The sequence below is a fragment of the Pinus tabuliformis genome, chromosome 8 (genome assembly GCF_031772625.1).
Source record: "Pinus tabuliformis cultivar Carrire ecotype Pingquan chromosome 8, CPIR1, whole genome shotgun sequence".
NCBI classification, from domain to species: domain Eukaryota; kingdom Viridiplantae; phylum Streptophyta; class Pinopsida; order Pinales; family Pinaceae; genus Pinus; species Pinus tabuliformis.
This window is the reverse complement of record NC_142294.1, coordinates 339,009,158-339,081,246: the sequence shown is the minus strand read 5'-3', so window position 1 is coordinate 339,081,246 and position 72,089 is coordinate 339,009,158. Positions and strand designations below refer to the sequence as shown.

At 33.3% G+C, this 72,089-nt stretch overlaps 1 protein-coding gene across 1 annotated transcript; it reads right to left on the bottom strand.

The window, feature by feature from the left end:
- Positions 1-39,374: 39,374 nt before the first annotated feature.
- LOC149235512 (putative pectinesterase 11) lies at positions 39,375-41,651 on the bottom strand. Its single transcript, XM_089368571.1, has 5 exons — positions 41,374-41,651; positions 40,878-41,049; positions 40,405-40,626; positions 40,079-40,314; positions 39,375-39,585 (listed from the first exon to the last, which is right to left on the bottom strand). The coding sequence occupies exons 1-5, from the start codon at positions 41,649-41,651 to the stop codon at positions 39,375-39,377; spliced, it is 1,119 nt and encodes a 372-aa protein (XP_089224697.1).
- Between the last annotated feature and the right edge of the window lie 30,438 nt (positions 41,652-72,089).

Sequence of the window (72,089 nt, the reverse complement as noted above, 5' to 3'; positions counted from 1 at the left end):
TTATTATTGTTGTTTTATATGTAGATGATTTGATTTTTACAAGCAATGATGCTTCTCTCATTGCTGATTTTAAAGCAGTCATGAAAAGTGAATTTGAAATGACTGACTTGGGCTTCTTAAGATATTTTCTTGGAATTGAAGTAGACCAAAGTGAAAATGGCGTTTTCATTTCTCAAGATAAATATGTAGAAGCAGTGTTGAAGAGATTTAACATGCAGAACAGCAAAGCAATTGTGACTCCAACTGTAGTGGGGTTGAAATTAACCAAAGAAGACAGCAGCAAGGATTTCGATCCAAAATTATACAAGAGCATAGTTGGCAGCCTTATGTACTTGACTGCAACTAGGCCGGACATTATGCATTCTGTGAGTTTAATTTCCAGATTTATGGAAAGACCGAAAGAGACTCATTGGCAGGCAGCCAAGAGGATTCTAAGGTATGTGAATGGAATGAAGGGGTATGGTATTTTATACTCCTCTTCTGAAAGTTTCATGTTGACAGGTTACACTAACAATGATTGGGCTGGAAGTGTTGATGATAGGAAAAGCACATCGGGATATGTGTTTCATATGGGATCGGGAGCCATCTCATGGGCTTCCAAGAAGCAACCAGTTGTGGCTTTGTCAACACCAGAGGCAAAATATGTGGCAGCAACAGTAGCAGCATGCCAAGCAGTATGGCTGAGAAAAGTTCTTAGAGATTTGTGCCATAAACAGGAAAATGACACAACCATTTACTGCGACAATAGCTCAACAATCGCATTGTCTAAAAATTCTATTTTTCATAAAAGAACAAAGCATATAGACACCAAATTTCACTTCATACGTGAATTGGTTAACAATGGTGAGATTGTTTTGCAGCACTGCAGAACAGAGGAACAGTTAGCTGACATCCTGACAAAACCATTAGCAAAGAAAAGCTTTGATCATTTCAGGAAATGCCTGGGTATGCAAAAAAAACCCAGCAGTTAAAATTAAAGGGGAGTGTTGGAATGGTAATTTCAACTTGCAGATTTTTCCTCTACGATGCGATCGCAGATCGCACACCTTCTTGTCAATCTTCACCGTGTCCTTTGATTATCTGCGATGCGATATTTGCGATGCGATCGCATATCACAGATCACATGATTTAAAGGTAATAGAGGCGGTGGCACATCCTCTCTCTTCTTGCGATGCGATGGTGTGATAAGCCATGCATTAAATTCAAATAGGATATTTTGAGCCGTGTAATAAATGATATTTACTAGGGTTGGTAAATGTAGGTAAAATCTTAAATTTTACTATTTTTTTATTTACACGGAAGTAAGGGAAAATCAACACGTATTGTAAAAGATATTTTTGTGTTGTTAAATATAAAAGGAATGCAAGAGAAAGAGACGTGTGGAGAGTATTAGAAAGAAGAGCTCTTTCTTCTCTGGAACGCACAGCAATGCTGAAGATTTAATTTTCTGAGATAGTGGAATCAGTTTCTGGAACTGAAGTTCCTGTTGTAAATCCCTCTGAGTAGAGGAAGACAAATTCTGTAACAGTTTTTATTATTGTTTTATAATAAAAATCCTGTAGAAAACCAGAATGTTGTTCTCTGTGTTATTTTTTTTTCTGTTATGTTTGAAATCAACAGAAATTTCCATCACTCATTCCGTTCTAATTTTCTTGTTTTTATTGTTACTCTAGTCTATAGTCGAGATTCCGTTTCTCCTAAGCCACAATGCCAAAGGCTATGCACCGACCTTAAGATTTTCTTGTTTTTATTGTTGCTCCCGTCTATAGTCGAGATTATTCTTTTGATTGAACTGTTCAAATGCATTTAATTATTAGTATTTAACAACCTTCACTTTCCAATATATCCTCTGAAATTGACCCTTCCCTTCTAATAATGTGCCTCAGGGCTAGGCCTACATTCTCACCCATCCCGGTGCTCCCACCATTACATGTATTTGTATCACACCATCTTCCTTAATTATTCTCTTCTCTGCCTTTTTATGAACAGTCGCTTATTATTATAATGTTCATTTAGTATAGTATTTCTTCCATTCATAAGAAGCAGCTTGTTCTAATTGTCTTGTGTAGTTTTACAATCATTTCGTGGACACAAATATGAAGAAGAAAATTGAAAACCTCATCGCACTACACAAGAGAAACAACCTAAATGCCAACAGCAGTTGCTGAATTATAACTGCGGAGGTTGACCAATACATGGCAGCCATTGATGACAACATTCGTGGTGAAGCTTGGTTCCAGGTCTGATTTGGGAAATAATGCGCCTTCCACGGACTTCAGGGTTGCCGCTTTAGGAAACAGTTACATCTTGTGAGAAAAGAGAAAATGAAGCCGCACCACCATCCCTCCACACTTAGGGATATGTTTATATTTATTGAATGCATGTAGCATGTTTTACCACATTCTTAATAACATTTTTCTTTCTGAGTGCTCAATTTTCTTTCTAATTTTCTGCAATTTCTCCGTTTTTATGTTCACACTCATGGTTTACCTATTCAAATAAAAAATCTGTTTATGTTCCTGCTCATGGTTTACGCATTCAAATTAAAATTTTATTTATCTTCATACTCATGGTTTACATATTGAAATGAAATATTAATGATCTCCATGTTCTATTTTGAGAATTATCAACAGGGCTCACATGCATCCTTCGATGGTTTAGATATGTTATTATCATTTCGCTAGTCTTTTGTTTAGTAATTTAACAGCACTTTTATACTTCACTCTAGACCAATATAAACTGGTTTTTATTTTATTTTGATCAATATAAAACATTAAATGCTTATTGAATCAAAATGTTAAATACATCTCTAACATATTAAGCTTGAAAGTGCTTCTCAACACAATCAGTTTATCAACATTACTTATAAATAAAAATAATGTTTTTTTGAACATTAATATTCATATCATATAAATAAAAGAGAAAAGCAACAGATTTTCTAAAAATATTTCATATGGATGTAAAGTTTGAAGTTGCACTATTTTGGAAGTACAAATAAAGATCGAACACAATTATAATTGTTTTATTATAGTTTATAACGTAAAAAATAAACTAATTATATTTTATTATTCGTTAAATTATTAGAAAATATAAAAGATTCATGACATTAAATATACCATTATATATAATTATGTCCCCTACATATGTATATTTTGGAATAAAGCTTTTATAATTATTTTTTAATATTCTTAGTAGTAATCAAAAATAAAAAGTTAAGATTTATCAACAAAAATGTTATGCTCTTTTTCCTATTTTAATTAATAAATTAATTAAATAAAATATCACAAGGAAAATATCATATGAAATGAGTTATATTTTTTTAATGTGCGATAAGCCATTATATTGATTCATGTTATTGTAATAAAGTCTACTTGTAGATCAAGAATTTTCATGGTGAAATGAGTTCAACCTTCATATTTATAAATCTTCCTACCAATTTTTTCAAAAGTATTATTAATAATATTGATTCTTAATGTAACCCGTCATAAAAACTTTGATTATGAATTTACTTTTATTAAAAAATGGTTTGAAGAGATATTGCAAAGAACTTTATTATTGATTCTTAATGTAACTTTCCATAAACACTTTGATTATGAATTTACTTGGATAGAAATATACTCTGAAGAGATAATGCAAAGAACTTGTAAAGAACTCTATATGAACTTGTAAAGAACTCTATATATAGGGGAAGAATTGTTCCAAATTTTTAACATTTTCTTGAAGAATGTATATAACAAAGGCCAATATTTTTGTTGGAAAATATTTTGTGATGGAGATATAATGCTGCCTGTAATCATTAATGAAATCCTATATATATATATATATATATATATATATATATATTGTAAATTTGGGAGGACTATATCTTTATCATGTTCAATATAGGACCTCGATAGAAGCAGGGAATCAAATTCAAGACTTCACATCAAGAAGTGCATTAACATAACATCTAATCACCATCTATCCAAAACCTCATAGACGAATAAAAATATAATATTATTTTAATTTCTCAATCAAATTTTTCATAAACTTTTATAATTAAATTCCTTCTCGCTAAAATATATCATTGCTTCTTTTAACATATATAATATGATAATAGCCCAAACATATTTCGATTGCTTCTTTTAACATATATAATATGATAATAGCCCAAACATATTTCGATGTTGGATTAAGTTATATGATATCATAATTACTCATATCCAAAACCTTCTGGAAAAATAGAAATATACTATTATTTTAACTCCTCAATCAAAATTTCCATGGTTCTCAATAATTGAATTCCTTTTCACTAAAATATATCGTTGTTTCTTTTAACATATATAATATGATAATAACCCAAACAGATTTTGATGTTGGGTTAAGTTATATGATTCATACTTATGAATAAGCATAAAGTTGGGGAACAACGAACAATTATTACAAGGAAAATATGTGAAAGGTATGTTCTTTTCATGGTCATGAATATGGTCAAATTTCAATTTCTTATTATACCTGCTCATAGGTGTTCGATAGCCATTGAGTTGCTATTAGTTGATAGTTGACTATCTCTTTTTTAAAAGGTTAACCAAAGTTATAATAAAAAATTATTTAATTTAAATTTTAAATATGATTTATCTGAATGGGTATTGGCCAAAAACCTTTCAGCTTTTATTGCAAATTTTTTCTTGGAATGTAAAGGATCTACGTCTTTAACCAAAGTTTTATCTTCCCTTTTAAATTATGTACACTTTTAACCAAAGTCTCCTCCTCCGTTTTAAATTATATCACTTTAACCGAAAATTCAACTGAACTCTTATTGTTTTTAGTATTAATTCATATTAAAGCAAAGAAACTTTAAGCCTGAGTTTCATCTTAATGTTGAATAGTGTCCCACAGCTACTCTTGCATGTGTGCCATTTACCTTCGTGTATTTTTGCCATCTTCCATCGTTTTCACCATGGTTTTATGCTTGCCATGGTTCTTTGACACACCATTTTTCATGGACACTGTCCTTCCATTCTATGACATCACATCTCTGTTTTCTATTTGTTGTGAATGATTTTTGTTTTTTCTGAATGATGGCGCACAAAAATTTTAAGCCATACACAAATGGGGAAGCCTCTTTTTTTTGCTATTTTTGCTTCCCGTATTTCTTTCTTGTTATTTTTGCTAAGTGTGTTGTGTTTCTTTCTCCGTTGTCATCCAAGACTTACTTATTCGTAGGTCCTTTTTGGTTATGAGACACAAGCTCTGAGATTTAGTAACCATGGCACCCACAAAGCTCAATGACAGATAAAAGCTTCACATCAAGCATTTATCCGAATGAAGAAAGTAGCAGTAGCAGCAGGAAAAAAAATTACTTTCCCTTCTCATTAATGGAAAAGCCAGGTAGTATGAATAACAAATACTTGATGTCTTTCCATGGCCGTGAATGTCTTTCTTCTCACTAGTTTTCTCTATGAGAAAACCTATCATCCCATTGCGATACTTTTTCCATCCCTTTACATTACTGAGCAACTTGTGAGGGAAAGGAAAATTATTGGTTGATAATGTGTATGCCTCCAGAGTCCACAAGAAGAGGAAGCAAACACAGTATGTGCATTGGATGATCCAAGGCATAGTATTGTAGTTTCTTCTACGTGCGGCCAGGCAACATGCTCTGGCCAGTGTTCCTCCTTTTCAACCAACTTTAAGTGACAGTTTCTCTAAATGCCATGCCTGCTTCACAGGCTTCAAAGGAGGGGCTTAGGACCAGATTACGACTACTACATCTGTTGGCCTTTGCAGCAATGTATGGGAGTTCGATATTGTCAGGCCAGGTTAGCTCAGAAATTAATGAGCGCAAAACAACTGAGTGTTATTATTCATTCAACTATTATTATTTATACATATACAAAAACGGATCAGTTCATCTTCTAGATGACTGTCCGGCTTCACCTCATCCGTTTCAGATTAGGTGTCAACATTCCCCCCCTTAATCTGAAGGGATGTTGGTGAGTCCAAGCATCGTTCTGAATCTTTCAAGCTTTTCTCTTCCAAGCGCTTTGGTGAAGATGTCTGCAATTTGCTCGTTTGTGGAACAATGACGGAGATGGATTGTTTTGGCCTCAACATGATGTCGGATCAGATGATATTTAGTATTGATGTGCTTAGTACGATCATGGAACTTTGGATTCTTGGCCAACTTTATTGCAGATGTGTTATCAATCATGAGTGGAGTAGATTGTATTTGTTTTACTTGGAAATCTTCAAGAATTTTCCTGAGCCAAAAAATTTCTTTCGTTGCTTCAGCTGCTGCCACATATTCTGCTTCTGTTGTGGAATCTGCTGGTACTGATTGTTTGCGTGATCTCCAGGAGACAGCTCTTGATCCAAGACTCATAGCATATCCTGAAGTAGATACCCCAGTTTCTTTGTCTCCATCGAATTTTGAATCAGAGTATCCAATCAAGTTGAAGTCGTCCACCTGTGTATACTTGATTCCAAGGTCTTGAGTTCCCTTCAAGTATCTTAGAACTCTTTTTGCAGCAGACCAATGTCCCTCACAAGGCTTTTGCATAAACCTGGAGAGGATTCCAACATCAAATGAAATGTTTGGTCTGGTAGTAGTGAGGTAGATGAGACTTCCTACAAGCTGTCTATACTTTGTTGCATCCTCAAATTCTTTTCCTTCAGTAGATGTGAGCTTCAAGTTTTGTTCCATTAGAGTAGAAAGGGGATTGCACTCTTTCATGCCAAATCTGTATAACAAATCTCCAATGTATTTCTTTTGGGAAAGAAATATGGACTTTGGATGTTGGGTTACTTCAATGCCAAGATAGTAATGAACATAGCCCAAATCAGTCATTTCAAAAAAATTTCCTAATTCTTTCTTTATGGATGCAATATAGCTTTCATTGTTCCCTGTCATTAAAAGATCATCTACATATACCACAAGATATACAACTGTTTTGCCAACTTTCTTGACAAATAAAGTTGCATCATCAAGATCAAAATGTTTGAAGTTGAGTTTCAGAAGATGCTCAGTTAGTTTTTCATACCAGGCTCGTGGTGCTTTTTTGAGGCCATACAAGGACTTCACAAGTTTGCATACTTTGTGTTCATGTCCTTTCACAGCAAATCCTTTAGGCTGGGACATAAAAACATTTTCTTTTAGATCTCCGTTCAAGAATGCAGTTTTTACATCCATTTGATGGACTTTCCAACCGTTCTGAGCAGCTAGTGCAAAGAGTGTCCGGATGGTGGCCCATTTTGCTGTGGGAACAAAAGTTTCCTCATAATCGACCCCTTCCTTCTGTGCAAAACTTTTTGCCACAAGCCTAGCTTTTTCCTTGTCAAGTGAGCCATCAGCTTTGTACTTGTTCTTCTAGACCCACTTGCAGCCAATTGGTTTCGTTCCAAATGGAGGATCAACCAGCTTCCAAGTTCCATTCTTTATGAGGGCATCATACTCCTTCTGCATCACTTCTTTCCATTCATCATGAGAAGCAGCTTCTTTGAAGGAATTTGGTTCAAAATCTGTAGACAAGTTCAATTCACAATCATAAGTAACATCCATATCAACAGGTGAATTAGAGTTATCTACATCACCTCCGTCTTGTCGGTTTGAATTTCGGGTTCTTGTTTTTCCAATTTCATCAGGATGAACACTTTCAAGTGTCTTTGTCAGCCACTTTGGGGGACCTTTCTGAGATGGTCCAGGCTGTTCTGTTGATTGAGTTGGGTCTGAATCAAGATTGAGTCTCCCAATTCTATCAATTACATCACTTAAAGCATCATCCGTTGTTGAAGTGTCATGCAGGGGAGATTGTTCTTCAGAAGAAGATTCCACATGTTGATCTAGTATAGGAATCCCCCCTTCAAGATTTTCAATCTGATTATCAAACTCTTGAAATGATTTCGGTTTTGTGAATCTATCCAAGCGATCAAGTTGCCGCTCAACAACACGGTCAGATTTGGATGATTCAAGAAAAATGACATCTCTAGATAAAACAAACTTTTTATTTACTTCATCATAAAGGCGGTATGCTTTAGATGTGTTTGAATACCCCAGGAAGATACACTTACGACTTCTAGCACCAAGTTTGTTTCTATGTACCTTTGGTATTAAAGCATAATAGGTGGAACCAAATATCCTGAGATGTTTTACCGAAGGAACATGTCCATACCACAATTCATAAGGAGTCTTGTTTCTTATAGCACTAGATGGACATCTATTCTCTATATATGCAGCACATAGAACAGCATCAGCCCAAAACATTGTCTTTACATTTTTGAAGAAAAGCATGGATCGTACCATATTCAAAATTGTTCTGTTCATTCTTTCAGCTACACCATTCTGTTGAGGATTATAAGGCACAGTTGTTTGATGTTTAATCCCATGTTGGCGAAGATAGTGTTCAAATTCGTTTGATGTATATTCTTTTCCATTATCAGTGCGAATAGACCCAATATGAGATTGTGCATCATTTTCAATCCATTTATGAAAATTCTTGAATGTTTGAAAAGCATCAGATTTGTTCTTCAATAAGTAAACCCAACACATTCTGGTGTAATCATCAATAAATGTCATGATATATTTATTTCCATTTGCAGAAGAAACAGGCATTGGACCACATAAATCTGAATGAATAAGTTCAAGCTTCCTATGTGCTCTTGAATGTGAATCATGAAAAGACTGTTTGCTGTGCTTTCCTAGAATGCAAGCATCACATTGTTTATGTTTTCTAGGAATTGTAGGCAAACCAGCAACACCATTTTTCTTCAACAAGCGGAGACTATCATAGTTTAAATGTCCAAATCTAGCATGCCATAATAAACTTGATGGAAGTGCACCTTCTTCATGATGAGAAATATATGAGAAATGTTGTGCATGAGCAGAGGTTCCTTGCAGTTTAAGGAGTCTTTCTTCTTCTATACCCCTCATGACAAGTGAGTGGTCAGATGCCTTTCTTACCTCAAGCTTGCCATCAAACATGTGAATGGAGTGACCTTGCTGGCGGATGTGGACCAGGGACAGCAAGTTTCTCTTCAGCTGTGGGAGATATAGAACATGATCCAGAAGAAAGTCTGGAAGACCAGGCAGTTTAAGCCTGATTGTGCCAAGCCCTGATGGCTTGATTTTTGACTGATCTGCAAAGTATACTGCTCCATCAACATTTTTAGTGAAATCTTCAAAGAAATCTCTCCTATGAGTCATATGACAGGTTGCTCCTGAATCAAGCAACCAGTCATTTTTTGAAGAAGCAAGTGAAGCATTAAACAAATCTTCATTTACTCCAATATTACATTGTGCCTCAATATAGTGCATAGATTCAGGTGCTTTACCTTTGTCTGAGTCATCAGTTTTACCTTTCTGCTGATTTCTTCTCTGCTCAACTTTGTCCCATGGTAGCTTGCATGTAGAAGCATCATGTGATCCATTTCGTTTGCAGCGAATGCAATGCAGATCTGCCTTTTCTGCTTGAGAATGTCTGCCCCTCTGCCTCTGAAGTATCTTCCTCTTCCTCTTCGTCCACCTCTTCCTCTTGCAGAATCTTGAGCAGGATGCTTTTCTTTGTGAGCAAGGCAAACAGTCTCTTCAGAAGATTCAGGGACTGTTTTCTTTCCAAAGGCTTTCTCTCTTTCAACAAACTTTTTCACAAGAGAGTCAAAGGTTATATCTTTAAGGTTTCCATTTGCTTGTAAAGACTCAAGATAATTGGAGTAGGTAGGATAGAGTGCTTTGAGAAATGCAATAAGAGAGATATCCAGCTCAACCTTAGTGGATTTTATATCGTGCATTATAGACTTTATTTCAGATGCAAGAGCAAGAGGATCATTATTTTTCAGTTCAAGAGTGAAGAGTTTAATCATGAGCTGAACAACTTCAAGTGCAGAATGTGTATCATAGAGTTCTTTCAGCTTTTGTAAAGCTTCAAAGGCAGTGGAATAGTAGGAAATATGACAACTTACTTCCTCATTGACAGATGTTGCGATCAATGCAAAGGCTTTGTTGTTCTTGTTTTCCCAAATGGCGAGTTCTTTGTCTGATGTGGGCTGCATAGGGTCTCTGTCTTCTTCTCCAACACACACACCTTTCCACAACTCATTGTAGATAAGGGTGTGTTTTACCATCCGGGACCATTCAGAATAGTTCTCTTTGCCAATGAGAACTATTCCTACCATAGAAATGATTGAATGCATTATGGAAAAAAAATATCTCTGCCAAAAAACACTTCTGTTGAGAGAGAAAAAAAATCCTTATATGATAGCCTTATGCATTCTCCATATATATATATATCACTGCTCATATATATATTATTGTTCAACAAAACTAGGGTGCTCACTGCTTACATATATCAATATCTTCAACAAAAAATAGCGCTCACATATATATGACTGCTTACATATATCACTGCTGAACAAAAAAGGGCGCTCACTGCTTACATATATCAAACAAAAAGGCGCTCATATGAAAATATATGTATATCACTGTTTAAAAAAAGGAGGGCGCATATATATATCACAGTTTTGACAAAAAAGCAGTCACCAATATATACTCCACACAGTGAACATATACCACCAATACCACCAATTTATGGGGTTGTAATGGAAGTGTATTACTGTTGTTGTTGCGACCCGTGATAGGATTTGTTGATGGCGTGTTATTGCAGCAAAGGTATCTGCGAAAACCTTAAGACCGTGCTCAAAAAGAGACGCAGTCTCAGCTTGCATACCACAGTCTCAGCGTTTAATACCGCAGTCTTAGCTCTCCACGGCCATGGCCAACATTCACCATGGACGAGTCACGCTGCCATTAGACCATCCTCGCCCAGACGACCATCTCATCAGTGCTATCTGAATGGGAAATACAGTATTGTAAGACAGGCAAGTATTGTTACATCGGGTTGAACACCAGGGGCTGCATCAAATAAGAAGCTTTTCGATACCACAGTCTTAATACCACGGTCTTAGTACCAGCTTTTAATACCACAGCACTTTAAAAAAGGCGCAGTCACCAGTGAGAAATCACTGTGATTCCGGGAGACGCAAGCACAAAGGTCTACACCGAACAACTTCAAGTGCAGTATATCACAGTTCAACAAACAGAAAAACGCAGGTCTTCAATACATTAAACGCAGGTCTTCAATTCATTAGACGCAGTCTTCAATATACCATAACAAGAAATACATTAAACACGGGTCTTTAATTCATTAAACGCATTCTTCAATATACCATAACAAGAAATACATTAAACGCAGGTCTTTAATTCATTAAACGCGGTCTTCAATATACCATACGCAGGTCTTCAATACATTAAGAGCAGTCATCTTACCGTTGTCAGGCCACAATACGTTGCAAAAAACGCAGGCTTCTTCAAAACGCAGTCACAGTGCCTTCAAAACCATAAACGCAGGTCTTCTCTTCCTTGAACGGACCTCAACGCAGCGTATGCAGCGATGTCAGAGGGATGTCAGAAGAGCAGAGAGCGTATGCAGGGTTGGTGCACCAGGGAGCAGAGGTTTCATGAGGCAGCAGAGGAGTTACGCTATTTCTGGAACCTGGGACCTGTGCTCTGATACCATGTCAGGACAGGTTAGCTCAGAAATTAATGAGCGCAAAACAATTGAGTGTTATTATTCATTCAACTATTATTATTTATACATATACAAAAACGGATCAGTTCATCTTCTAGATGACTATCCGGCTTCACCTCATCCGTTTCGGATTAGGTGTCAACAGATATGGGTGAATTTTATTGGGGTTCATGTGCTGGCAAGAGCCATTCCCAAGCAACAATTTGGGTTTATACAAAGCAAATTGTATCATGTTTGTTTCAACACTCTGGCATGTGGGTTGGTGATTTACTTGTTGGCATATTCGGCTCTGCATCCATGGTGGTCTCGTTCCAAGGTGGAGATATGGGAATATTATAACTTCTTCTTCTCACCCTTCTTAACATACTCTACTTCGAACCCTGGGCAACCAAGGTATTTATATATAGATTATAATATTTTTAAGAATAAAATTTATAAGAATATTTTTATCGAGATATTGCATATATTATAATGCTTCAGTCAAAATATAAACAAAATATATTTAGAATATAATATTAAATCTAATATTAATAGATTATAAATATCTGTATTTAATTTAATAAAATAATATTATTTTTAGTGGAGTCGAATATGATATTTTTCACACTATGGAACCATATGAAAATTTGCAAAAATCACTTTGACATCCTTCTATCCTTCGAAAGATGTTTCAACCTAGAATATGCATATACATATTTTGTTTATACTCTATTGTTTTGTTTATACTCTGTTGTTTAAATGGTATTATTTCTCTAATACAATCATCACATGAGATTCAACAATCACATGTTATTTGTGTTTTTTGGATATTCAACCAGCAACAAGAACTTATTATTTGTTTTGTTTTATTTATTTGTTTTGTTTTATTTTCCGAGGAGATTCAACCAGCATCTATTATATGCATGGGAGATTCAACTAGCATCTATTATTTGTTTGTTTTATTTGCATGGGAGATTTAAACAGGCACCTGCTATTTGATTTATTTGTTTTGTTTTTATGTGCCCAAGAGATTCAACTAGCATCCATTATTTTTTTCTTTTATTTGCGTGGGAGATTCAACCAACATCTATTATTTGTTTGTTTTATTTGAATGGGAGGTTCAACAGGCACCTGGTATTTGCTTTATTTGTTTTTTTTTTATTTTCCCAGGAGATTCAACCAGCATCCATTATTTGTTTGTTTTATTTGCGTCAGAGATTCAATAGGCACCTGTTATTTGTTTTATTTTATTTTCCCGGGAGATTCAACAAACACCTATTATTTTTTTATTGGGAGATTATACAAGATATGTAACTTGAGTCTTACTCAGATCTTGAACTTGTCATTTGTATTTAACAAGTTATTTCAGCTACTGAAATTTGAACATTATTTTTTATAAAACAAGTTGTGTCCCCTACTTAAATTTTCAATTTATCATCATTTTTCTTATTCATATATCAACATTAGATAAGATGGGGTAAATGTAAGCTACTCAAAACTTTTATGTAAAGTAGCACTCAAATCTTTTTTAGTGCATCAATTTTTTAAATTTACTTTCCCAATATTTTAATGTATCCTTGTTTTTTATTTATATATTCACATAAAATTAATGCATAACAATCACAAGAGTTTCATCCTTAATCTCCTTATTCTTGCCCTCTATGTCTAGCTAGATTAACATGTTCTTCTAGTTTGTAGGTTTTTAAGGAAAAGTAATGCATAACAATCACAAGAGTTTCATCCTTAATCTCCTTATTCTCGCCCTCTATGTCTGGCTAGACTAACATGTTCTTGTAGTTTGTAGGTTTTTAATCTCCTTATTCTCGCCCTCTATGTCGGGCTAAACTAACATGTTCTAGTTTGTAGGTTTTGAAAATATTGTGGTGGCGAACTATATATTCATATTTTTCTCTTGTAGTTACCATTCTTAGACTAACATGTTCTTCTAGTTTGTAGGTTTTTAATCTCCTTATTCTCGCCCTCTATGTCGGGCTAAACTAACATGTCCTTCTAGTTTGTAGGTTTTGAAAACTTTGTGGTGGCGAACTATATATTCATATTTTTCTCTTCTAGTTACCATTCTTACGTATAAGATTTCTTTTTCTGTGTAAGGAATGGTAAGATTTTCTTTTTTTCTTTTTTTCTTTTTTTTGTTGCAACTATTGGCAATAGGAAAGCATAAAAAGCAAAGATTCTAATCTAACATTTACATATGGATTGTCAAAGGGATATGTTTTTCTGTGTAAGGAATGGTAAGATTTTATTTTCATGTTGCGACTATTGGCAGTAGGAAAGCATAAAAAGAAAGGATTCTTATCTAACATTTACATATGGATTGTCAAAGGGATATTCATTAAAAGTAAATTTTAAGGAATGGTAAGATTTTATTTTATTTTTTATTTTTTCTGTTGGGAAGATTGGCACTAGGATTCTTATCTAACATTTACATATGGATTGTCAAACGAATACTAATTAAAAGAAAATTTTAAAGAATGGTAAGATTTTTTATTTTTTATTTTTTATTTTTATTTTTATTTATTTATTTATTTATGTATTTATTTATTTATTTATTTATTTTTCTGTTGGAAAGATTGCCAATAGGATTGTCATCTAACATTTACATATCCATTGTCAAAGGGATATTCATTAAAAGTCTCTATTTATTTTATAAGTAAGCACCGCTTTACTCTTTCTACAAGTTAACTTCTAATTGCAGAAACTACAAAAATATGTGCAATTATAAGGAGTGAAGGTTCCTAGAACAAAAACATGCTTTGATGAGCTCAAAACTTGTAAAATTTGTAAATATAACCCATTAATTTGTATGTTGTCTTATAGTCATACAAATTTGTAAAATTTGTAAATATAACCTATTAATTTGTATGTTGTCTTGTAGTCAAATAGTTTGTATGTTGTCCTATATCTACAATGCTTAGAACAATGTTCGAGACCAATATGTCATTGTATCTATTTAATTGAAATGGAAATAGCTATGTGGGATGAGAGCCCATACATTCATACAAATTTGTATGTTGTCTTGTAGTCAAATAGTTTGTATGTTGTCCTCTATCTACAATGATGTTTGAGACCAATATGTCATTGTATCGATTTAATTGAAATGGCAATAGCTATGTGGGATTAGAGCCCATACATTCATACAAAGAACAATGTTAGAGACCAATATGTCATTGTGCTGATTTAATTGAAATGACAGTAGCCATGTGGGATTAGAGCCAATACATCCATACAAACATCGTGTACCCATATACCTAAACCTAATTATGTAATTGTTGAAACGTCTAATGCATTTTCCATTTGTATTTACGTTAGCACATTGGCCAGTACACAACTAAGTCAACAATATATTGCAATCTAGGAAATATAAAAAAAACCACTATTTCTAAAAACATTGATCACTATACGTAAAACACAACTAAGTCAGCAATATATTGCAATCTAGGAAATAAAAAAGAAACCACTATTTCTGAAAACTTTGACCATTTTAAGTAGAATACAAATAAGTCAGCAATATATTGGAATATAGGAAATACAAAAGAAACCACTATTTCTGAAAACTTGTACTTGCATGATACTTTTAAGTCTGGGTCACCATCCATGCACGTGGAGTCATTGCAGCAGATCGCAAATGTTAATATTTGTTGGGCAGGTATACCGTCAGCAACGCAGCGACTTGTTTACATTAGAGGATTCCAAAGCTATCAGGGGAATCCAAAACTATCAAGATGAGGGATAATGAATTTTTATAAATAGCATCGCTAAGCAATCCATCTAGATGTTTTGCATTATACATGTATTATTTTATATGTACACTCTTTACATAGTACACTATTGAGTCTGTACTAATATATTCTTGTTAGTTACTTATTTGAGATTTACTTTCCAGGGGAATATTTCTATATGACGTCATGACTAGAAATGTATTCGTACACAATCATCTCATCCTTGGCAATCCAGGCAACCCTTTATTTTAGAAAAAAGAGTTCTATTCACTTAACCCAACCCGTCCTTTCTTTGAAGAGGAGAATACCTTCCTGTGTGAATTTCTTCCGATGGAAACAAATATTGTTGTAATTGCTTTACAAACTCTCAGTTGGTTGTAATTTATTTGTAGTTTTTCTCTATGTAATTGATCCCAATAGGCTATTTTATTTTTTTTTAGGTTGAAATCTATGTAGCATATTTCCATAAGTTATTTTTATTTATGTCAAATTAATTAATAATTTTATGTGTTTTTCCATTATTTATGTTTAATATATATATAAATTATTATGATTATATTAATAAAATGGTTAACATATTTGGATAGACATAAGTTTTTATTTAATGTTGATTTCTATGATGTTGGTTAATTTGCATGCTAATTGCATCACTGTATTAGGTATAGTGAAAATGTAAACATGAATTTAGATATGTAAAATAGTTAATATTTGAAATTCCATTAACATCTTTAATTTATTACTATAAAATAAATATTTTAATTAAAATAAAATTAATTATCCAAAATTTAATAATAAAAGAGATTTATCTATTTAAAATGGAAAAGATATTCCCTCTATGAAGAACTCTCCCAACTGTCATTCTGCACTAGTCTACAGCGTCAGATCCAATGTTATATGATTGAAATTTCTTCCACCATTAGATCCCACTACTGTCAACTGAATCTTTATCAAAATATTTTGTATCAAGTTGAAATTATTATTTTATGATGCATGTTCACTCAAGAGGAGTTTCAAAGACTCTGTTTGCACAAATCATTCCCCATGAGAATGCACTGGGAGAAACCTTTTGCTCGTTGAACCTTGCTAGTAGAGTTTGAGGATTAGAGCTTTGTCCTAATCAAAGACAACAATATGTTGGTGAGGTTTTCAAGAATAAGTTTTATTTTTTGTTTACTTTAATTTGCAAAACCTTATCATTCCACCACAACACCATTGGATATAATAATCACCAAATGAATTATGATTGAAAAATCAAAATGTTGTGCATGTTGCAAAATGATCTATCTAACCACATTAATTATTAATAACCTAGCTTAAAGATCTTTCAAAAGTAGTGGTGCCTATAATGAGATGAATATTACAACAAACAATTTAAAAAATTGTGTTGCCCACAAAAGTTGACAATTATCAATAATGGATTTCTTCATATTCATTTGGAAATGAGCTGGCCTCTTAGGAATATATTCCATTTCCTTCATTTGCACTGAAATTGTTAGTGTCAACTTCTGCAATCAAACTAGGAACAACTTACCTAATTTCTAGAATCAAGCATGCAAGGCCATTGGCCCAACCTAGACCCGACTTAGTAAGCATTGCAAAAATTTACAATCCTTTTTGTGTATGTAAATGATTTTGACAAACTTGTTTCCAATGTACTAGTGTGTTAGAAATTCCAAAATTGTATTGTTCCCCTTCCCCTGTCCCCGTAGGTCATTCAAATTTAGAAATAATTATAGCTTAATCAAATTAGAAATAACTGTTAAATTGAATCCTCTACACTGTTAGATTCAATGTTAGATGATTGAAAGCTCTTCCACTATTAGATTCCCCTGCTTTAACTATCAATTGAATCTTAATTAAAATATTTGGTATTGAGTGGAAATTTTATTTTAGTTGTAGCAAATTTCAATTTGTCTCTCACAACAATATAATGCATGTTAACTCAGGAGGAGTTTCAAAGACTCTATTTGTACGAACTATTCCACATGAAAATGACCTCAGAGAAAGTCTGTGCTCATTGCAGCTTACTAGTAGAGTTAGATGATTAGAGCTTAGTCCTAATCAGAGACATCAAGGTTTTGGTGATGTTCTCAAGTATAATTTTTGTTTTTTGTTTACTTTAATTTGTCAAACCTTATCAATCCACTACAACATCATTAGATAGAATAATCCCCAAATGACTTATGATTGAAAAGTCAAAATTTTGTGCATGTTGCAAAATTATATCTCGAACCACATTAAGTATTAACACCTTAGCTTCAAGATCTTTCAAAAGGATTGGTGCCTATAATGAGCTTCATAGTACAACAAACAATTTAAAAAATTGTGTTGACCACAAAAGTTGACAATTATCAATAACATATTCTTCCATATTCATTTGGAAATGAGTTGGCCTCTTAGGAATATATTCCATTTGCTTCAGTTGCATTGAAACTTCTAGTGTCAAATTTTTCAATCAAAATAGAAACAACTTGCCTGATTTCTGGAATCAAGCATGCAAGGCCATTGACCCAACCTAGACCCATCTCAGTAAGCATTACAAGAAATTATAATCTTAGATTTTAGATTTCTGGGATTTTTAGATTGTTGTAATGAATTTTTCTGATAAATTTATAATCCTTTTTTTGTATGTAAATGATTTTTACAAACTTGTTTCTAGTGTACTAGTGTGTCAGAAATTCCAAAATTGTATTGTTTCCCTTCCCTTATTCCTATAGGTCGTTCAAATTTAGAAATAACTATAGCTCAATCAAATCAGTAAAGATTTTTAAATTGAATTTTTTTCCCATGCTATTGTTGAAGGACAATTTTCGATAATTCTTGGATCTCAACAAATATATTGTTGGAGCTAGACAAGCACCAAAACTAAATCTCTTTGTAGCAAAAAGAAGAGAAATTTCATGGTAATTGTCGCTTCAGATTGTAAGTAGCCTCATTCATTTTAGATTCCCATTTTAGTACATCTAACAAAACCAAATCATTCAACAACTGCACTTTGATTGATCTAGCTTCAATTCACGAGTGACTTTTGTGAAGAGTCTACATCATCACTTGCAATGTACTTAATATCTACAAGGAAATTATTTTCCATCGCAATAATAAATGTTTCCAACACAAAGATAATATGATAATTAATGTGCGTATGTTACATATGTTATGATAAGCCTAAACTATGGTTTCTTTAACAACTGTATATTAAGAAATGCTAACAATAGACTTGTTCTTATGTTATTCTCACGAGATTCAACTGCAGTAATAGAACTAACATAACCCAAATTTGAGGTTGATGAACATAGTATGGGGAGTATAAGGTTAGTCATAAAGATAATTTTAGCTATCAAGAAATTGCCCCAACATAATACCTTTCTAGAAAATGTATCCTCAATTAATACTATTATCTCAAATAGCGAGAATATAACTCGCTTCACTTTTGCTATTCTAAATCACCTTAGAGAATCAAGCAATGATCTAGATCTTTGGGGGAGGCCCCCAAGATCTAAAACATTAAAATGGATCATGGGGGGAAGGCCCCCAAGATCTGAAGAATTTCTGGAAGAAAAAGAGTAGAATGCCCAAGAAAAAAACCACAAAGAATTTTTTTATTAAAACAGATAATAACTGTAAGGACTACATTGTGGTGAACCATCTGTCCTTTTATAAAATGTGACTTGGTACTTATAGTATTTTTTAGTTACAATACCACGGATCAATTCCATGGGTGAATGAATATCATGGGTGGATATCACAATACAATGGGTCAATTCCGTGGGTGAATGAGTACCATGGGTGGATGTCACAATACCATGGGCCAATTCCATGGGTGAATGAGTACCATGGGTGGATGTCACAATACCATGGGTGAATAAATACCATGGGTGGATGTCACAATACCATGGGTGAATCAATATCATGGCTGGATGTCACAATACCACGAGTCAATTCCATGGGTGAATGAATACAATGGGTGGATGTAACAATACCATGGGTGAATGAATACCATGGGTGGATGTCACTTACCATACCTGGGTGGATAAATACCATGAGCGGATACCACTTACAATGCCATGGGTAAATTACATGGGTGGATGAATAACATGGGTGGGTGGATGCCATTTTCCATTCGGATCATTCCTCCCTCCTTAAGAAGCAATGGTCCCCATTGCGTGAAGTTCCCTCTTACAAAGCCTTTGTTGAATATAAAGAGCCACTGAAGAGATGGGTTTTATGTGGTTAACCCATAACCATGATGAAAGAAGATTTGAGGATGGATTTACCCTATGATGCTCGTGACCAACTATGATACTGATAGTGTGAAAACTAGAAAATGGACTTCGATGAAGTGTGGGTTTCTGGATTACCCATAACCATGATGAATGAAGATCTAATGATAGAGATACCGTGTAATGCTTGTGACCAACTGTGATACTAACAATGTGTAGCCTAGCAAATGGACTTCGATGAAGTGTGGGTTTGTGAATGACCCATAACCATGACAAACGAAGATCCGAGGATATAGATAACCTACAATGCTTGTGACAAATTGTGATACTTACCGTGTGTCGCCTAGCAAATGGACTTTGATGACAAGGATTTTGTGTAGTTGACCCATAGCCGTGATGTTGGTTGTTGATGAGGTAGTAGGTGCCTACATAGCCTGGGATGGGAGGGCACGTTTCCAAAAAACCCAAGTCGAATGCTTCTATGTTGAAACTGATGAATGTGAAATAGGTGCTTACTAAAGTGGGGTGGGATGGCACGTTTCGAATGGGAACCCGCTCTGAATGCTGCTTTATAATTGAAATGGACATAACTCAGTCAATATAACTCAAAATATTTATTATAACCTGTTTTTGGAAGCAGAAGGACCATTTTGCATCTTCCCATGTGTTAGGAATCCTTATCTAGACACTCTAGAATCTCAGATTCACGCTGCAATTTTTTCAGCATCACAAAAGTTCTAAAACGATCGTTGATTTTCAATCAGCGAGATCTCCCAGATCTGAACTCTCATTTGACCCTCTCTTTTTTTTTTAAATTGGGTGAATTTTCAAGAGGAGCTTACATCTACAATCCATTTTCTGAAATTTTGCACAAAAACTTTAAAAAATGATAAGAGAGTCTCCATCCACCAGTTGTCGTAAAAAAAAAAAAAAATTCTATAACATAGTCGATTTTGAATCAGTGATATCTCCCTCATACAGACTCCGATTAGGCTAATTTTTTTTTTAATTTTGGTATTTTTTCGTAAAGAATCTATGTATGTTATTTGGTTTTGTAAATATTGCACGAAATGTTTTAGATTTGATCTGCAAACTTGTCGGCCAAAAAAAAAATCCTACAAAAAAATGAAGAAAGAAAAATTCTTCCTGCTTGGCCCAATAAAGTGCTTTGTGGAGGTTGCAACGTGTGCCTAAAGTTTGTTGAATATGGATACAAATTTTGAAACTGAAATACACATCAAACTCTCATTCCCATGGAATCATAACCTGCTCTAATTCCATTGATCCAGATCTTGGGGCGAGGCCCCCAAGATCTAAAAAATTGCGAGAAGAGAAAGAGTAGAATTCCTAATGAAGAAGACAATAAAGAATTTTTTTATTAAAACATATAATAATTGTAAGGACTACATTGTGGTGGACCATCTGTCCTTTTACAAAATGTGACTTGTTACTTATATTATTTTTCAGTTATAATACCGCAGGTCGATTCCATTGGTGAATGAATACCATGGGTGGATGTCACTTACAATACCATGTGTGGATAAATAGTATGGGTGGATTCCACTTACGATACCATGGGTAAATTACATGGGTGGATGAATAACAAGGGTGGATGAGTACCATGGGTTGATGCCATTTTCCATTTAGATCAAGCAACTTGTTATGAAATCATATGAAATGCATAAGTAAGGGTGTTCTAACATGAATCTCAAGTCCTAAACAATATTATTCATACACCGGTCAATCTAGATTTCCCATATTCTTATTTTAGCTTACACCTTGATATTCCTCCTCCTTGCAGACATTTAGACTATGAAACACAAGGTAGTTATTGAATACGGGATCATTTAGATATGATAAGAAAAGTGTGATACACTATTGTAATTTTCTCTACAAATTTGATGAAAAGTGTGGCCTGAATTTTGGCAATTTTATGGTTAATGTAGTATAAGCTGAATGTAAATTTATAGTCTTCTATACAATATCAAGAAAGCTATGCCTAGTATCCATCACCAAATATCAAGACATGTTCTCCAATTCCACAGTTTCTACCAAATCTCTCCCAATGCTCGAGTTGACTTTTCAATAGACTTATTTTTCCTACTCTAGAAGTGATGAAAGCCATCACTTTTCATATAGGAGGATTTAGATATGATAAGAAAAGTGTGATACTTAATGATAATTTTCTCTACAAATGTGATGGAAAGTGTACCTTGAACATTGGCAATTTCATGGTTAATGTAGTATAAACTAAAAGAAAATTTTCTTTCTGCTATATAATATCAAGAAATTTATGCCCACTAGCCAACACTAAAGAGAAAGATATGTTCCCCAATTATGCAGCTGCTACCAAATCTCTCTCATTGTTGGAGTTATTTTCTCAATAGTCATGCTTTTACTTCTCTTGAAGTGATGAAAGCCACCTCTCCATATATTTTCTACTATCTGTACAAAGAAAAAAATGACCAACTTCATATACCTACTAAAATATAAATTGGTTCCTATTAAGACAGTCATAGATATAATGAAACCTTAGTAGATTAAAAAAACTTTAATAGGTCAAGAACCCATAGAGAAAAAAAAATAATCAATGAATATGAAATCAAATCAACATAAAATGGTTAACGACTCTCATATAAAACCCTCAACAATATTGAAGTACGATTTGTACAAAATATAGGTTAATTATAGTAAAACCTTAAGATTCTTCATGTTGAAACAAGGATATAGAAAGATATAAATCAAGAAAAGTCTATGCTTCCTTTAGAGGAAAGGAGAAGTTGATGATGAAGTGTACAAAAATGACCTCCGATTTTGAAGGTAGCTGATCGCGATCTATTTCTTTATTTACGAGGAATTCATGTTAGCATAATCAAACAAGGTCTTTAACTTCAACATAGACCTCATTATTTGTAAGGCTCAAGGAAGCACTATTTCATTCAGATTATATTGTACCATGGTCCTTGACCTTTGTTGATATTGTTTTGTCTTTCAACGATTTACAAAAAAAATTAATTAGTGTTATATTTTATTGCCTTACGGTGTTTCCTTTGTAACATTTGGTGCAATTTCTAGTTTAGAAAACTATAAAACTGAAATTATATAATCAAAATGCTAAAAAGTCGAAATCTTGAGAACATACTTTAAAGCTAGCGATAACATTTTTCATATTTATGGTTTTGATAAAGTAGCAATAACTAAATTATTGAAATTTGGAGTAAATTTGTGTAATCAAATGACACAAATTTTATGGATTTGGTTAGTTAATAAAATGAAGATAGTTTATATTTTTTTGAATATTTTTATTATTATTTAATATGTATTTAATCTATTAGTTTTACCTTTTCGAAGATTTTCCACCATTTTAGTGTTCATAAATATGGAGTTGAAATATTTTATGTTGATGGATTTTTTTTTTTGTTTTTATTTTTTAATATGTATTATTATTAGGAGCTAATTTCTAATTTATATATAGAAGGTGTCTTGTTAAGGCATTTTATGGGAAAAAATCAACCATATTAAGAGCTAGTTTGGCCTAGTATGGGGGGGATCCCTAATGATTTTGACAACATAGAAGTTCCTAGATCCAAACCACATGTTAATCGTACAATTTAGGACTCACATCAACTAGTTAGTTAAATCCTTAATAGTATAATTTATTTAGAAAAACATATAAATATGTGATTCAAAATAATATGAGTGTTTTTTTGTTTGATCATGTATCCTTTCAATTGTCATTTGCATTCATTAGAAAGAAAAAGAAAAATTAACCATTAATATTTATAAAAAATCTTTAATTACGTGTTCAACCTCACAAAACTTTGAAAAATAAATCTCTCATGTTGAATTTTGGACCCTTTAAAAATGCTTATAATAGATATAACTATATTTTACTAATAGATGTGTAAAGAATATATATTCAATTTTATTTATTTAAGTGTTATATTCTATTAGGATTATTGTGTCTAGTGCTCTAGAGCTACAAGATGTTACATTTAAAAAGAATAAAATAATATTTACACTAACAAGTTAAGAAATAATAATAACAAAAAAAACAATGTGGATCTTACATAAATTTTTCAATTTCTATCTTAATTTTACATTAACTTTTTATAGAGAAATAAAAAAATTGAAAGTAAAGAAAAAAAATTACATTTTAAGGTTGACATGGGATAGGTAAAAATAATATTATTGATTAATAGAATAAAAAAAGTAATACGAAGTGTTAATAAAAAATAATAATATTTGTTTATTGTGCCAAGAGGTACTCTACAACCAAGTATAGAGCTAGATTTGTAGATGTAAATGTTCAAAATTTAATGTTTATATGTCAACTCAATTAAAAAATAGTTAAAGCTGAAATGTAATACAAAGCCAATTATCTGGGAGATGCTATAGTGTAAACGTTTAAATATATTTTTATGAAAGAAAAAAGCATGGGGCGAGATGGATAGTCCATTGAGGTATTTATACACTTTTTTGAAATCATTGGCCGAAACCTATTAAATATGGAGGAATAATAATAAAAGTTGAAAATTGTTGGGGTTGTAAATAGGGCTTTTCATTGATTCCAAAGAATAAATCACCTAACAATTTCAAGGACTTTAGGCCCATATCATTGTGTAACATCATTTATTGATTGATATCAAAGATAATTGAAAATTACATAAGAGAATATCTCTCTACACATATTTCTTCTGAGCAGTTCGGGTTTCCCAAGAACGTAAGGTTCCAAGACGTGGGTAGAAATCACACATGAGGCTTTAAACATGATAAAAACACAGAGAAAGGAGGAAATTGTCCTTAATATGGATCTTCCCTGATCTTAAAACAATGTGGATTGGACATACCTAAGATTAAATTTACATAAAATTGGGTTCTCATTAAATGTCATGGAATGGATAATGGCCTACATCAGTAAAGTAAATTATGTGGTTGTTATAAATGGTGTACCCTCAATTTTTTTGTGTGCCTTCTAAGGAATTCATCAAGGACCATTCTTCTTATCCCCATTAATTTCTCTCATTGTCATTGAAGGTTTCAATAGTATAATCACTGTTGATAATGAGCTGGGTTTACTCATTGGTTTTGAGATTACTAGACAATCCTCCATCACAAACTTTATGTTGATGTCATTATTTTTGGATAGGCCCCGTGTGAGGAAATGGCTACATATCCAACATGTAATTAACACCATTGGAAAAATATCTGACTTACTTATAAGTCAGAAAAAATCAATCTTGTTACACTCATCTAAGGAGCCATCACAAGTAACTAAAATTGCGGATAATTTTGGCATTTCATTGAGCCCATTAAACTCTTGATTCACATATTTCAGGTTCCATTTAAATCTAAATAAACATAAGATATCTGACTGCAAATGGGTTATTGATATCCTTAGGATAAATTTAAGAAATTTTAATTATAGATGCCTAACACTTGGAGGAAGAGTTGTGTTGATTCAATCTGTTTTGTAGAATATTTCTATATTTTGGATGCATCTATACAAACTACCTAGGAGTGTTATTTCACTCAGATAATCTATCATTGTAGACTTTATGTGGTCAAGAGTAAAGGTAGACATAAAGATACATTTCACCAAGCTAGAATCAATTACTAAGAGACCATAATGTGGGGGATGGGGTGTTAAAAGCACTGAAACATTTGGATGGGCATTGTTTTCTATGAACCTCCGGAGGGCTCTCTTGAGATATGGAATTTGGAACAAGATCATTCGCAGTAAATAATTAAACAGCAAAGACCCTGTGGAATGGATTAGGCAAGGCGTTAATTGCACTAGAACATCCTCCTACATTTGAAGAATCTTGCTTGTAATGAGAGAATGGTCAATTGAGAACCTTTTCGTATGTCCTATAACATGAAACAATACATTGATTCGTATGGACCATATATATAGAGTGATTTGGGTTCAAAATCTTCCTAAAAGTATTAACCTACATTTACAATCCAAAAACATCCTTCACCTAACAGAAATAAGGAAATGATGGGACCCCCTATATCTATTTCCTATTTGGATGAGTGAAACCAACTCAAGATTGGATGACGACTTATTGGATTTATGGAGAAATTTTATTTCAAATTTATCCTAGTCTTGAATCGCTTTAGACAGTGAGGATGATCGTTGTCCTAGTTTTACCTTTCAATAAAAGGTCCAAACTTTGTTCAGAGCATGTACAAATATATTGCATCCTCCTTTAATGGCATGGAAAACAATAGTTGGGTCCTAGGTGATGTCCATTATTCCAATGTACTAGTGAATGTATTCTGCAACTTTTCATAGAACACAAAGTGGCTAAGGATATATGGGAAATCATTTTTTAAAGTTTAAGGTTCTACAATGCACAAATATACTCTTGTATTGAAACTTGCCTCAAGTTCCAGCTGGAGGGACCCATATAAAATAGAACCATCACTTTTTACATTTGTTGGGTAATATCGAAAGGTAGGAATGCACATATTTTTCAAAATAGACATTTCCAAAAGGAGCTCGTGGCAACAAATATTAGCACATATTAAATGGAATTCTAGAAATTACCAGTCCCTAAAAATCCTAAAAATTCAGCAAAAAGAATATCCCTGATGTTCTTCCATCTGGTTACTTCAATAGGGTAGCCTAGAACACCATATGTGGGTGTGGTTTCGTGATCAAAATGGACAAAGAGATATTTTGGAACTTTAATAGGAATGTTGGAAGTGAAATTAACAGTAGGGAAAAATTCATTTCTCTTTCTTCTAGGGAATAAATCAATTTTGAAGCCTACGTAAACTATCATTTCTAGCCCCTTAATGTCATCATGTTGTTTGATTTGTTATTATTATGTTTTCTCTAAGTGTCACATTCTCCTAAGTCAATGTTTTCTAAGTATCGTCACCTAACCTTTAGAAGAGCTTGTGTTATCTTTCCCATGGTTAGGTGAACTCATAGATTTTCTTGAATTAAAAACTAGCCTTATTCACCATAAAGGAACTCAAAGAACTAAAAATAAAAATAAAAGTAAGAAAAATCACTTTTAAGGAAGAAATGCACTTCAAGATAGCGAATAATTTCTCTTTTGTTCAGCACACTCCTCCAAGCTGAAGAACCGTGCCCTCCTTCATTCTTAGAAATTGTACCCTCCTTGAGTGAATTCCTTCAAATGAATGCATGCATCCTTCTAGAAATCATGCATGTGCTTTCTTATTTCATGTGGGTGCACTCCTAGAAAATAAAATCCTACTTTACATCTCTTAACTAACTAATTTACTCATCGAAAAGTAGTGAGGATGCATGAGATGGATTTGCATGTAATATATTTAAATCCAACGAGTTAGTCATTCTTTCTGATAATCATTCTCATCTGGGTTGGGCACACATATTTGTATCAAGAAGATCTACGTCAATATTCACTCTAAGTAAATTTTACATTCAAATTCTATTGATTACCTTTCATGTTTTTTTCTTTCAATCTCAATTTCCTTACTGCAATTTCTTTTCTTTTCAATTTATTTATTGTCATTTCAATTCATTCTTACCTATACAAGCGTTAGATTGTTGGCACAGGTTGTGACTCTATATATTCCTTAGTTATTCACATTCCAATCATGATTGTGGCAACACCCATAAAAAATTGTAGATCTTTCCTCTCCACATTTCTATCATTAAATATTACTGTTGGACTTTTGCTTGAGCCATTCTATGATAGAGCACACTTCTATAAGTTGAAGCCTCAACTAAGTCAAACTACGAAAAGGTAAGTTTTCCTCAAGAGTGCACTCCTTCCTCACGAATAACTACACACTCCTTGAGTGTAGGGGCATATCCGAAGACTTGAATTCTTTCCCTTTTTCCCTTCGCCATGTGCCAGTTCACCCTCCTTTTCCTCTTGAGCACATGAGCACACCTTGAAGGCCTACATGCCCGAACCTTCACTCCTAAGTCCCTCCGGAGTTCGACCTTGTTCCCTCTTAGTCTCCTTGAGTAGATGAGCACACCTTTAAGGCCCAAATGAAATTCCTTCGTGCTTAATCGGTGCACCCTATGCCCTTGATATTTACTCTATCTTACTTCAATGCATGAGCGCACTTCAAAGCCTCGAATGACCCTTGAACTGCATTCATGCCTTGAAGCTATGATTTCATTATTTTAGTGTAGATTTCTTGCCCATGAAAGTAGTTATGTTTTCACTAATAGGCTTACATTCTTAGTTACATTTGATCTTTCTTTGAATATGATTTTCTAATCTATTTCTTGTAACAGATAAAATATTTTACAAATTTAATCCTTGTCTCCATAAGTGCACTAACACAAACAAGTTTTTGAGCTGAAAGTATTGTTAGTATTTCATCAGATGTTGGAACCATGCCTCCCTCTATACATCAAGTGGCCTCCAAAGAAGCTTTAGAAGCAAGCAATGAAGAACCAATTGAAGTCACAAAGCTTACCATTCCCATCTATGTAGATACATAGTGCTTCATAGATAAGTCTATTGAGGTCACATGGAATGACATCAAAGACACATTCATATATAAATAGTTCACTGAAAACTTAGAAGATTTGGAAGTATACATCAATAACGAGTGGCCCAGGATGAATAGGATCGCATGCGGATTCCCAATCATCCCTTGTGCATAAGTGAGTGAGTGGATTCTTACAAACATAAATAATTCTCATCTTATGGTTCATAGAAAAAATGGTGGCCAACTTGCTACTTATTATGGGGAAGACATGCAAACTTACTATAAGATGCAAATGCCCACCAAATATACCAACTAAGACTTTTACACAATATGAGTCAATCTCATGACAAGTGACATCATTAAATCTTGGTGTCAAGATCTTGCTAAGCTCTGACACCGTCCATCTTTAGTTTACTCAACCATAAGTTTTAGGAATGTACAATAGTACCTCATTGCTATATGTTGTCAACTGCAAGGGTTAAAGAACGCTGAAGTGTTTGAATAAAAATGGAGATATATGATCAACATGGTAGTTACCCGTGGTAAGATCTTCAATTGGGTAGATATACCTTCTTTTGAGTTGCAGTGTCACGTGGGGCAGAAAAAAGCATCTTTGAGGACAAACCATGAACCAAAATTGTATATGTATGCATTTCTGTAAGATGGAATATGTGCACGAAATGTTTTACATGGAATGTACTTGAATTGGACCCCACATAATAAGTTTCTGTAGCTTCATGACCCGGATTATCCACAGTTTCTTGTTCATTCTGGTCTACTTCCATTACAAGGTGTTGTCAGAATCAAGTTTTAGAGGAGCATACAACATATTGGTAGACCATTTATTCATAGTCATATTCCATATGATATATGATATTGATACTCCTTGCAGGACCGATTATGTGAAGGGGTCACTATATGATATCATGGATTGGTTTTTTTAACATGAGGTACATATATTAGATGCTTTAGATGTGAAATTTGTCCTCATCTCATGCCACGATATGTGGCTAATAAGGTGGTCTTGTAAGAAGTAGCATATCAATTAGACAGAGGGTTTTTAGGATTTCTTCACAAAAAGAAAAAATCCCCTTGGAAAATCTTCCCTTTGATGATTGTATTGTATAAAATAAAGATCCACAAGGCAACAAATTCAGAAATACAAGAGCTAGAGTACTTGCACCTTGTAGTTAATAACCTTCATAGATTCGATCCCAGGAGAGTGTGCAAGCAACATTACCAAAGGACCAGTTTCAATTAGGATATTCATCAATGTCTACTACAGAAGATGAGAAGGTGAAGAATTGATATAATGCCGTTAAAAAGACACATCCAAGTATTGAAGCCAATTCCCCCCAAGTTCCACCAACTCAAGATATGTAGGTGTAGGAGGCAGCACAAAAGACTCCTCAAGCAAAGAGTGTAGTTCCCAATAGAGGGGTCAAGCATGACTCGATAGGAGAAAGCAACATGGAATGGAGAGTCAATCCTTTGAAGACAATATCTATTCAAGTTGAACAAGAAACAACAGAAACCAAAGAAGAGGAGTAGAGGAAGCAAGATGAGGTTCACAAGATGCGATAGGAGGAAGAAGAGGAAATATGAAGAGTAGAAGAGGGGCATCAAAGGTAGTCCTAGGAGGAAAAAGAAATACAAAGACTAGAGGAGGAACAATTGACTCTGGAAATAGATGAAGAGTTAGAGGAAGATGATGCCATCCAACCCATAGTTGATGAACCAAGTTCTTTAGAAGAACCTCCTCCTACGGGTGGTCATCTTCCATTTGATGAAATGGGAATCACACCTCCACCTAAAGATAGAGTCATGGAAGTGCACAATGTCATGATTAATTAGCTCAAGAAGAGGATCGTGCAACAAAGGTATATACTTCCCAAATGATCCTTAGAACCCAGACTCAGTATCTACAAAAAGTGTGATAAATGAGATAATACTAGAAGGAATCCCATGGAAATGATGGCGAAAAATGTTGTTTTTTCTATAGTAGCGCATGAAAACTCATAATATCAATTAAATGAGAATGAATGATTAAGGAAAGAGTTAGTTGAGGTAAAACAACAGGTGGAACACCTTAATGTGGAAAATCAACAATTATCTTCACACAACTTCAATACAACAAAGCGACAGTCATCTATGCAGGAAGAACTGGGGCCAATAAAGCATATCATGGCATGGTTATATGATGAAATGATACTTCTATATCGAGTAGTGAACGCTCTTGTTAATATTCATAAGAAAGCATAAGAAGTCTTAGAGATCTACAGAGTGGTAAACAGAGAAATTTATCAACTCGAAGAATGAGCAGCCAAATATCTAAATGTTCCACAACAATTGGTTATAAGGGATAGGATTTCCACTAAAATGGACTGAGTACAGCTAAACCTCCACCATCAAAATTATAACCATCTTGAAGAATGGGTGCTTAACATTATTGTTGCTTATAGTTGACTACACAAAGGTTTCGAGTCTGTAGCATAGGAACATGGGATTCCTTCAATAGGATATGCGTATTATCAATAGATGCACATATATGGAAGTTGTGCACATATACAATAGATGAAGATATTCAAAAGATGTGAATATAAGGAAGTTGTGCATATACATATGATGTTTATATATGAAAGCTATCCATATATGGAGGTTGTTGTATATTCATATTACATAAGTTGTGCATTGCTTCTATATGTCCATATATGAAAGTTGTGCATTTATGCAAGATAGAAGCATATACAGAAGATATTCACATATGCAGAAGTTGCACATATACAAAAGATATGCGCATATACAAGAGTTGTGCATTAGAGGATGTTTTACCCTAAAAGTGCCCATGAAATTTTCACGTAATTTCAATGTTAGAATATGTAAACCCATCAAAATCCTTTAAATTGAAAAAGAGATACATCTAAATATGTTGGAGGGAAAAGAAGAAAAATATTTTTTTAATTGTATCTTTGGCTTATCTCCTTACATGTTTACTCAAATTTCAAATGTAGACGCTTGTTGGATGCAAAATTAAATTCTACATCTAACGAGTACCCGTTATGCATATTTTTGAGAAGACCCACATTGATAAAAATTGCAGATACATTAGAAACCATGTTCAACACATATTGTTAATGTATTTGCAATTTTTATCAACGTGGTTCTTCTCAAAAGTATGAATAATGGGTACTCATTCGATGTGGAATTTAGTTCCACATCCAATGAGTTTATACACTTGAAATTTGAGTAAACTTGTAAGGAGATAAGCCAAAAATATAATTAAAAAAGTTGTTTTCTTCTTTTCCCTCCAAAATTCATAACTCTTATTTTATTATTTTAACTATTATTTTATTATTTTCCTTAGGAGGCCACCTTTAGGCTGAAATATCCTCTAATTCCATATATGGAAGATATAGACATATATACAAGTTGTGCTTATGAATATATACACATATAAGGAAGTTGTGCAAAACATCAGTATTTGTATAGGGACAACTTTTATATATGTGCATATGTTATATATGTGCATATCTTCTGTATATGCACATATATGAAAGTTGTGCATATGCAGAAGTTGTGCATATATAATGGGTAACGTTGTGCATAAATTATGTATATGCACATCTTTCATATATGTACATATTTTGTATATGTGCATATCCTACTAAATGAATCCCATGTTTCTGTGCTCTAGACTCGAAACCATTGTGCATTCAACTATAAGCAACAATAATGTTAGTCTCCTATTGTCCAAGATGGTCATACTTTTGATGGTGGACTCTCAGCTATACTCAATCCATTTCAATGATAATCCTAGCCTTTCCATCCAACTGTTGTGAAACATTTCGATATTTGGGAGACCATCCTTGGAGTTTATCAATTGCTCATTTTTCCACTTTCAGAAGCTCCAAGGCTTCTTATGCTTTCTTATGAATTCCAACAAGATGGGCAACTACTTGTTGTAGAAGTATAATTTCATCATATAATTGTGTCATGGTATCCTACATTGACCCTATTTCTTCCTACATGGTTTATTCGATTTTGTTGTATTGAAGCTGTGTGAAGGTAACCATTTATTTTATGTAACAAGGTGTTCCGCCTATTGCCTTAATGAAACTAACTCTTTCCTTAATCATGAATTCTCATTTAATAGATATTTTGAGTTGTCCTGCACTACTGTAGCAAAAGCGTCGTTTGTTGCCATGATTTCCTTGACATTCCTTCTAGTATTAGTAATTATCACCTTTTCTGTAGACACTGAGACTAGGTTTTGAGCAAAATTTGGGAAGTATATTTTCCTTTGATGCATGATCCTCTTCTTGATGTGATCAATCATGAAATTGCACACATCCATGACTCTATCTTCAGTTGGAGGTGTGATTCCCACTTCATCAAATGAGAGACGACCACCCATAGGAGGAGGTTCTTCAAAAGAACTTGGTACATCATATATGGATTTGATGGTATGATATTCCCCCGAATCTTTCTCTATTTCTAGAGTCAATTGTTCCTTCTCCAATCTCTATGTTTCTTCTTCCTCCTGGGAATGCATTTCTTTCTCCTCTTCTACTCCCCTTTTATCCACTTTTTTCTCATATTGCTTCTTGAGAAACTCATCTTGCTTCCTCTACTCCTCTTTTATTTCTCTCCTTTATTGTTCAACTTGAATAGATTATGCTTTCAAAGGATTCAATCTCCATTTCTTTTTTCTTTCTCCAATTGATTCATGCTTGTCCCTTTTCTTGGGAGGTATACTCTTTGTTTAAGGAGTATTTTCGACTACATACTGTACTTGTATATCTTGAGCTAGTGGAACTTCAATGGAATTGGCTTCAATACCTGGATGTGTCTTTCTAACTACATTGTATTAGTTCTTCACCTTCTCACGTTCTGCAACAAATATTGATTAATATCCTCAATTGAAACCAATCCTTTAACAATGCTGCTTGCAAACTCTCCTGGGATCATATCCATGAAAGTCCTTAACTGCAACGCGCAAGGGTTCTAGCTCTTTTATTTCTACATTTTTCACCTTGTGCCTATTTAGTTCATAGAATCTGTTCCTCAAAGGGAAGGTGGGCCAATGGGGATTTCCTCCTTCTGTCAAGAACTCCTAAAAACCCTCTCTCCAATTGATATGCTACTTATTGCAAGAACACCTTATTAGTAATATATCGCGACATGATATGAGGAGAAATATGACATCCAAAGCATATGATATATGTACCCTTAGGTGCAACAAACCAATATGTGATATCATGTAGTGACAACTTAACTTGATTATACATGCAAGGAGGATCGATCTCATATACCATATGGAATATGACAGTGAATAAATGCTTTTCTAATATGTCATATGCTCCTTTGGAACTTGATTCCGACAACACCATGCAATGGAAGTAGACTAGAAACTTATTCTGCGGGGTCCAATTCAAGTACACTCCTCAGAAATCATATTATGCATAGTTTCCATCTAACAGTAATGAAGACATATAGAATTACGGTGTTTGGTTTGTCCTCAAAGATGCTTTTTCTTGCCCCACATGACACTCAACTCAAAAGAAAGTATGTCTTCCTAATTGAATATCTTACCACAAGTAACTACCTTGTTGAGCATATATCTCCAATTGTGTTCAAACACTTCAACATTCTTTCACCCATATATTCAACCACATATAGCAATAAGGTATTGATATACATCCCTAAAAATCATGGTTGAGTAAAATGAAGATCGAGGATGTCAGAACTTAGTAGGCTCTCAACACCAAGATTTAATGATGTCACTTGTGTTGAGACTGAACCATATTTTGTAAAAGTTGTTATTGGCTTATTTTGTGGGTCTTTACATATTATAGTAAGTCTCTATTTCTTCCCCATAATAAGCGACAAGTTGGTAACCTCTTTCGCTACGAAACATAAGATGAGAAATATCCGTGTGTATAAGAATTAAGTCGATCACTTCTACACAGTGGTATGCAAATATAGTTATGGGTCATGATAATTTATTCATGTAATTATATTTCATTTGTCTTTATCCTTATCAACATATATGACATTGATGTTCTATTGTTTCCATTAGTGGTAGTTACCATTTACCCTTCTACGGTCATCTAAATATAAATGAAATTATCCAATCTGATAAGATTCTGAGGGCTCGTTTGCTTTCTTGTTATTTTTCACCCTCGAGATCACAAGATGGGCCTATCGAGGCCTATCTTACAATTATCGAGTCGTGGTATAGGAATTGGAACTATCCCTCATTTTTGGTTCCCAATCGGCTGGCCAAGGGACTAATCCAACATTTGTTGTTCTAATTGCTAAGGCAGTTTATTAATGCTAGGTCTGTAACTAAGAGTAAAAGTGTCCATTATATTACTGTTTTCACCAATGTTTTGTATTAATTAATGTATACAACAATATTACTAACTTTCCACCAACACAATCCACTGAAACCGATTACAAACAATTTACAAGAGTAACCTTTCGAAATAATTCCTAGAAATAAATCGTAGGAACAATTTACAGAAATGATTTCCAAAGGAAATTTATAGCAATAATTATCTGCTAAATATTAGTTAGATTTCCATAGGAAATAACTAGGGAAGGGAGAGCACTCCTCCGAAACATCGAGCACAACATTCCACCAGATTAGCCAGCTCCTGAATATCTTGCTCAAAACTTTCACAAACTCTTAGGTCTATGCACAAATTCCACTTGCTACAACTAGCTAAGGAATTTCTCTATGGAAGTGTCTTTCCTTACCACCACAACATTTTGTCTAAGTTAATGATTTATCTTCTCCTCTTCCTTGATTGCCTCAGGTTCTTCTCTACCCTCTTGGCTCTCTTTTCCCAAACTGACATATTTATCTCTAAGGAGAGGAGTAATTATCCATTAACTGTCTAAAAACGGACATTCCCATTTAGCATTTTTCACCTTCCCATGATTCCTTGGCTGACCATAAGTAATGTTCTTAATTTAATTAAAATAAAATAAAAATTTATGTTTAACATTACACGATGCCTTCTATTATCCCACATTCTCCCAAGTTACTTTTAGTAGAAGTAACTTAAAATATTTACTTATTCACTAAGGGATATTACATCTTCCTCCCTCGAGTGAAACATCATCCTTGGTGTTTCTTGGCCTTCATGATATGATGAATATGCCTCATGCATAAAGTATTTTATCTCCCAGGTAGCCTTTTCCTGCTGAAGTACTTCAACTATAGTCTAATGTCAGTAATTTCTTACTTTCATAACATAATTTTCTCTTTGATCGTGAATGCGCAGAGGTTAGACAAAGAATGCTATGTCTGGTTCGACATACATTAACAATTATCACAACTATCATTAGTCTCACAGTTATTATTTAAGAAACATTTATATACATATAATCACTTCAATTTTGTTACAAAGAATGCTATGTCTGGTTCGACATACATTAACAATTATCACAACTATCATTAGTCTCACAGTTATTATTTAAGAAACATTTATATACATATAATCACTTCAATTTTGTTACAGGAACCATCAATTGTTATTTAAGTATTCAACAAAATTCGGCAACATGCTTCACAACCCCATTGGAGTTAACATCCCACACTCAATAAAATTTAACATCATTGTAAGCTCATTATTAATGACAATAAATCATTTTTCCTTGCCAATGGATATGCTTATTGATCAAGTCCCCATCATGGGGTTTCGCTATAATATTTAGGTCTGGGAAGCACCAACTTTACTTGCACTATTCATATGGTGGTAATAAGATTTTAAGAAACTACTTGTTGGTCTTGTCTTTATGATATATTGCAACTAGTTTCTTGTCACAATGGGTAGAATTATTGTATTTTTAAATCAATTCCAAATTACCCATATGTGTTAGTCATATATAAGTAGAGTTTAGAATGGCTTTCTTTTTTTTCCATGTTTAAAACGGCTATATCATTATCTACTTTGTCAAGTATGCTTAGTTATCCCCATCTTGTGCTACTTAGTTATTTCTTGTTTAAGTGCAAATCAAGGGTCCATTTCAAGATGTTCCTTGGGGATCAAGGCTAGAATAGTGACTCCACCATGTTAATATTTTAAGTGTTTTTCAAACAATTTTACTTCCGAAGGTGTTGACTGAGATTCTAGTAAACCTCATTGTTATCAAAGAAAAGATTGTAAGGTAGTGAATAAATGTCTTAACTACGAGGGTTGATTTGTTGATCTTTTAAGTCAACTTTACGAAAACAAATTGATTTCATCCTTTCCCAATGTTTGAAACTCAAAATGTATCCTATGTACATATTGTTTGGTCACTCTAAGTGCCTTCTACTATGTACACATGAGTTTACAAGTTTCTCATAATAACACTATCTAGGAAATCAAAATGGAAGAGTATAATAGAAATTCATCTTAATCATATCCTAAGACTTTCCACCCTATGGGATGCATCCATTGCTTTGCTCCACACCCATAAGTCATTGGAAAAAAGTTCGAACAAAATTCCCATGAGGCTCCATAATTCAAGAGCATAAAATATCAAATTTGGTTAGTTAGGAAACATATTAGCTCGGTGGAATGCTTATGGCATTAATTTAACTTAATGTATAGGTAATCTCAATTATTTTATCGTAATTAATTTTTTTAATCAATTTTTCAGAAAATTGATAAAATACTCTAAAATCAATATAATGTGTGCATAATATTCTGAATATTTCATGGATATTATTTAGAGGTTAAATATTCATCATTTACTTATTTTTCACGTCAATAAATTACAATTGTGGAAATTTATTTTCAGAGTAAATATTATGATTGCAATTTATTAAAATTATTTATACATATGAAATATAAAAAAACTATGAATTAATATGCATTTTACCATATAAATCAAAATAATCAACCATATTGGTAACAAGAACTTTATTTTTAAATTTAATTAATTAAAATATAAAAATTCAATATTTATAATACACTTATTTTATAGGTTATATGTGTAATCAACACTACACCTATTATATTAAAAAATTCAAATAATAAAATATGTTAAAGAAAAATCTGATTTATATATATAGATATATATTTTAATAAAATTAAGAACATTTTTATATATGAGATTTGAAAGGTAATATTATTAAGAATTTGCATAGATTTATTTTAATTTCTAATATACCAAATGTTGAGAGGAGTGAAATATTGAAAGATGTAAAAGTTTTCTTAAGTTTTGATGTCAAAAACAAATTTACATCTTAAAATATTTAATCTCTTATAATAGTTTGTAATAATTAAAAATTAATATTTTTTAAGATCAAATAAGCTAAAGTTAGAAGGATTAATTCAATTGGCCAAGAGCCTGTCTTTAAAAAACCCTTGCTAATGAGAGGTCACCAAATCATTTCTCCTTTAACACCTTGGCTTTAGGCTTAATATAAAAAAATGTGATCATTCAAACAAATTAAAAAAATTGTATTTAAAAAATAAAATAATTTCCTTTTATTACATAAGTAAGATATTTAAAAGAAACATCAGCTATAATTAAATATAAAAATAATGTTATTTAAATTTAATGTAAATACATGAAAATCTTTTGACAATTTAAATTATTAAAAAATAATCATCTTTATAATATTGTTTTAATTATATAAAATTATAAATAATTTAAAAATACCTTTACATAAGCCACATTTCAAAAACGGTTTAAATAATCTAAATAACTGTTATAAAAATTTAAAAACATTCTTAAAAATAAAATAAAATAAATGTAACTTACAATTAAATATAAAAATACTTTTAGAATCAATATAGATTTATAAAAATCTACTCATAGTTTAATATATTATGAAAGATATTTTTTAAGCCTTTCATTAAATAATTGAAATATTTTTTATAAAAATTAGAAAAAGTAATTTAAAATTGAAATGAAACGTATTTAAGTTTAAGATAGCTAAGCAGTTAAATATAAAAATATTTCCACAATTAAAATTATTAAAAAATAACAATTTTATATTGTTTTTTTAATGGTATAAAATTATATTAAAAAGAAAAAACTAAAACTTTTCCTTACATGAGTAGCGTTAAAGAATAAAATTAAATAATCTAAATAACTATTATAAAAAAAAAAAACATTCTTAAAACCTAAAAAAATATAAATAATAATTAAATACAAAAATATGGTTATACAGAATTAATACATATTTATAAAAGTCTACTCATAGTTTAATATTAGGAAAGATAAAAAATCTTTTAAATTTTTTCATTACATAATTGAAATAAGTTTTATAAAAATTAGAAAAAGTAGTTCAAAAATGAAATTAAACGTCTAGGTTTAAAATTGGTAAGCTTAATAAGACTATTATCACAATTTAACTTATTAAAATTAAGAATGGTTAAGTTTTATAAAAATTAGAAAAATTATTTAAAAAATGAAATAGCACGTCTAAGTTTAAAATTGGTGAGCTTAATAAGACTATTATCACAATTTAAGCTATTAAAATTAACCAAGGTTTTTGAATGGTATAAAAATTATATTAAAAAAACAACTAAAACTTTTCCAGCATTTAAAAAAATTGTTTAAATAATTTAAATAGCTATTATGAAAATTAAAAACATTCAAAAAAATAAAAAAATGTAAATGACAATTAAATATAAAAATACCGTTACACAGAATTAATATAGATTTATAAAAATCTACTCATAATTTAATATATTAAGGAAGATAAAAAAATCTTTTAAATGCTTTCATTAAATAATTGAAATGAGTTTTATAAAAATTAGAAAAAGTAGTATGAAAATGAAATAAAACGTCCTCGAAGTTTAAAATTGGTAAGTTGTTGGTGGATTAGAATAGATCGATGTACTTAACTTCCGCATTCGAAAACTTCGTTCATTTGTATTTAGGTAATATGTCAGAATAAGATTAAGAGATAATAAGGCCGACCATTTAGGAACTTCTGAAAATGAGAGAAGTGTCTCGTATTTATGTTTACCGTGAATGAAATAAGATTCTCTACCAATATATAAGTTTATTACTATTCTCTACTAGAATCATCATTAAATTAGCTGAGATCCTGTACCGACCAGGAAGGAATGAATATAGTGGAAAAGCTAGTATTATATGATGGTTATATAGTTTGGAAGTATACCTGATGATATTGTGAAAAGGTTGTATTGCTTTCCAAAACACCAGTTTTTTTTCCTTCTTCTGGATTGGAAGGTTTATATTATTGAGTAATGAGTAAGAACGGACTACAAACAAAGCTAAAAACTTAATTTAATCCCAACAAAAGAGAAAATGAACTGTGCAACCACACCGTTCAAACAACATAGTAAATGATTTCACGGAATGAAATGATGAAGAATGAGATGCTTGCGAAAACCACATGTTATTAGACAGTGGTTACGGCGGCCATGAAACGCTGTGTGTCACCGGAGGGTGGTTAAGCGATTTTCTGGGCTCAATTCAGTAGAGTTATTCAGGTGAAATGGCAACTTTCGTAGCCATTGATCAGCATTAATGAAATTTTTACTCAAAAATGGCTTGGCCTCGTCGTCAGTGAGGTTATGCGACCATGGAACTCTTCCAGTCCTGTTTGCTCCAGGACCATAGCATTTGTATTCCCCATAGAACACGGTCCTGCAAAACAGAAAGACAATCAATATCAGTAACATTCGAATATGTTTGCTCAGATCAATCTAATTAGTTATGTATTCATTAGGGTTAAATAAAAGAATTATATCTATATGTGATATTTTTTGGAGTTTGAGTTGGACTTTTGACTGGCTAAAATTTTATGGCCAATTTTTTTTATTGTTTAAACTAATTTCTTAGTATATTTAAATCCATCGCTCTAAAAAAACCCTTAAAACATTTCCAATGTAAAAATTCATCACCCAAATTCCAAGAAATCTATATGAAAACCAAAATACTTCTCCAAAAAACCAACCTTAAACTAGATGTGTGATTGTCCATGCATGGACCATGTGTATTATTTCTTTTGGCCAGAGAATAATAATTGCACATGCATGGACCATGTGTATTCTTTCTGCTGGCAAGAGAATAGTGTTATTCTCTTGCCCATGCATGGACCATGTGTATTCTTTCTGCTGGCAAGAGAACAGTGTCTTACTTATTTTTGGTGTTATCGTTCCAGTTGTCCCATCCTTGACGAAAGATAATGTCATCAAAGTACGTACGGGCAAACACCACTCTTGCGAAAGCATCCCATGGCCTGCCGAGGTACACCATTCCAGAGCCATTTACACTGCAGTTAATAAAGTTGAACCCTGACACTCCCGATGGAGAGGATCTCTTCTGAGCTGTAATTGCGCCAACGCTCTTAGGGATTGCATGCAGATGGCATGTCTGCGTTAAGATGATAACAAAGATATGATATCTATGACTTTTGAAACAGTAAAACAATCTAAATACTGATTATGATTAGCTTTAGTTTACCTCATAGATTGATTGCCCATCACCGCATATGAAATCAGTGGCTCCTTCAATGAAACATTTTTTAAAGTAATGCCTTCCATAATCATCATACAAAGTGTCCTGATAACCTAGAATTTTGCATTCGTAAAATGCAGACCGATCTCCGGAAATTCTTAGAGCCACAGCTTGAGCTCCGGGACCATACGAATTCTTCGTGTTACAAGTTTTATGGTATGTATATTTCTATAGTTAGTATACAGTAAGTTGAAAATTTCCACAAACCTGTGTATTATGTTTGAAAACTTTATATTTTGGGTGAACACTTCACCTGGTACTAAATTTTAAGAATAGTAAACTTCATTAATAATAAATAAAGTATTTACCTGAAATCTCAACCTCAAACATAATACAAAGATTTCCAGAAACTCTCAACGAGAATGTAACAAGTTATAAGCAATCATATACGAGGAATTTGAGAAGTTATAATCAAATACCTGGAATGTGATATATTGTGCATTAAAATCGGAAGCATCGACAGACATAGATGCAGATGAAAAAGTCCCGGTTTCACTATCAGCATGATCATTCCAAGTAATAATAGTATTGTCAGCTTCACTGCCACTCATAATTATGAATGGCTTATCTGCAGGAATATTCACCTTCTCCCTGATAACATTTAAGGAAGATACAATTCAATATTTCACAACTCCCACAAAAACTAATTAATGTTCTTATTTCTATCTCTAATGTCTTCCATCAGAACCCATGAATTATCAGCTTCACTAGCTGTCTATATGAACCAATCATGCGAACCACTATGATGTCTATATGAATATAGACAACGTCTGTCAAACAAGCCAGGTTTTTCCATCCCTAGGTCTATCTTCAATTAATGAAAAAAAATAGATATATATATAATCAAACATGATTGAAATTTCTAGTTGTATAAACCTACGATCCTTTTAAGATTTGGGTTCATTGCCTACTAACCTATAAATTCCAGGTTGGATACTAATCAAAGTGAGTTTGCTGTTATGTTTTGGAACTGCATCAATGGCGCTTTGTACCGTTGTGTAATTTCCTTTATTTTTATCCTTGTCCACCGTCAAAACAAGAACATCATCAGTATAAGTAAAAGAATTATCGTGTAGAGCCAACCTTTTCTGTACGGTGCTGACATATCCAGATTCATGGAAATCCTTTATCCAATAATTGTCTCTCACAGTATAGCGCTTAGATACGGTGCCAATAGAATAAGCATAATCCATGAATAATGCATGAAACAGTGTCAGAAACAAACATTGCACAAACAATTGCTTATAGTAGGCCATAAGTATTAAAACAACACTAGATTAAAATCAGATTTGGAATAAAATATTAGATATTTTAGCAAAACTCTTAACTGACACAGTGATTTCAGAATGAAGATTTAAATAAAAAAGCTAGAAAATCTAAAGTTTCAGTATATTGGTGGGAAATCTATTATTTGTAAATCTATTCTAACCCCCCAATACTTCAAAGGCCAGAGTCGTAGTCAGAGTGAGTCAGAGTTAATGAAGAGAGCAATAAAATATTTCAAAATCTAACCAATAAGATCGAAGTTAAACAATGGACATTATTATCAATAAAATTTTGTAAAATATACAATTAAATTCAATATTTTCTAAATTACATTCTAAGACAACTTTCTGCAGCTAACAATCTTTCTATTTAAATTGACCCATGGTTTCCGCCTTTTCATCTTTCTTTCTATTTAAATTGTTCCATGGTTTCTATTAGCAGCCATAGAAAAGTCAATCGAGCTATTCTCCACGGCTTGGCCATGCCAACTGTTTTTAATGATGGCCATGTTGCATTTTCTGTTTCTAATTTCTAGATTTTTCTTCTAATAAATAATATCGAGGCCAGGTTGTATTCGCTGTTTCTAATTTCTAGACTTTTCTTTTAACAACTAATATGGCTTTAGCAGGTGCTTGCAGAAGCGGAAACTTAACGTTATCCGGAAGGAAAGGAATACGTTTTGTGGCTCTCACTTTTGGAAACTCTTTTGGATCAACTACAAAAATCAGCGTAGGATTTTAAGAAAAGGAAGTCACGGAGTTGTCTGTTCTTCTGCAGGAAATCAGGTTAGAGGAAGAAACGCATGAGTATGGCCACTCTCGCTAATCTATACATGTCTAATTAGCAAAACATGTATAATTAGCATTATTTGTAAAGTTCTTTGTTATTTAATATACTTTTTTTTCACTAGTAACCTCTATTTTCAATTTTGAAAAATCAAGATAGATAATCTAAACCTATGTGATGAGCAACATTTACAAAGCTATTTGTTATTTAATACATTTTAAATGCAATATTTACTAATCTATTTGTTATTTAATATATTCTAAATACAATACTGCAAACCATATATTCAAAACAAACAAAGCTATACAATATTTTTGTCAAGATATGCACAGGGAAAACATGAAATGGTAAACCGACACAAGACGAGCTCACAGGTGCGGATCACCATGAGCTCCTTCAAGCAAAACGCCACACTGGCTTCACATTAATCTCCAATAATAAATAGATACAATTTGTTAGGAACAACAAATCATATCCCTAAAGAGTAGGAAAATAACTAAGAAAAGGAAAAGACCACAACTATGTAACCATAAGAGCTTATTCTCCATTAATTCTAACACTCCCCCTTAATGGAGAAAGGTTTCCCAAACACACCTAATATGTCCCTAAACAACTCAAACTTCAGTCTTTCCAAAGGCTTACTAAATATATCAGTGATATTATCACAAGAATTACAATATTCAACACAAATCTCTTTGGACTGCACCTTTTGCCTAACAAAATGAAATTGAATTTCTATGTTCTTAGTGTTTTTATGAAACACAGGATTGTAAGCCAGATTGATGGAACTTTGATTTTCACAATTGATAATCGTAGCTTTTGTCTTTTCTTCTCATGCATCTTGGAGAAGTCTACGTAACCAAATTACCTCACATGCTGCTGCACACATAGTTTGATATTCTTCTTCTTGCAGCACCAAGAGATGACCCCAGACCCAATGCTAAAGGTGTAACCTGTAATTGATCTTCTATCTTCTAAATTTCACGCCCAATCAAAATTTGTATAACTTGTCAAGCTAACATCAAATGAGTCAGAATACAAAATACCAAAGTCTCAAGTTCCTTGCAGATACCTCAATACTCTTTTCGCTGCAAGCCAATGGTTCTCATGAGGTTAAGTCGTGAACTGAATCAAAACACTCACTGCATAAGTTAGATCTAGTCTCGTTATTGTCAAATATATAAGACTACCAACCAAATGTCTGTACAATGTGGCCTCTACATATTTCGAACCATTATTCACCTAAAGTTTGTTGTTCTACTGTAAAGGCACAAATGCAGCGTTGCACCCATCCACTTTAAATTTAGTCAACAAAATATTAGCATACTTACCTTGGGACAAGAAAGTTTGGCTTGAATCTCTCCAAACTTCTAGACCGAAACAGTAATGCATTTCTCCAAGGTCCTTCATCTCAAATTTCTATGATAACTACTACTTGATTTCTTCAATGAGATTGTCTACACTCCCTGACATGATCAGATCATCTACATATAAAGAAATCAACACTATCTGCCCTCGTTATTAAACAGAGGATATAAATTAGGACCATTTTTGCTCTGTTTATAACCATGCATGAGGAAAAATGAATCAAATTTGTCATACGAGGATCTAGGAGGCTGTTTTAAACCATATAAAACTTTCTTTAATTTACATACTAAATTCTCTTCTCCCTTCTTAACAAACCCCTCGGGCCACACTAAGTATACTTCTTTTAAATCACCATTTAAGAAAGCATATTTAACATCAAATGATGAATTTTCCAATGATGCTTAGTGGCTAAAGCAATAATCAATCTAATAGTATTTAATTTTGCAACAGGGGCAAATGTTTCCTCAAAGTGAATACCTTCTTTCTAGGAGTACCCCTTTGCAACCAGCCTTGCTTTATACTTATCAATAGACCCACCTGCTTTAAATTTCAACTTAAATATCCATGTGCAACCTATGGTTTGTTTACCATGAGGAAGCTTTACAAGATCCCAAGTATTATTCTTAATAACATATTCATATTCCTACTTCATTGCTTCCTTCCATTCACAACTCTTACTAGCTTCATGAAAATTAGAAGGTTCTGCAATGTTTAACATACCAGTCATGAGCGTACAATCGCTATACCAAGCTGGTAACTGTTTCGGCCTACTAGATCTCCTAAAAGGTGGGGTGTCAGCTATTCTACTCTGTTCTTCTCTTTGTGGACTTTACTCAATTTCCTCCTCTTTATCCTATCGTTGTTGTTGACTGATCCCTATTTCAACATCCTCATCTGAATGTAAGGGTACATGCCATTCTTCATTGTTTTGAACAAGATTTCCATTATCAACCTGTTCATGGAATACTACGCCTCTACTGACAAACACCTTGTGAGAAGAAGGATCAAACAATGTATAAGCCTTATACTCACTGCAGTATCCAATGACAGTATGTTTAATGGCCTTTGAATCTAACTTCTTCCTGATTTCTTCGGGAACATGTGCAAAAGATTTACAACCAAATACTCTAAGGTGACTTACTACAGGCTTGAAGCCAAACAATGCTTCAAAAGGAGTCTTATAATCGAGACTTTTAGTGGGACTACTATTCTTCAAATATCCTGCAGTATTGATAGCTTCTGCCCAAAAACCATTAGTTAGATTCTTGCTTTTCAACATACTACAAGAACACTCCACAAGTGTTCTATTTTTTCTCTCAGCTACTCCATTTTGCTGAGGAGTGTAAGTTGTTGTCAACTACTTCTGTATCCCATTCTCTTTACAGTGTTTGTTGAAATCCCCTTTCCTGAATTCTCCACCTTGATCTGATCGAAGGATCCCGATGAACTTTCATGTCTGCTTCTCGATCATGTTCCTGAACTACTTGAAATACTCAAAGACATGACTCTTCTGTCTAAGAAAATACACTCATGTGAATCTTGTACAATCATCAACAAAGAATAAAAAATAGTAGGCCCCACCTAACAATTTTGTATGCATAGGCCCACATAAATCAGTGTGTACAAGTTCGAGTGTATCCCTCTATTTCCTATCCTTAACAGCAGGAAATTCATCACTATGTTTTTTACCGAATGCACATGCTTCACAATCAGTATGAAACATTTTTAAAATAGGAAGACCATATACCATAACTTTTTTCTGCAACAGAAGAATGTCACTGAATTTGATGTGCAAAAGTCGTTGATGCCACAAATTTTCAGCAAACTTATCCGATGACATCAATGCTTGTTGTGGTGTACTCTTCACATCCAATTTCTAGAGTCCTTATATATCAAGACTTGTAGCAATAGGCTTCATTTGGTCCAACAATCCTTTAATAATACAATAAGATTTAAGTAATTCTACCTTGAGATCTAGATCTGTAATTTTTGATATAGAAATCAGGTTCTTCTTAGTACCAGGTACATACCACACATCACATATATTCTTGATCTTTCTATCAGTCAGAGTGACAAGGACATCTCCATGTCCCCTGATCTCATACACTCTATTATCTCCAAGGTATACTTCTACTCCAGTGTTGGATTATCTAAAATTTCTGAACCATTTCTTTTTACCTGTGATATGTGAGGAGGCTCCAAAATCTATGAACCAAATATCTGATTCCTCCTCCTTAATGGTTAGTGCAATCTTAGCCATAAATAATCTTGCATCCTAGTTTTAATCTTAGCCATAAATAACCTCAGCCAAATGATTTGCATGTCTTCTCTGCTTGTACCTCTCCCCATCTACCATTTTCTTATGGAAAAATTTACCAATATGGACTATCTTACTATAATAAAAGCATTTAGGAGCAGAGTCATGTTTATGTGAGGTCATACCTTCTGGTGTCCTTTTTCGTGATATGCTACCTTTCCTATGAACATCCACTGCTTTCCCCTTTGGCAGGAATATTCACCTTCTCCCTCACAACATTTAAGGAAGATACAATTCAATATTTTACAACTCCCAGAAAAACTAATTAATGTTATTATTTTTATCTCTAACGTCTTCCATCTTAACCCATGAATTATTAGCTTCACTAGCTGTCCATATGCACCAATCATGCGAACCACTCTGATGTCTATATGAATGTACCACAACATCTCTCAAACAAGCCAAGGTTTTCCATCCCTACGTCTATCTAAAGTTAATGAAAAAAAATAAATTATATATATATATAATTATATAATCAATCACGATTGGAATTTCTAATTGTATAAACCTACTATCCTTTAAGATTTGGGATCATTTCCTACAAACCTATAAATTCCAGGTTGGATACTAATCAAAGTGAGTTTGATGTTATGTTTTGGAATTGCTTCAATGGTGCTTTGTACCATTTTGTAATTTCCTTTATTTTTATCCTTGTCCACCATCACAACAAGAACATAGTCAATATAAGTAAAAGAATTATCGTGTAGAGCCATCCTTTTCTGTACAGTGTTGACATATCCAAATTCATGGAAATCCTTTATCAAACTATTGTCTCTCACAGTATAGTGCTTAGATACTGTGCTAATAGAATAAGCATAATGCATGAATAATGCATAAAACAGTGTCAGAAACAAACATTGAACAAAAAAATTCGTATAGTTGGCCATAAGTATTACAACAACAATAGATTAAAATCAGATTTGCAATAAAATATTACATATGTTACCAAAACTCTAACTCACACAGTAATTTCATAATGAAGATTTAAATAAAAAAAAGAAAAAATAGGAAATCTAATGTTTTAGAATATTGGTGGGAAATTTATTATTTGTAAATCTATTATTTGCTAATCTATTCTAACCCAGAAAACTTCAGAGGCTGAAGTCGGAAATGGAGTCAAAGGCCGTAGTCAGAGTTAATGAAGAGAGCAATAAAATATTTTAAAATCTAACCAATAAGATCAAAGTTAAACAATGGAAATTATTATCAATAAAATTTTAAAATATTTTTAAAATATACAATTAAATTCAATACTTTCAAAATTACATTGTAACACAACTTTCTGCAGGTATCAATCTTTATATTTAAATTGACTCATGGTTTCTGCGTTTTCATATTTCTTTCTATTTAGATTGTTCCATGGTTTCTATTAGTGACCATAGTAAAGTGAATTGTAGATATTCTCCATGGCCTGGACCATGCCAATTGTTTCTAATTGTGGCGAGGTTGTATTTGTTGTTTCTAATTTCTAGATTTTTCATTTAATAAATAATATCGAGGCCAAGTTGTATTCGCTGTTTCTAATTTCTAGACTTTTCTTTTAATAGCTAGTATGGCTTTACCAAGCGCGTGCAGATCCAGAAGCTTAACGTTATCGAGAAGGAAAGGAAGACAGTTCGTCGCTCTCGCTTTTGGAAACTCTTTTGGATCAACTACACAAATTAGCATAGGATTTTAAGAAAAGGAATTCAGGAAGTAGTTGTCTATTCTTCTATAGGAAATCGAGCGAGAGGAAGAAATGCATGAGCATGGCAACTCTCGCTAATCTAAACATGTCTAATTAGCAAAACATGTATAATTAGCAATATTTATAAAGTTATTTATTATTTAATATAATTTTTTTTCACTAATAACCTCTATTTTCTATTTTGAAAAATCAAGATAGATAATCTAAACTCATATGATGAGAAACATTTACAAAGGTATTTGTTATTTATTACATTCTAAATCCAATATTTACGAAACTATTTGTTATTTAATGCATTCTAAATACAATACTGCAAAACAATATATTCAAAACAAACAATGCTATTCAATATTTTTGTCAAGAGTTGCCAAGGGAAGACATGAAATGGCAAACCAACACAAGAGGAGCTCACAGGTGCGGATCACAATGAGCTCCTTCCAACAAAATGCCACACTGGCTTCACATTAATCTCCAATAATAAATAGATACAATTTGTTAGCAAGAACAAATCATATCCCTGAAGAGTAGGAACTGAATAACTAAGAAAAGGAAAAAATCACAACTATGTAACATGGGAGCTTATTCTCCATTAATTCTAACACTCCCCCTTAATGGAGAAATGGTTCTTGAACACACCTAGTATTTCCCTAAACAACTCAAACTTCAGTCTTCCCAGAGGCTTAGTAAATATATCAGCAATATTATCATAAGAATTACAATATTCAACACAAATCTCTTTGGACTGCACCTTTTTCCTAACAAAATGAAATTGAGTGTTTATGTGCTTAGTGATTTTATGAAACACAGGATTATAAGCCAGTTTAATGGAACTTTGATTATCGCTATTGATAACCATAGCTTCTGTCTATTCTTCTCCTACATCTTGGAGAATTCTGCGCAAGCAAACTGCTTCACATGCTGCTACACACATAGCTTGATATTATTCTTTTTTTTGTGCTAAGAGATGACCCCGAACCCAATGCTAAAGGCGTAACCTGTAATTGATCTTCTATCATCTAAATTTCACACCCAATAAGAATCTATATAACCTGTCAAGCTAACATCAAAAGAGTCGGAATACAAAATACCAAAGTCTCAAGTTCCTTGCAGATACACCAATACTCTTTTCACTACAAGCTAATCATTCTCATGAGGCTGAGTCATGAACTGACTCAAAACACTCACTGCATAAGCTAGATCTGGTCTCGTTGTAGTCAAATTGATATGACATCCAACCAACTGTCTGTACAAGGTGGCATCTACATATTTCAAACCATCATTCACCTGAAGTTTGTTGTTTTGTTGTAAAGGCACAAATGCAACCTTGCACTCATCGATTTTAAATTTAGTCAACAAACCCTTAGCATACTTACCTTGGGACAAGAAAGTTTGCCTTGAATCTCTCCAAACTTCTAGACCCAAACAGTAATGCATTTCTCCAAGGTCCTTCATCTCAAATTTCTGTGATAACAGCTGCTTGATTTCTTCAATGAGATTGTCTACACTCCCTGTCATGATTAGATCATCTACATATAAATAAATCAACACTATCTTCCCCTCATTATTAAACACAGAATAGAAATTAGGATCATTTTTGCTCCATTTACAACCATGCATGAGGAAAAATGAATCAAATTTGTTGTACCAGGATCTAGGAGTCCATTTTAAACCATATAAAGCTTTCTTTAGTCTACATATTAAATGTTCTTCTCCCTTCTTAACAAACCCCTCACGCTGCATTAAGTATACTTCTTTAAATCACCATTTAAGAAATCATATTTAACATCTAATTGACGTATTTTCCAATGATACTTAGTGGATAAAGCAATAATAAATAGAATAGTATTTAATTTTCCAATAGGGGCAAATGTTTCCTCAAAGTCAACACCTTCTTTCTAGGAATACCACTTTGCAACCAACCTTGCTTTATACTTATCAATAGACCCATCTAATTTAAATTTCAACTTAAATATTCATCTGTGACATATGGTTTGTTTACCATGAGGAAGCTTTACAAGATCCCAAGTATTATTCTTAATAATAGATTCATATTCCTCCTTCATTACTTCCATCCATTCACAACTCTTACTAGCTTCATGAAAATTAGAAGGTTCAACAATGTTTAACATACCAGTGATGAGTGCACAATCCCTATACCAAGCTAGTCACTGTTTCGGCTTGGTAGATCTCCTGAGTGGTTGGGTGTCATCTATTCTGTTATGTTCTTCTCTTTGTGGACTGAACTCAATTTCCTCTTTATCTTGTTGTTGTTGATACTGTTGTTGTTGTTGTTGTTGTTGTTCTTGACTGATCCCTGTTTCAACATCCTCATCTAAAAGTAAGCGTACATGTCATTCTTCATTGTTTTGAATAGGATTTCCATTATCAACTTGTTCATGGAATACTACGTCTCTACTAACAAACACCTTGTGAGTAGAAGGATCAAACAATTTATAAGCCTTATACTCACTGCAATAAGCCTTTGAATTAACTTCTTCCTGTTTTCTTTGGGAACATGTGCAAAAGCTTTACAACCAAATACTCTACGGTGACTTACTGCAGGCTTGAAGCCAAACAATGCTTCAAAAGGAGTTTTATAATCAAGACTTTTAGTGGGACTCCTATTCTTCAAATATCCTGCAGTATTGATAGCTTCTGCCCAAAAACCATTAGTTAGATTCTTACCTTTCAACATATTGCGATCACACTCCACCAGTGTTATGTTTTTCCTCTCTCCTACTCCATTCTGTGGAGGATTGTAAGGTTTTGTAAACTACTATTGTATCCCATGCTATTTACAGTATTTGTTGAAATCCCCTTTCTTGAATTCTCTACCTTGATCTAATCGAAGAATCCTGATGAAATTTCCTTTCTGCTTCTCGATCATGTTCCTGAACTGCATGAAATACTCAAAGGCATGACTCTTCTATCTAAGAAAATACACCAATGGGATACACCTAGTGATCTTGTTTGCATAGGCCCACATAAATCAGTGTGTACAAGTTCGAGTGTATCCCTCTATTTCTTACCTTTAACAACATGAAATTCATCTCTATGTTGTTTACCAAATGCACATGCTTCGCAATTAGTGTGCAACTTTTTCAAAATAGGAAGACCATCTACCATACCTTTGTTCTGCAACAGAAGAAGGTGACTGAATTTGATGTGCCCAAGTCGTTGATGCCACAAATTTTCGGCAAACTTATTTAATGACATCAATTATTGCTATGGTGTACTCTTCACACCCAGTTTGTAGAGCCCTCATATATGAATACCTGTAGAAATAGGCTTCATCTCGTCGAGCAAGTCTTTATTAATACAATAAGATTTAAAGAATTATGCCTTGAGATCCTGATCTGTAATTTTTTATACAGAAATCAAGTTCTTCTTAATACCAGGTACATACCACACATCAAATATATTCTTGATCTTTCCATCAGGCAGAGTGACAAGGACATCTCCATGTCCCTTGATCTTGTACCCTCTATTATCTGCAAGGTATACTTTTACTCCAGTTTTAGATTCTCTAAAATTTCTGAACCATTCATTTTTACCTGTGATATATGAGGAGGCTCCAGAATCTACGAACCAAATATCTGATTCATCCTCCTCAGTGGCTAGTGCAATCTCATCCATAAATAATCTTACATCCTGGTTTTGATCTACATCAGCGAAATGACCTACATGTCTTCTCTGCTTGTACCTCTCCCCATCTGCCTTTTTCTTATGGAAAAATTTTGCAATATGGACTATCTTGCTACAAAAAAAGCATTTAGGAGCAGAGTCATGTTTATGCGAGGTCATACCTTGTGGTGTATTTTTTCGTGATACGCTGCCTTTCTTGAGATGAGCCACTGCTTTCCCCTTTGGGAGGAATATTCACCTTCTCCCCGATAACATTTAAGGAAGATACAATTCAATATTTCACAACTCCTAGAAAAACTAATTAATGTTCTTATTTCTATCTCTAAGGCCTTCCATCAGAATCCATGAATTATCAGCTTCAGTAGCTGTCCATATGCACCAATAATGTGAACCACTGTGATGTCTATATGAATATACCACAACGTCTCTCAAACATGCCAGGTTTTCCATCCCTAGGTCTATCTTCAGTTAATGTAAAAAATATACATATAATCAAACATGATTCAAATTTATAATTGTATAAACCTACAATCCTTTAAGGTTTGGGTTCATTGCCTACTAACCTATAAATTCTAGTTTGGATACTAATCAAAGTGAGTTTTCTATTATGTTTTGGAACTACTTCAGTGGCGCTTTGTACCATTGTGTAATGTCCTTTATTTTTATCCTTGTCCACCGTCGGAACAAGAACATCGTCAATATAAGTAAAAGAATTACCATGGAGAACCATCCTTTTCTATACAGTGCTGACATATCCAGATTCGTGGAAATCCTTTATCCAATTATTGTCTCTCACAGTATAGTGCTTAGATACGGTGCCAATAGAATAAGCATAATGCATGAATAATGCATGAAACAATGTTAGAAACAAACATTGCACAAAAAATTTCTTATAGTTGGCCATAAGTATTATAGCAACAATAGATTAAAATCAGATTTGGAATAAAATATTACATATTTAAACAAAACTCTAACTCACACAGTAATGTTAGAATGAAGATTTAAATAAAAAAAATAGAAAATGTAATGTTTTAGAATATTGGTGGGTAATCTATTATTTGTAAATCTATTATTTGCAAATCTATTCTAACCCCCAAAGCTTTAGAGGCCGGAGTCAGAGTCAGAGTCAGAGGCCAGAGTCAGAGTTAATGAAGAGAGCAATAAAATATTTCAAAATCTAACCAATAAGATCGAAGTTAAACAATGGATATTATTATCAATAAAATTTTAAAATATTTGTAAAATATATAATTAAATTCAATAGTTTCTAAATTACATTCCAACACAACTTTCCACAGGTATCAATATTTCTATTTAAATTGACACATGGTTTCCACATTTTCATATTTATTTTTATTTAGATTGTTTCGTGGTTTCTATTAGCGCCCATAGAAAAGTAAATCGTAGATATTCTCCATGCCCTGGGCCATGCCAACTATTTTTAATGATGGCCATGTTGCATTTGTTGTTTCTAATTTCCATATTTTTCTTTTAATAAATAATATAGAGTCCAAGTTCTATTTGTTGTTTCTAATTTCTAGACTTTTCTTTTAATAACTAATATGGCTTTAGTAGGTGCTTGCATATGTGGAAGCTTAACTTTATCTCGAAGGAAAGGAGCATGGTTTGTGGCTCTCACTTTTGGAAACTCTTTTGGATCAACTACAAAAATCAGCGTAGGATTTTAGGAAAAGGAAGACAGGAAGGAGTTGTCTGTTCTTCTACAGGAAATCGGGTTAGAGGAAGAAACACATGTGCATGGCCACTCTCGCTAATCTATACATGTCTAATTAGCAAAACATGTAAAATTAGCATTATTTATAAACTTATTTGTTATTTAATATACTTTTTTTCACTAATAACCTCTATTTTCTATTTTGAGAAATCAAGATAGATAATCTAAACCTATCTGATGAGAAACATTTACAAAGATATTTGTTGTTTAATACATTCTAAATGCAATATTTATGAAACTGTTTGTTTAATACATTCTAAATACAATACCGCAAACCATATATCCAAAACAAACAATGAAATACAATATTTTTGTCAAGAGTTGCACAGGGAAGACATGAAATGGAAAACTAACACAAGAGGAGCTCACAGGTGCGGATCACCAGGAGCTCCTTCAAGAAAAATTCCACACAAAATTCACATTAATATCCAATAATAAATAGATACAATTTGTTATGTACAACAAATCATATCCCTGAAGAGTAGGAACTGAATAACTAAGAAAAGGAAAAGACCACAACTGTGTAACCATAAGAGCATATTCTCCATTAATTCTAATACTCCCCCTTAATGGAGAGAGGGTTCTTAAACAGAACTAATATGTCTCTAAACAACTCAAACTATATTCTTCCCAAAGGCTTCGTAAATATATCAACCATACTATCACAAGAATTACAATGTTACAATGTTCAACTCAAAACTCTTTGGACTGCACCTTTTCTGTAACAAAATGAAATAGAGTGTCTATGTGCTTATTGTTTTTATGAAACACAGGATCGTAAGCTAGTTTGATGGAACTTTGATTATCGCAATTAATAATTGTAGATTTTGTCTATTCTCCTCCTGCATCTTAGAGAAGTTTTCGCAACCAAAATGCCTCACATGCTACTGCACACATAGCTTGATATTATTTTTCTTGCTATGCCAAGAGATGACCCTGGACCCAATGCTAAAGGTGTAACCTGTAATTGATCTTCTATCATCTAAATTTCATGCCCAATCAGAATCTATATAAATTGTCAAGTTAGCATCAAATGAGTCAGAATACAAAATACCAAAGTCTCATGTTCCTTGCAGATACCTCAATACTCCTTTCATTGCAAGCCAATGGTTCTCATGAGGTTGAGTCAAGAACTGACTCAAAACACACACTACATAAGCTAGATCTAGTCTCGTTGTAGTCAAATAGATAAGACATCCAACCAACTATCTATACAATGTGGCATCTACATATTTCGAATTATCATTCACCTGAAGTTTGTTGTTTTGTTGTAAAGGTACAAATGTAACCTTACACTCATCCATTTTAAATTTAGTAAACAAACTCTTAGCATACTTATGTTGGGACAAGAAAGTTTGGTTTGAATCTCTCCAAACATCTAGACCCAAACAGTAATGCATTTCTCCAAGGTCCTTCATCTCAAATTTCTATGATAACTGCTGCTTGATTTCTTTAATGAGATTCTTTGTAGTCCCTGTCATGATTAGATCATCTACATATAAAGAAATCAACACTATCTGCCCCTCATTATTAAACATAGGATAGAAATTAGGATCATTTTTGCTCCGTTTATAACCATGCATGAGGAAAAATGAATCAAATTTGTCGTACCGAGATCTAGGAGCCTATTTTGAAACATATAAAGCTTACTTTAATCTACATACTAAATTCTCTTATCACTTCTTAACAAACCCCTCAGGCTGCACTAAGCATACTTCTTCTTTTAAATCACCATTTAAGAAAGAATATTTAACATCTAATTGATGTATTTTCCAGTGATGCTTATTGGTAAAGAAATAATCAATCTAATAGTATTTAATTTTGAAACAGGGGCAAATATTTCCTCAAAATCAATACCTTCTTTCTGAGAATACTCCTTTGCAACCAACCTTTCTTTATAATTATCAATAGACCCATCTGTTTTAAATTTCAACTTAAATATCCATCTGCAACCTATGGGTTGTTTATGATGAGGAAGCTTTACAAGATCCCAAGTATTATTCTTAATAATAGATCCATATTGCTCCTTCATTGCTTCCTTCCATTCACAACTCTTACTAGCTTCATGAGAATTAGAAGGTTCTGTAATGTTTAACATACTATTCATGAGCGCAAAATCCCTATACCGAGTTGGTAACTGTTTCGGCCTACTAGATCTCCTTAGTGGTGGGGTGACAACTATTCTACTATGTTCTTCTCTTTATGGAATAAACGTAATTTCCTCCTCTTTAACATGTTGTCGCTGCTATTGTTGTTGTTGTTGATTGATCCCTCTATCAACATCCTCATTTGAAAGTAAGGGTACATTCCATTCTTCATTGTTTTGAACAAGATTTCCATTATCAACCTATTCATGGAATACTACGTCTATACTAAAAAATATATTTTGAGTAGAAGAATCAAGAAATTTATAAGCCTTATACTCACTGCAGTATCCAATGAACGTACATTTAATGGCCTTTGAATCTAACTTCTTCCTGTTTTCTTTGGGAACATGTGACAAAGCTTTACAACCAAATACTCTATGGTGAGTTACTACAGGCTTGAAGCCAAACAATGCTTCAAAAGGAGTTTTATAATCAAGACTTTTAGTGGGACTCATATTCTTCAAGTATCCTACAGTATTGATAACTTCTGCCCGAAAACCATTAGTTAGATTCTTACCTTTCAACGTACTGCAAGCACACTCCACTAGTGTTATGTTTTTCCTCTCAGCTACTCCATTCTGCTGAGGAGTGTAAGGTGTTGTAAATTGTTGTTGTATCCCATGTTCTTTACAGTATCTATTGAAATCCCCTTCCTTGAATTCTCCTCCTTGATCTGATCGAACAATCCTGATGAACTTTCCGATCTGCTTCTCGATCATGTTCCTGAACTATGTGAAATAGTCAAAGGCATGACTCTTCCATCTATGAAAATACACCCATGTGAATTTTGTACAATCATCAACAAATATTAAAAAATAGTAGGCCCCACCTAACGATCTTGTCTACATAGGCCCACATAAATCAGTGTGTACAAGTTCGAGTGTATCCCTCTGTTTCCTATCGTTAACACCAAGAAATTCATCTCTATGTTGTTTACAGAATGCACATGCTTCACAATCAGTATGCAACTTTTTCAAAATAGGAAGATCATCTACCATACCTTTGTTCTGCAATAGAAGAAGTTCATTGAGTTTGATGTGTCGAAGTCGCTGATGCCACCAATTTTCAGCATACTTATCTGATGACACCAATGCTTGTTGTCGTGTACTCTTCACATCCAGTTTGTAGAGTCCTCCTATATGAATACCTGTAGCAATAGGCTTCATATGCTCCAACAAATCTTTAATAATATAATAAGATTTAAAGAATTCTACCTTGAGATCCTGATCTGTAATTTTTTATACAAAAATTAGATTCTTCTTAATACTAGGCACATACCACACATCAGATATATTTTTGATCTTTCCATCAGGCAGAGTGATAATGACATCCCCATGTCCCTTGGTCTCGTACCCTCTATTATCTCCAAGGTATACTTTTACTCCAATGTTGGATACTCTAAAAATTTTGAACCATTGCTTTTTACCTATGATATGTGAGGAAGCTCAAGAATATACGAACCAAATATCAGATTCATCCTCCTCAGTGGCTAGTGCAGTCTCAGCTATAAATAATCTTACATCCTAGTTCTGATCTACATTAGCCAAATGACCTGCATGTCTTCTTTGCTTGTACCTCTCCCCATTTGTCTTTTTCTTATGGAAAAATTTAGCAATATGGACTATCTTATTACAATTAAAGAATTTAGGAGAAGATTCACGTTTATGCAAGGTCATACCTTCTGGTGTCCTTTTTCGTGATGTGCTTGCTTTTCTGTGATCAGCCACTGCTTTCCCATTTGGCAGGAATATTCACCTTCTCCTTGATAACATTTAATTAATATATAATTCAATATTTCACAACTCCCAGAACTCGTTTATTATCAGCTTCACTAGCAGTCCATATGCACAAATCATGTGAACGACTGTGATGTCTATATGAGTGTACCACAATGTCTCTCAAACAATCCAGGCTTTTCCATCCCTAGGTCTATCTTCATTTAATAAAATATAGATATATATATATATATATATAATCAAACATGATTGAAATTTCTAATTGTATAAACCTACCATCCTTTAAGATTTGGGTTCACTGACTACTACCCCATAAATTCCAGGTTGGATACTAATCAAAGTGAGTTTTCTATTATGTTTTGGATCTACTTCAATGGTGCTTTGTACCATTGTGTAATTTCCTTTATTTTTATCCTTGTCCACCGTCAGAACAAGAACATCATCAATATAAGTAAAAGAATTTTCATGTACAGCCATCCTTTTCTATACAATGTTGGCATATCCAGATTCATGGAAATCCTTTATCCAATTATTATCTCTCACAATATAGCGCTTAGATACAGTGCCAATAGAATAAGCATAATGCATGAATAATGCACGAAACAGTGTGAGAAAGAAACATTGCACAAAAAATTTCTTATAGTTGGCCATAAGTATTACAGCAACAATAGATTAAAATCAGATTTGGAATAAAATATTACATATTTTACCAAAACTCTAACTCACACAGTGATTTCAGAATGAAGATTTAAATAAAAAAAATTAGAAAATCTAATGTTTTAGAATATTGGTGGGAAATCTATTATTTGAAAATCTATTCTAACCCCCAAAACTTCAGAGACCAGAGATAGAGTTAATGGAGAGTGCAATAAAATATTTCAAAATATAACTAGTAAGATTGAAGTTAAACAATGGACATTATTATAAATAAAATTTTAAAATATTTGTAAAATATACAATTAAATTCAATACTTTCTAAATTACGTTCTAACACAACTTTCTGTAGCTATCAATCTTTCTATTTAAATTGACCCATGGTTTCCACGTTTTAATATTTCTTTCTATTTAGATTGTTCCATGGTTTCTATTAGCGGCCATAGAAAAGTCAATCACAGATATTCTCCACGGCCTAGGCCATGCCAACTGTTTTTAATCGTGGCCATGTTGTATTTGCTGCTTCTAATTTCTGGATTTTTCTTTTAATAAATAATATTGAGGCTAGGTTGTATTCACTGTTTCTAATTTCTAGACTTTTATTTTAATAACTAAAATGACTTTAGTAGGTGGTTGAAGATGCGGAAGCTTAACATTATTCAGAAGGAAATGAAGACGACTCGTCGCTCTCGCTTTTGGCAACTCGTTTGGATCAACTACAAAAATGAGCGTAGTATTTTAAGAAAAGGAAGTTAGGAAGGAGTTGTCTATTCTTCTATAGGAAATTGGGTGAGAGGAAGAAATGCATGAGCATGGCCACTCTCGCTAATCTAAACATGTCTAATTAGAAAAACATGTATAATCAGTGATATCTATAAACTTGTTTGCTTTTTAATATACCCTTTTGTCACTAAAAACCTCTATTTTATATCTTGAAAAATGAAGATAGATAGTCTAAACGTATCTGATGAGAAACATTTACAAAGCTATTTGTTACTTAATACATTCTAAATGCAATATTTACAAAAATGTTTGTTATTTAATACATTCTAAATACAATACCGCAAACCATATATTCAAAACAAACAAAGCTATACAATATTTTTGTCCAAAGTTGCCCAGGGAAGACATGAAATGGAAAACCAACACAAGAGGAACTCATAGGTGTGGATCACCAAGAGCTCCTTGAAGTAAAATTCCATACCGGCTTCACATTAACCTCCAATAATAAATAGATACAATTTGTTAGGAACAACAAATCTATCTCTGAAGAGTAGGAACTGAATAACTAAGAAAAGGAAAAAATCACAACTATGTAACCATAAGAGCTTATTCTCCATTAATACTAACACTCCCCCTTAAGGGAGAAAGGGCTCTTAAACAAACCTTATATGTCCCTAAAAAACTCAAACTTCAGTATTCACAAAAGCTTAGTAAATATATCAGCCATATTATGACAAGAATTACAATATTCAACACAAATATCTTTGGACTGCACCTTTTCCCTTACAAAATGAAATTCAATATGTTCTTCTCCTACATCTTGGAGAAGTCTGCGCAACCAAACTACCTCACATGTTGCTGCACACATAGCTTGATATTTTGATTCTTATTGCACCAAGAGATGACCCTGGACCCAATGCTAAAGGCGTAACCTATAATTGATTTTCTATCATCTAAATTTCATGCCCAATCAGAGTCTGTATAACCTGTCAAGCTAACATCGAATGAGTCCGAATAAAAAATACCAAAGTTTGAAGTTCCTTGCAAATACCTCAATACTCATTTCGTTGCAAGCCAATGGTTCTCATGAGGTTGAGTCATGAACTGACTCAAAACAATCACTGCATAAGCTAGATCTGGTCTCGTTGTAGTCAAATAGATAAGATTACCAACCAACTATCTATACAATGTGGCATCTACATATTTCGAACCATCATTCACCTAAAGTTTGTTGTTATGCTGTAAAGGCACAAATGCAGACTTGCACCCATCCATTTTAAATTTAGTCAACAAACTCTTAGCATACTTACATTGGGACAAGAAATCTTGGCTTGAATCTCTCCAAACTTCTAGACCCAAACAGTAATGCATCTCTCCAAGGTCCTTCATCTCAAATTTCTATGCTAACTGCTACTTGATTTCTTCGATCAGATTGTCTGCACTCCCTGTCATGATCAGATCATCTACATATAAATAAATCAACACTATCTACCCATCATTATTAAACACAAGATATAAATTAGGATCATTTTTGCTCCGTTTATAACCATGCATGAGGAAAAATAAATTTGTCATACTAGGATCTAGGAGCCTGTTTTAAACCATATAAAGCATTCTTTAATCTACATACTAAATACTCTTCTCCCTTCTTAACAAACCCCTCAGGCTACACTAAGTATACTTCTTCTTTCAAATCACCATTCAAGAAAGCATATTTAACATCTAATTGATGTATTTTCCAATGATGCTTAGTGGCTAAAGCAATAATCAATCTAATAGTATTTAATTTTTCAACAGGGTAAAATGCTTCCTCAAAGTCAATACCTTCTTTCTAGGAATACCCCTTTGCAACCAACCTTGCTTTATACTTATCAATAGACCCAACTGCTTTAAATTTCAACTTAAATATCCATGTGCAACCTAGGGGTTGTTTACCATGAGGAAGCTTTACAAGATCCCAAGTATTATTCCTAATAACAGATTCATATTACTCCTTCATTGCTTCCTTCCATTCACAACTCTTACTAGCTTCATGAAAATTAGAAGGCTCTGCAATGTTTAACATAGCAGTCATGAGCACACAATCCCTATACCAAGCTGGTAACTGTTTTGGCCTGCTAGATCTCCTTAGTGGTGGGGTGTCAGCTATTCTTATTTGTTCTTCTCTTTGTGGTCTGAACTCAATTTCCTCCTCTTTGTCCTGTTGTTGTTGTTGTTGACTGATCCCTATTTCAACATCCTCGTCTGAAGGTAAGGGTGAATGCCATTCTTCATTGTTTTAAATAGGATTTCCATTATCAACCTATTCATGGAATACTATGTCTCTACTAACAAACACATTGTGAGTAGAAGGATCAAATAATTTATAAGTCTTATACTCACTGCATTTTCCAATGAAGGTACATTTTAAGGGCTTTTTAATCTAACTTCTTCCCGTTTCCTTTGGGAACATGCACAAAAGCTTTACAACCAAATAATCTAAGGTGACTTACTACATGCTTGAAGCCAAACAATTCTTCAAAAGGATTTTTATAATCAAGACTTTTAGTGGGACTAGTATTATTCAAATATCCTGCAATATTGGTAGTTTCTGCCCAAAAACCATTAGTTAGATTCTTACCTTTCAACATACTATGAGCACACTCCACCAGTGTTCTCTTTTTCCTCTCAGCTACTCCATTCTTCTGAGGATTGTAAGGTGTTTTAAACTGCTACTGTATCCCATGCTCTTTATAGTATTTTTTGAAATCCCCTTTCTTAAATTCTCCACCTTGATCTGATCGAAGAATCCTAATGAAATTTCCTGTCTGCTTCTCGATCATGTTCCTAAACTACTTGAAATACTTGAAGGCATGACTCTTCTGTCTAAGAAAATACACTGATGTGAATCTTGTACAATCATCAACAAAGATTAGAAAAGAGTAGGCCCCACCTAACGATCTTGTCCACATAGGCCAACATAAATCAGTGTGTACAAGTTCGAGTGTATCCCTCTATTTCCTATCTTTAACAACAGAAAATTCATCTCTATTTTTTTACCAAATGCACATGCTTCACAATAAGTATGCAACATTTTCAAAATGGGAAGACCGTCTACCATACCTTTGTTATGCAATAGAAGAAGGTCAATGAATTTGATTTGCCCAAGTCGCTGATGCCACAAATTTTCATAAAACTTATTCGATGACATCAATGCTTGTTGTGGTGTATTCTTCACGTCCAATATGTAGAGTCACCCTATATGAATACATGTAGCAATAGGTTTCATCTGGTCCAACAAGTCTTTAATAATATAATTAGATTTAAAGAATTCTACCTTGAGATCTTGATCTGTAATTTTTTATATAGAAATGAGGTTTTGTTAATGCATGGTACATAGCAAACATCAGATATATTGTGGATCTTTCCATCAAGCAGACTAACCAGGACATCTCCACGTCCCTTGATCTCATAGCTTCTATTATCTCCAAGGTATACTTTTACTCTAGTGTTGGATTCTCTAAAATTTCTGAACCATTTCCTTTTACCTATGATATGTGAGGAGGCTCCAGAATCTATGAAACAAATATCTGATTCATCATCCTTAGTGGCTAGTCTAGTCTCAACCATAAATAATCTTACATCCTGGTTCTAATCTACATCAACCAAATTACCTGCATGCCTTCTGTGCTTGTACCTTCCCCATCTGCCTTTTTCTTATGGAAAAATTTAGCAATATGTACTATCACTACAATGCGAGGTCATACCTTGTGGTGTCATTTTTTGTGATACATTGCCTTTCTTGTGATCAACCACTGCTTTCCTCTTTGGTAAGAATATTCACCTTTGCCCTGATAACATTTCAGGAAGATACAATTCAATATTTGACAACTCCCAAAAAAATAATTAATGTTCTTATTTCTATCTCTAATGTCTTCCATCAGAACCCATGAATTATTAGCTTCACTAGTTGTCCATATGCACCAATCATATGAACCATTATGATGTCTATATAAACATACCACAACGTCTCTCAAGCAAGCCAGGTTTTTCCATCCCTTGGTCTATCTTCAGTTAATGAAAAAAATATATATATAATCAAACATGATTGAAATTTCTAATTGTATAAACCTACCATCATTTAATATTTGGGTTCATTGCCTACTAACCTCTAAATTCCAGGTTGGACACTAATCAAAGTGAGTTTCCTGTTATGTTTTGGAACTGCTTCAATGGCACTTTGTACCGCTGTGTAATTTGCTTTATTTTTATCCTTGTCTACCGTCAAAAAAAGAACATCGTCAATATAAGTAAAAGAATTATTGTGTAGGGCCATCCTTTTCTTTACAGTGCTGACATATCCAGATTCATGGAAATACTTTATCCAATCATTGTCTCTCAAAGTATAGCGCTTAGATACAGTGCCAATAGAATAAGCATAATGCATGAATAATGCATGAAACAGTGTTAGAAACAAACATTGCACAAAAATTTCTTATAGTTGGCCATAAGTATTGCAACAAAAATAGATTAAAATCATATTTGGAATAAAATATTACATATTTTACCAAAACTCTATCTCACACAGTAATTTCAGAATGAAGATTTAAATAAAAAAAATCAGAAAATCTAAAGTTTTAGAATATTGGTGGGAAATCTATTATCTGTAAATATATTATCTACAAATCTATTCTAACCCCCAAAACGTTAGAGGCATGATTCGAACTCGAAGTCAGAGGCCAGAGTCAGAGTTAATGAAGAGAGCAATAAAATATTTCAAAATCTAACCAATAAGTTGAAGTTAAACAATGGACATTATTATCAATAAGATTTTAAAATATTTGTAAAATATATAATTAAATTCAATACTTTTTAAATTACATTCTAACACAACTTTCCGTAGGTATCAATCTTTATATTTAAATTGACGCATGGTTTCTGCATTTTCATCTTTCCTTCTATTTAGATTGTTCCATGGTTTCTATTAGCAGCCATGCCAATTCAATTGCAAATATTCTCCATGGCCTGGGCCATGCCAACTATTTCTAATCATGGCCAGGTTGTATTTGTTGTTTCTAATTTCTAGATTTTTCTTTTAATAATTAATAACAAGGCCAGGTTGTATTCGATGTTTCTAATTTCTAGACTTTTCTTTTAATAACTAATATGGCTTTACCAGGTGCTTGCAGATGCGAAAGCTTAACGTTATCCAGAAGGAAAGGAAGACAGTTTGTCGCTCTCGCTTTTGGAAACTCTTTTTGATCGACTACAAAAATCAGCGTAGGATTTTAAGAAAAGGAAGTTAGGAAGGAGTTGTCCATTCTTTTGCAGGAAATAGGGTGAGAGGAAGAAGCGCATGAGCATGGCCACTCTCGCTAATCTAAGCATGTCTAATTAGCAAAACATGTGTAATTAGAAATATTTATAAAGTTATTTGTTATTTAATATACTTCTTTTTCACTAATAACCTATATTTTCTATTTAGAAAAATCAAGATAGATAATCTAAACCTATCTGATGAGCAAAATTTACAAATATATTTGTTATTTAATACATTCAAAATGCAATATTTACGAAACTATTTTTTATTTAACACATTCTAAATACAATACCGCAAACCATATATTCAAAACAAACAAGGTTATACAATATTTTTGTCAAGAGTTGTATAAGGAAGAGATTAAATGAAAAACCAACAAAAGAGGAGCTCAAAGGTGTAGATCACCAAGAGTTCCTTCAAGCAAAACACCACACCGATGTACATTAATCTCCAATAATAAATAGATACAATTTCTTAGGAACAACAAATCATATCCCTAAAGAGTAGGAACTGGTCCACATGGAAAATTTTAGGGGCTAATGTTCGCCCAGTGGGCTAATTTTCCATGATTTTTCCACAAAAAAGATTCGCCAATTTCCAATTTTATAAAAGACGATTCGCCCAAATTTTAGAATATAAAATTATTTTACCTTAAAAATCGCCAACATTATAGAGAGACTATATATAAAATAATTATAAATTTGACTAATTTTACAAATATATCAATAAGCATTTATAATTTGCATATTAGGGATTAGTGAGATTCGCCAATGTTTTAAACTTCAAGAAAATTTTCCATCCTTGAAATTTTCCTTGGAACTGGATAAATAAGAAAAGAAAAAAACCACAACTATGTAACCATAAGAGCTTATCCTCCATTAATTCTAACACTCCCCCTTAATGGAGAAAGGGTTCTTAAACACACCTAATATGTCCCTAAACAACTCAAACTTCAGTCTTCCTGGAGGCTTAGTAAATATATTAGCCATATTATCATAAGAATTACAATATTCAACACAAATCTCTTTGGACTGCACCTTTTGCCTAACAAAATGAAATTCAGTGTCTATGTGCTTAGTGTTTTTATCAAACACAGGATTGTAAACCAGTTTGTTGGATCTTTGATTATCACAATTGATAATTGTAGATTCTATCAGTTCTTCTCCTACTTCTTGGAGAAGTCTGTGAAACCAAACTACCTCACATGATGCTGCACACATAGTTTGATATTCTCCTTCTTGTTGCACCAAGAGATGACCCTGGACCCAATGCTAAAGGCATAACCAGTAATTGACCTTCCATAATATAAATTTCATGCCCAATCAGAGTCTGTATTACCTATCAAGCTAACATCAAATGAGTTAGAATACAAAATACGAAAGTCTGAAGTTCCTTGCAAATACCTCAATACTCCTTTCACTGCAAGCCAATGGTTCTCATGAGGTTGACTCGTGAATTGACTCAAAACGCTCACTGCATAAGCTAGATCTGGTCCTGTTGTAGTCAAATAGATAAGACTACAAACCAGCTATCTATACAATGTGGTATATGCATATTTTGAACAATTATTCACCTGAAGTTTGAAATGCAACCTTGCAATCATCCATTCTAAATTTAGTCAACAAAATCTTAGCATACTTAGCTTGGGACAAGAAAGTTTGGCTTGAATCTCTCCAAACTTCTAGACCCAAACAGTAATGCACTTCTCCAGGGTCCTTCATCTCAAATTTTTGTGATAACTGTTGCTTGATTTCTTCAATGAGATTGACTGCACTCACTTTCATGATCAGATCATCTACATATAAAGAAATCAACACTATCTACCCCTCATTATTAAACATAGGATAGAAATTAGGATCATTTTTGCTCCGTTTATGACAATGCATGAGGAAAAATGAATCAAATTTGTCGTACTAGGATCTAGGAGCCCGTTTTAAACCATATAAAGCTTTCTTTAATCTACATACTAAATGTTTTTCTCCCTTCTTAACAAACCCCTTAGGTTGCACTAAGTATACTTCTTATTTTAAATCAACGTTTAAAAAAGCATATTTAACATCTAATTGATGTATTTTCCAATGATTCTTAGTGGCTAAAGCAATAATCAATCTAATAGTATTTAATTCTGCAATAGGGGAAAATGTTTCCTCAAAGACAATACCTACTTTCTGGGAATACCCCTTTGCAACCAACCTTGCTTTATACTTATCAATAGACCCATCTGCTTTAAATTTCAACTTAAATATCCATCTGCACCCTACGGGTTGTTTACCATGAGGAAGGTTTACAAGATCTCAAGTATTATTCTTACTAATAGATTCATATTCCTCCTTCAATTCTTCCCTCCATTCACAAGCATTACTAGCTTCATGAAAATTATAAGGTTCTGTAATGTTTAACATACCAGTCATGAGCGCACAATCCTTATACTGAGCTGGTAACTTTTTCGGCCTGCTAGATCTCCTGAGTGGTGGGCTGTCAGCTATTCTACTCTGTTCTTCTCTTTGTTGACTAAACTCAATTTCCTCCTCTTTATCCTGTTGTTGTTGTTGTTGTTGCTGTTGTTGACTGGTCCCTGTTCCAACATCCTCATCTAAAAGTAACAGTACATGCCATTCTTCATTGTTTTGAATAGGAATTCCATTATCAAATTGTTCATGGAATACTACATCTCTACTAACAAATGACTTGTGAGTAGAAGGATCAAACAATTTATAAGCCTTATACTCATTGCAATATCCAATAAAGGTACATTTAATGGCCTTTGAATCTAACTTCATCATGTTTTCTTTGGGAACGTGTGAAAAAGCTTTACAACCAAATACTCTAAGGTGACTTACTATAGGCTTGAAGCAAAAAAATCCCTCAAAACGAGTTTTATGATCAAGACTTTTAGTGGGACTAGTATTATTCGAATATCCTACAGTATTGATAGCTTCTGCCCAAAAACCATTAGCTAGATTCTTACCTTTCAACATACTGAGAGCACACTCCACCAGTGTTATGTTTTTCCTCTCAGCTACTCCATTCTGCTGAGGAGTGTAAGGTGTTATAAACTCCTATTATATCCCATGATCTTTACAATATTTGTTGAAATCCCCTTTATTGAATTCTCCACCTTGATCTCATCGAAGAATCCTGATGAACCTTCCTGTCTGCTTCTTGATCATGTTCCTGAACTACTTGAAATACTCAAAGGCTTAACTCTTCTATCTAAGAAAATACACCCATGTGATTCTTGTACAATTATCAACAAATATTAGAAAATAGTAGACCCCACCTAACGATCTTGTCTGCATAGGCCCACATAAATCAGTGTGTACAAGTTTGAGTGTATCCCTCTATTTCCTATATTTAGCAGTAGGAAATTCATCTCTATGTTGTTTACTGAATGCACATGCTCCACAATCAATATGCAACTTTTTCAAAATAGGAAGACCATCTACCATACCTTTGTTCTTCAATAGAATTAGGTCGCTCAATTTGATGTTCCCAAGTCGCTAATGCCACAAGCTTTCAGCAAACTTATCTGATGACATCAATGCTTTCTGTGGTGTACTCTTCACATCTAGTTTGTAGAGTCCTCCTATATGAAGACCTGTAGCAATAGGCTTCATCTGGACCAACCGGTCTTTAATAATACAATAATATTTAAAGAATTCTACCTTGAGATCCTGATTTGTAATTTTTGATACAGAAATCAGGATCTTCTTAATACCAAGTACATACCACACGTCAGATATATTCTTGATATTTCCGTCAGGTAGAGTGAAAAGGACATCTTGATTTCCCTTGATCTTGAAACATATATTATCTCCAAGGTTTACTTTTACTCCAGTGTTGGATTCTCTAAAATTTCTGAACCATTACTTTTTACCTGTGATAGGGGACTCCAGAATCTACGAACCAAATATCTGATTCTTCCTCCTCAGTGGCTAATGCAGTCTCAGCCTTAAATAATATTACATCCTAGTTCTGTTCTACATCAGCCAAATGACCTACATGTCTTCTCTACTTGTACCTCTCCCCATTTGCCTTTTTCTTATGGAAAAATTTAGCAATATGGACTATCTTACCACAATAAAAGCATTTAGGAGCAGAGTCATGTTTATGTGAGGTCACACCTTTTGGTGTCCTTTTTCGCGATACACTGCCTTTCCTGTGATCAGCCACTGCTTTCCCCTTTGGTAGGAATATTCACCTTCTCCTTGATAACATTTAAGGAAGATACAATTCAATATTTCACAACTCCCAGAAAAACTAATTAATGTTCTTATTTCTATCTCTAATGTCTTCCATCAGAACCCATGAGTTATCAGCTTCACTAACTATCCATATGCACGAATCATGCGAACCACTGTGATATCTATATGAATGTACCACAATGTCTCTCAAACAATCCAGGCCATTCCATACCTAGGTCTATCTTCAACTAATGAAAAAAATATATATATAATCAAATATGATTGAAATTTCTTATTTTATAAACCTACGATCCTTTAAGATTTTGTTTCATTGCCTACTAACCTATAAATTGCAGGTTGGATACTAATCAAAGTGATTTTTTTGTTATGTTTTGGAACTGCTCCAATGGCGGTTTGTACCGTTGTGTATTTTCCTTTATTTTTATCCTTGTCCATCATCAGAACAAGAACATCATCAATATAAGTAAAAGAATTATTGTGTAGAGCCATCCTTTTCTCCACAATGCTGACAGATCCAGATTCATGGAAATCATTTATCCAATTATTGTCTCTCACATTATATTTCTTAGATACGGTGCCAATAGAATAAGCATAATGCATGAATAATACATGAAACGGTGTCAGAAACAAACATTGAACAAAAAATTTCTTATAGTTGGCCATAAGTATTATAGAAACAATAAATTAAAATCAGATTTGGAATAAAATATTACATATTTTATCAAAACCCTAACTCAAACAGTAATTTCAGAATGAGATTTAAATAAAAAAAAATAGAAAATATAAAGTTTTAGAATATTGGTGGGAAATCTATTATTTGCAAATCTATTCTAACACCCAAAACATCAAGGGAAAGAGTCGGATTCAGAGTCAGAGGCCAGAGTCAGAGTTAGTGAAGAGAGCAATAAAATATTTCAAAATCTAACCAATAGGATCAAAGTTAAACAATGGACATTATTATCAATAAAATTCTAAAATATTTTTAAAACATATAATTAAATTCAATGCTTTCTAAATTACATTCTAACACAACTATCCGCAGGTATCAATATTTCTATTTAAATTGACCCATGGTTTCTGTGTTTTCATCTTTCTTTATATTTATATTGTTCCATTGTTTTTATTAGTGGCCATAGAAAAGTCAATCGCAGATATTGTCCACATCCTGGGCCATGCCAACTATTTTTAATCGTGGCCGGGTTGTGTTTGCAGTTTCTAATTTCTAGATTTTTCTTTTAATAAATAATATCGAGGCCAGGGTGTACTCGTTGTCTCTAATTTGTAGACTTTTCTTTTAATAACTAATATGGCTTTACCAGGTACTTGCAGATGCAGATGCTTAACGTTATCAAGAAGGAAAGGAAGGCGGTTTGCTGCTCTCGCTTTTGGAAACTCTTTTGGATCAACTACAAAAATTAGCATAGGATTTTAAGAAAAGGAAGTTAGGAAGGAGTTGTTTGTTCTTCTACAAGAAATCGGGTGAGAGGAAGAAGCACATGAGCATGGCCACTCTCACTAATCTAAAAATGTCTAATTAGCAAAACATGTATAATTAGCAATATTTATAAAGTTATTTGTTATTTAATATACCTTTTTTTCACTAATAACCTCTATTTTCTATTTTGAAAAATCAAAATAGATAATCTAAACCTATATGATCAGCAACATTTACAAATCTATTTTTTATTTAATACATTCTAAATGCAATATTTACGAAACTATTGGTTATTTAATGCATTGTAAATACAATACCGCAAACCATATATTCAAAACAAATAAAACTATACAATATTTTTGTTAAGAGTTACAGAGGGAAGACATGAAATGGCAAGCCAACACAAGAGTAGCTCACAGGTGTGGATCGCCAGGATCTCCTTCAAGCAAAACTCCACAATGGCTTGATATTAATCTCCAATAATAAATAGATACATTTTGTTAGGAGCAACAAATCATATCCCTCAAGAGTAGGAACTGAATAAATAAGAAAAGGAAAAATCACAACTATGTAACCATAAGAGCTTATTCTCCATTAATTCTAACACTCCCCCATAATGGAGAAAGGGTTCTTAAACACACCTAATATGTCCCTAAACAACTCAAGCTTCAGTCTTCCCAGCGGCTTAGTAAATATATTAGCCATATTATCGCAAGAATTACAATATTCAACAAAAATCTCTTTCGACTGCACCTTTTCCCTAACAAAATGAAATTGAGTGTCTATGTGCTTAGTGTTTTTATGAAACATGGGATTGTAAGTAAATTTGATGGAACTTTGATTATCGCAATTGTTAACCGTAACTTTTGTCTATTCTTATCCTCCATCCTGGAGAAGTTTGCGTAACCAAACTGTAGCACATACTGCTGCACACATAACTTGATATTCTGCTTCTTGGTGCAACAAGAGATGACCCCTGACACAATTCTAAAGGCATAACCTGTAATTGACCTTTTATCATCTAAATTTCACGTTGAATCAGATTATGTATAAACTATTAAGCTAATATCAAATGAGTCAGAATACAAAATACCAAAGTTTGAAGTTCCTTGGAGATACCTCAATACTCCTTTCACTACAAGCCAATGATTCTCATGAGGTTGAGTCATGAACTGACTCAAAACACTCACTCCATAAGTTAGATCTAGTCTTGTTGTAGTAAAATAGATAAGACTACCAACCAATTGTCTGTACAATGTGGTATCTACATATTATGAACCTTGCACTCATCCATTTTAAATTTAGACAACAAAATCTTAGCATACTTACTTTGGGACAACAAAGTTTGGCTTGAATCTCTCCAAACTTCTACACGCAAACAGTAATGCACTTCTCCAAGGTCCTTCAACTCCAATTTTTGTGATAGCTGCTACTTGATTTTTTCAATGAGATTGTCTGCACTCCTTGTAATGATCAAATCATCTACATATAAATAAATCAACACTATCTGCCCCTCATTACTAAACACAGAATAGAAATTAGGATCATTTTTGCTCCGTGTATAACCATGCATGAGGAAAAATGAATCCAATTTGTTGTACCAGGATCTAGGAGCCTGTTTTAAACCATATAAAGCTTTCTTTAGTCTGCATACTAAATGCACTTCTTCCTTCTTAAGAAACCCCTCAAGCTACACTAAGTATACTTCTTCTTTTAAACCACCATTTAAGAAAGCATATTTAACATCTAATTGATATATTTTCCAATGATGCTTAGTCGCTAAAGCAATAATGAATCTAATAGTAATTAATTTTGAAACAAGGGTCAAATGTTTCCTCCAAGTCAATACCCTGTTTCTGGGAATAACCCTTTGCAACCAACCTTACTACTTTAAATTTCAACATAAATATCCATCTACAACCTATGGGTTGTTTACCATGAGGAAGCTTTACAAGATCTCAAGTATTATTCTTAATAATAGATTCATATTCCTCCTTCATTGCTTCCTTCCATTCACAACTCTTACTAGCTTGATGAAAATTAGAAGGTTCTGCAATGTTAAAATACTAGTCATGAGCGCAAAATCCCTATAACAAGCTGGTAACTGTTTCAGCCTGGTAGATCTCCTGAGTGGTGGTTTTTCAGCTATTTTTATATGTTCTTCTCTTTGTGGACTGAGCTCAATTTCCTCCTATTTATCGTGTTGTTGTTGTTGTTGTTGTTTTTGCTTCTGTTGCTACTACTATTGTTGTTGTTGACTGATCCATGTTCCAACATCCTCATATGAAAGTAAGGGTACATGCCATTCTTCATTGTTTTAAACAGGATTTCCATTATCAACCTGTTCATGGAATACTACATCTCTACTAAGAAACACCTTGTGAGTAGAAGGATCAAACAATTTATAAGTCTTATACTCACTGCAGTATCCAATCAAGGTACATTTAATGGCCTTTGAATCTAACTTCTTCGTGTTTTCTTTGGGAACATGCACAAAATCTTTACAACCAAACACTCTAAGGTGATTTACTGCAAGCTTGAAGCCAAACAATGCTTCGAAAGGAGTTTTATAATCAAGGCTTTTACTGCGACTCCTATTCTTCAAATATCTTGTAGTATTCATAGCTT

Coding starts and splice junctions, on each gene's coding strand:
- LOC149235512 (XM_089368571.1), bottom strand. CDS start 41,651: ATGGATTATGCTTATTCTATTGGCACCGTATCTAAGCGCTATACTGTG. Junction 40,315..40,404: donor ATGGGCAATCAATCTATGAG/GTAAACTAAAGC, acceptor ATCTTAACGCAG/ACATGCCATCTGCATGCAAT. Junction 39,586..40,078: donor AACGATAACACCAAAAATAA/GTAAGACACTGT, acceptor TCTGTTTTGCAG/GACCGTGTTCTATGGGGAAT.